Source organism: Rhipicephalus sanguineus, chromosome 10 (genome assembly GCF_013339695.2).
Source record: "Rhipicephalus sanguineus isolate Rsan-2018 chromosome 10, BIME_Rsan_1.4, whole genome shotgun sequence".
NCBI classification, from domain to species: domain Eukaryota; kingdom Metazoa; phylum Arthropoda; class Arachnida; order Ixodida; family Ixodidae; genus Rhipicephalus; species Rhipicephalus sanguineus.
This window is the reverse complement of record NC_051185.1, coordinates 104,962,469-105,034,557: the sequence shown is the minus strand read 5'-3', so window position 1 is coordinate 105,034,557 and position 72,089 is coordinate 104,962,469.

The window sequence follows — 72,089 nt, the reverse complement described above, 5'->3', positions numbered from 1 at the left end:
GACCCACTAAACATGAACAAAATCAATAGCGTAACGTTTTCGTATTATTTCCAGAGAAAGCCACATCCTCTGAGGCACGCAGGTGCTACAGGCGATACAAAAACGAGAGGAAGTGATTTATAAAATACGCTGAATGCATGTTATGAGCACAAAGCACAAGAAAAGGTATGTAAAGTTACTTTGGTTTTAAATTCGATAGGCACGGCTGAGACCAGCAGCGTTTCCGCTATCTTGGCCGCCATCGTGGTCCAAACAACACACCTCAGCTTTTGCGACATGGCAAATTTTGCCCATCATAGTTTAGCCGGCGGCACGCAATGGCCTCGAAACATCCCTGAGATAGCTCAAACACTCCTTCCAGCTGAAGGAAAAGACAGCAGTGCCTACAAGATATGGAGGTGCGTAACCTTGATTGCCCTCAAAAAGAAGGTCCGTAATTCGGAAGCAGACCGATGGGTACTTAGAGCCGAATGTAAGGACAAGGTCCGGCCCTGTGGCCTCGTAAGGCACTGAAAGCAAGGAAAACAGTCGCTGGCAAACAGGCATTCCAGTTTGTTAGGCTGACAACACATAAACTTTCTGAAGGAGGCAACACGAGGCTGGGCTCCCGTTTTCGCTTTGGCCTCGCTAGGGAGTTTCCTAGTGACTTGAAAAGTTCGTCGCCAGCGCATTAGTCGCGGCTGTCGACTTGTGGGTCAGCCGCGTTTAACCCTTCCCAAATCGCGCAGCGCTTCATATCAGGCGAGGAATCTCAAGCCATTGGACGCGTCAAAGCTGCAACCATATGCTCAACAAAACAAAAGCCCTTCCTTCTCAAAAGCATATCCGAGTGGTTATAAGAGGATTATGCTTGGGCAGGTTTTGTGACACGGTAACCTCCGTTGCGAACGGTCCGAACGGTCCCTCAATCTCCACTAGGCTATCAACCTGTAGATCATCTCGTTGAACAATACCAACGTACCATGCGCGCTTCCTTGCTCTCGGCTTCGGCCTGGCGCTGTAGGCGTGGGCCGTGTCTGCACCCTGAGCCGCTCAGGTATGCACTCCGAGCTCTACTACGTCCGCCGGGCTCGCCTGTCCAATCACCAAACCTTACCGCGCCACCTGCTGCTGGTTTACGCGACTTTCAGGCGTTCACTCAATACTTTCAGTCAATTGCTAAATCTTTTGCTAGTTTCAGTTATCCGCGACCTGCTTATGCGCATTCCCCTGTTCAAAGATTTACCACACGTCTCCAGCAATGCATACGACGTTCACATATCGCCGCCATTGGATGACGAAATAAAGGGCGCGTTAGACGCAATGAAAAACAGTTCGGCCCCCGGGGCTGCCGGACTTCCTGCTGAGTTTTGCGTACAGTTCTGACCTATCGCTGGCCCATTTATGTCACGCGTCATTCGTAAATATTTCCAAGATCTTACCTCCCGATTTGTTTCTATAGAGGCCGTAATACGCTAGTACCCAAGAAAGACACATTGTACACGCGACCGGAAAATTGGCGCCCTATTACCCTTCCTAATGTAGATTGCAAACTATTGGCCAACATCCTGGTGCGCCAATTCACTCCGTCCCTTCCATCGATAATCGCTCCTCAGCAGTTCTGTTCCATTCCGGGGCAAGACATTCCCACCCATACATGGTTAACGCGCAACATCGTTCAGTACACCACTGGCCGATGTGCCCAAGGGCTGCTGGTTTCCTTAGATCAGGAAAAGGCTTTTGATTTTATTGAGCATGACTACTTTCTAAACGTTTTACATGCATTCGGTTTCCCGGACAAAGTCATTCACCTCCTTCACGCCATGTATACCAATTCAGAAAGTACCCTTTACATAGATTTCAGTGACATTCACCCCTTTCAAGTCACGCGAGGGGTCCGTTGGACGTCTTCTATCCGTGCATTCTCTTTGTCCTTGCATTAGAACCCATTTTAAGGGCCTTAGAACGTGACCCACAGATTCGACGCTTACCCCTACCTGGTGATACGGAGTAAATGTCACTGCATATGCTGATGATATTACCCTATATATCCATAATGAACAGTCGCTGGAGGATGCTCTTTATACTTTTCGTGATTTCGGCATAATCTCAGCTGCAAGGTTAAACTTCTTAAAAGCCAAGATTTCTTTATTGGCAATCACAGCGGTCATGCGAGTATGACGTCGCCTTCATAATGGTCTCCTACCACTACGATCCTCGGCGTCACATTCAATGCATTCGTTGTACATGACAACACCTGTTCATTCGTTCTACAAACACTCGAAAATTATGTGACAGTTGCCAAACAATGTGATTTCTCCTTTTGGAACGCCGGTACTTATCTCAATTGGTTTATCTAGGAAAGTTTTGGTACCTTTGCCATACTCTAAAACCCCGCGTCTCGAGCATCACAAGGAAAGTCTCTCGCGTCTCAAATAAAGTGAAAAGTTGCATCAATTCGTGTTACTGGTCTGGTGGCACGTAATTATAATCTCCTCCGACGTTAGCTCGATCGCGAGACCACGGCGGCTTTGCGTTGCCCGATGTTTCTTTCACCGATTCTATCTTCTGCCTGCGCACTTTATAGAGAATACAATACGAACAGACCCTGGCGCGTTACCACCTTGCGCCATTACTACGTGTCTTGATGCCGGCTAGCCTTATAAACCACAATCCCCAGTCAACTCAACTACCGTTTTTGTATCTAGCCCTTCTGACATTTCACCGACGTCTAGAGGCTACGTGTCCAGAGATAGAGGTCACGGAAGCTAATGTGGTGGACACAATGACCGCCCTTCTGCTGCCCTTGGTTCCCTAGCACCGCCAATTTATAATGAACCGCCCATGAAACGGATAACTGCAGCTGCGTCGTCAGGCCATCTCCGTGACTTTGTTTGGCGGTTGGGCTGGGGCCTACTCCCCGCTCGACATCGGTTGCAGCGTCGACAAGTGGTGCGCGTCTCCACTTGCAGCAACTGCACTGCGGGTGAAACTAACCGTCACGCGACACTTGAATGCGCGCTGTTCATGCAGGTTTCCGTGGACAGGGTGTGCGACCATTCGTGGCGGACAGCCGATTTCGGTGCGGGTGCCGCTTTTAATCGTTGCGAGGCTGTTCAGCCTTTGGCGAAACAAATGCGAGGCCACGGCTGGAAATTGCCGCCGGCGTGCTTTCTGGCCGATATGTACGAAAGCATTCCACCCTAGAATATTCATACACTTTAAACTCCACAGCTCTTTCAGGCGTAAATTCGTACCGTTATCTAGGTGTCCTTATCACTGACAAGCTCAGTTGGTCCGAACACATCACGAAATTAGTGGCAGATACATCGAAAACACTTGGCTTCATTAAACGCTCCCTTTCTTTAGAGAGAGAGAGAGAACAACATTATTGTGGTCCGTTACAGACGTGGGGAAGAACGTCCCCCGCGCCCACCCGGCTATTCCCACGTGGGGACCGACAGGTCTAGCGTGTGGGCTCTGTCGCGGGCGTATCGGACGGCCAGGATTTGATCTTGCGGCTTCGGGCTGTGCAGCATGGCTTCCCATCTGGGCTTGCTGTAGGTTGGGCCTAGCGACCCGCACTCCAAGAGCATGTGAGAGCTAGGGTAGCGACCTCCTGACCACATGCGGTGCAGGAAGCGTCAGGGTACTTATGCGGGTAGATTTCGTTAAGGTATATCTCCGAGTAACATGCGAAAACCTGCCTATGAGGTATACGTCAGACCTAAACTCGAATATGCCTGCGCTATATGGAGTCCACATCAAAACTACTTTATTGAATTATTAGAAAGCGTCCAAAATAGGGCCGCTCACTTCATCAGTTCTGAGTGTAATAGTTGGGTCACCATTAGTGACATCAAATCATCCATCGGTCTCGACTCCTTAGCCCAACGAAGAAAGACACTGCGTCTGACACTGTTTCACAACCTGTATCATAATCGCCCTGATCTTCGAACCTCCACTTCATTAGCACCTCATCGAACATCACGTCGACTTTTCAATTCCAAGAGTGTGCAGCGTATAACTGGCTCTACAACCGCATTCAATAAGTCTTTCTTGCCTTTGCCCACAGAAGAATGGACCTCGCTTACCGAATCAATAGTACATCAACGTGACAATTCCAAATTCAGGCAGCTAGTATCAGCTCACTTAGCAAAATGAATTTGACCGACAGCATACACCTGTACTCAACCGACTCACACAAGAAAGTGGAAGCTTACTGTGAAGCTGCTGCTTTTTCCAAGTGTATATTAAATATATTGTTACGGGTACGGTTGAATTATGTTTATTTACAGGGCGAGGTTGATGGTCAGGTAATGATGGCGTCGGTAGGCTCAACCAGCTCACGTCTTCTTCCTCTTCTTCTAGCTCGGCTCATACCCGTTGCATTCCCCGGTTCCCAGACGAAGCCCGCTGGGCGAGTCTGAATCACTGAGAAGTGTGCAGGGTGAAACGACTTGAGACGGGCAACATGTACCAGCTGGGTCCGGCTTGACCGACGGCCAGCTGACGTCAAGCGTGCCACCACGTACGTCAAATCGCTCAAACGATCAACGATGACGAATGGACCCGTGTACTGGGCTAAAAACTTTTCGCATAAGCCCCGTTTACGCTGCGGGGTCCACAACCACACAAAGTCTCCCTTGCAGTACGAGACAGTCTGATCGCGGCTGTCATAGCGTTCTTTCGATCGCTGCTGCGATGCCACAGTACGAAGGCGAGCAATACGCCGGGCTTCTTCGGCAAGACACAGCGTCTGCGCGACAGAGTAGTCGCTATGAAAGTCAAACGGTAGTATCGTGTCGATGCAGCTTTGCGGTGGACGTGCATAAAGGAGGTAAAATGGACTGTAATCGGTCGTCTCATGCTTTGCAGTATTGTACGCATATGTGATGAAGGGGAGAACATCGTCCCAGTCTTTGTGGTCGGAAGATACGTACATGGCCAACATGTTAGTCAGAGTTCTGTTCGTACGCTCTACAAGCCCATTCGTCTGAGGGTGATAAGGCGATGAATGACGGAACTGCGAATTGCACAGACGAACCAGTTCTTCTACGGCGTCCGCGACGACCTGACGACTACGATCACTAATGATCACACGGGGAGGACCATGCCGAAGAATGATAAATCGAAGCAAAAACATTGCGACGCACGCAGCTGTCGAAGATGGTATGGCCGCCGTTTCTGCGTAACGAGTCAGATGGTCGACACATACTATCACCCATCGATTGTCGTTGGATGATCGTGGAAATGGGCCTAGAAGATCAATACCCACTTGTTCAAATGGTAGACGAGGCGGTGATAGTGGTTGGAGTAGACCCGGCGGAGAAGTCGGAGGGCGCTTGTAGCGTTGACACTGTTCGCAACTTGCGACATAGTGTTTGACTGTGTCTCGCATTCTGAGCCAGTAAAATCGCTCCTGTATCCGGTTCAAAGTTCTGATGAACCCCAAATGACCAGCGGTTGCTTCGTCGTGCATGACTCTCAGTATTTCCAATCGCAGACTCCGTGGCACGACCAGAAGGAAGCGTGCGCCTTTAGCGTCTTCTTCCTCTTCTTCTAGCTCGGCTCATACCCGTTGCAATATTGTACTGTACCTTTTTATTCTTTATTCTTTCGTAAATGTTGTACCTCTAAAGTTATATACTATCACTGTCCTCGACTACGTAACAATGTATAACGAAACCACTCGTTATTGTAGATCCTGCTTACAAAACCAGTCCATCTATCATTTTGTAAACACGTACTATTATGTTTGTTTCGTTTATTTGTTTGTTATTAGTTTTCTTTTTTTTCTCTGTTTTGTGCATGTCAACCACAATGCAAATACTTTGCAAACGCATGCAGAAACGCGTAGCATGTGTCATTTTTGTTTTTACTTTCGGTTTCGTAGCAGTGCCAGAGCTAACGTGCTTTTTTCCTTTGTAAATGTGACCTTGTATGCATATTTCAATACTCCCCCCCCCCTTATGTAATGCCCAACCCACGGCCCTTAAGGGATGATGATGATGATGATGATAATGGGGCGAATGAGACACGAGATCCTCGCCTTCCTCTCTGAGGAGCGCTTCTTCCTAGGGGAGTGCGGGTTTCTGCGGCATTGGTCGTGCCCCTTTGTCGACGTCGAACACGAAAGGGAACAATTTACATTTCGACCGACGTGGTGCTAGACAGCACCCATGGAGTCGTTGTTGATGCTCTTGTCTACCTACTCTCACGATCCATGTTTATCACTTTCGTCTGTAACCTACTGTGTTCCAGTGCATCTATTGTATCATCGTATCCATTGTTTCACGGTATTCCACTGAGTTGTTTTGTACTCCATATCACATCTTAGTCATGTATATTAGTGTAATGATGTGTTCGCTACAAGGTAGTGATGTTTGACGTGGCACATAGCTGTACCGATGTGTATGGACCCCTGATGAGCATAGCGTTATCAAGTTTTTGTTTTTGTACATAGTGTAAATAAACTTTTTCTAAACAGTTATACTAACTTATCGTTGTATCTGGGCTGGCAAAAAAAGAAATGTAGAGCAAATCCACACGGTTTTTTTTCTTTCATGTAGGCCTACTTAGTCAACAACGACAAGTGATCCGGGTCGAACGATGCAAGTCATGGCAAAGAACAATGAACGCTATATTATAGGCTTCATAAAAAAACATGAGTATATGAGCATGCTTTAAAAGTTTAAAATGGGCACGGAAATAAAGTGCTCAAAAGTGCTTTAGGGCAAAACTTGACCAATGATATTAAGTTGTTGCCCTTTAAATATAGGCGTGCGCGGTGTCCCCCATTAGGGGAGTGAAGGTTCATCGCAACCCCCCCACCCCTACTAAGTCAACCTACGAGGCAGATTTTGCGCCGCCCCCTCTTAGATAACTTGGGGGCTCAATATATGGGGCACATTTTACACCCCCCTCTTAGGCGACTAGGGGGGGCGGCCGCCCCCCTGCCCCACCCCGTGTGCGCACGGCTATGCCTCTCAAGACGCACTTCTAGGCAAAATGAAATAAAGAAATTTTTTAACGAAGATTGACTTAATAATGCTGTCCTGGCATTTTTGGTGATCCGACGTAAAATACTTGAGTGGAACTCGCATGGTTTGTTGTAGTGATTGCTGCGGGTGCGTTTGATGCGATGTAGGAGATGGCACGTCTTTGGCTCCAGCAGTAGAATGCCGAGTTCAGTGCTACTGCTGTTACAGCACACCGTACTTTCCATCGTCCATTATTCACAGTGTCCTATGGTAGAGTACCCATATTTCTCTGAATCGTATGTAAGTCAAGCGCCTCTTTGATAATTGTGTACAGGTACAGCTGCATTCAACTGCGACAACTTTACAGACACCCACATACAGCTCTTCCTTAGTAAGGCACAAATTAAGCTAGCTCATTTCACTTTTTCTAGCGAACCACACGTTCTAGACACTGATCTCAATCGCTCCCTTAACAAAAGCAGTTCCATACTTAAGTACATATTTTATGTACTGCAGTCCACAAATCGGGCCGCGGCGTATGAGAATAATTAAGTAAACTAAACAAACAAACGAACAATATTATTATTAGCAGCACTGTGCTCTCACCCGGTTGAAGCTCTGCCCGACAATGCACTCTCCGCGAAATCCCCTTCCTATGGCCTTCACAATGGCCCCAACACAGAGTGTCCCTCTTGTTCCTCTGCGAAGCATATCCGGTCGAGCACGTCCTTCCTGTTTTATGAATATCCCGAACATGTCTTCTAAAAAGAAATGACGGTTCTGGTTAAAGAGTTATATCACATACATTTGATATCGTGGCAAAGCTTAACTCATTCTGAGGGCGAAGTAACTCTCAGGAGAGTTAATGGGAATTAATTTATTGAGTTCATTGAAATATTCTGAGCAGCTGGGATCATTGCAGCACCGGGAGGAGGAAATCTCTACGAGCCGCTTCTTTGTACCTTGCCTCTGAGATCCGTTTCGGCAGCGCACGAAACACAATGTTAACCGAAGGAATACAGCAGGGTTCAGAGAAATAGCCGTGCAAAAAACACACGGACGCAACGAAAACGACAAGGACGTGGGCTCAACTTGCAACAAATTTTATTGTAAAAAAATACACAGACATTCGTACTTGCTGTCTGAAACGGACATCATCAACTGCAGATGCGTAAGTACGCCGTGCCTTTATCTGAGAGGTGTATGGATGGCAGGCTTACACATCCCTCCCTGAGATAGGTAATACGTTCCCTTTCTACGATTTCTCGAGTAGTGCGGGTTTTTGCTCGTAAACACAGGAGTGTTTTAGGTGGGATGACCAATCCTGCCAGTTTATATACAATGGCCAGCCAGGAAACTATGAAAATTGTTTGCCTTGCGAGCATTTTTCACGTTGTTGGCATGCTCCCTGATACTATTCGTTCACGCATCTTTCAGTTTGGCTAGCATACACGTTTCCGCACTTTAAGGGAATTTCATACATCACCCCGTCTGCGCATCCAACAAATGGCTGCCAGTGCTTTATGGCGCCGACCTGCTATATCCTTGCGTCCGGTCAGCCATACTGCAGAGATTAGACAGCCTGTGCAGTGCCCTGGGTATGACTCGCGTTATACCGGCGGACCATCATTTCCAGGTTCCGTGAAAGATTGTGCACACACATAGAAAGAGAGAGAGTGAAAGAGGTAATAAAATGAGAAAAAAAAGGCAATTAAGGAGGTCAACCAGAATGATTTACCACAGCTACCTTCTGCCTGAACGGTGCGCTGGGTTCACACGTTTAAGGTTGCTGCGCATTTTCTCGAGAAGGCTCTCTGCGATCGAAATGAGGAGGGGCTGGGTATACCCAGCGTTGCGCAGTCTTTCAGTGTGAAGCTATGACTTCTGAAATGTCTTCGTGTGGGTGCCTGTGCGTCTCTGCGTCTGCGTCTCTATCTGTCTCTGTGTGTGCATGTGTGCGTGTATTGCGCTGTATTATTTTTCAACGTTATGTACCAAGAAAACCCAACTCGCCACTTTAATGCACCAAGGCACACGAATTCCGACGTGCGAGTGCCACTACCAGACACCTTAGACAAGGATTAGGGTCGCTTCCACAATCTTTTTTCTTTTCGCGGGGAGATTTCGTTTATAAGACATTCACTTCAGGCAGAAAGCTGAGGATGTGTGCGGTCTCCGTTGGGGTCGCCGTTGCTCGTCAATTGGTGTCGCGAACCTGGTAGTGTTGACTCAATCGAAATTCGCGAGAATGTGTCGTGTAAGCAGTATCGTTAAGAAATGTCCTGCATATTGACCAAAGAATAAACATATTTCGATTTTTTTTTAATATTCGCCTACGGTGAGTCCTTGAGCATGCTTAAGAAAGGCGGAAGTCTGCACTGGAATTACATCTTCAAAGGGCCCTTAACGCAAAATATAACCCATAATATTACGTTGTTGCCCTCTCAAGACGCATTTCAAACAAACATTAGATTAAAGAGATCTTTTTCACGGATAATGACTTAACAATGTGGCCTCAGCATTTTTGTAGATCAGAAGTTAGCGATATACTTGTGTAAAACTGGCAAGGTTTGCTAGAGCGATTACTGCGGCTGTGTTTTTTCAGACGGTAGGAGATGCCAAGTATTGCTTGGCTCCAGCAGCATTCCCAGGATCTATGTTCTGGTGGTTAGTCAGCAGTCAATCGCCATAACCAGTTCGACCATTGTGGCTGGTTATTAATAAGCAGTTCGTCATCTCTACTTGAAGTATTACGTTTCCTCGAGCAGCTATGTCGGGATCTCTGTCTGCGAACACGCGCCCATGTATGGTACTAGCAACTTAATGCTGGAATCGCGTGCTGCGTTTCAATAATGTTAAAATATACAAATACTTGGAAAAGACTTCTAGAACATATAAATGCTTTTAAAGAACTTGCAGAATAAAGAAATGCTTAGAAAAAGCTTTAAAAACATAGAAAGTCAATAGCCTCACGAAGAGGGGCATCAGCTTCGCTATTTCGACGGCTTTCAGGAGATGGGCCTCAGCTCCTGCCACGGTGGCATGTCATTACTTTATTTGTAGGTTTTGATGTGGCTTGTTGATGTATGTGTCATTCTCGTTGTATTGTTGCCATGTATTTCTACAGCTAAACTGTCTAATTCTACCATGTACCGTCGTCGTCGTCAGCGTAGTAGTAGCAGTAATAGGCGTCCCGCAGGTAGCGTGACCAGAGTGGGGAGGAATAGATCAGTAAATAAAACACAATGACAATGCTCGAAATAATGATGACGATGCTAAATGGTGATGAATATTATCGGAATGATGTTGAAGCTAACTGGTGATAATGATAGGAAAAATGATGATGATATTCTTGCTCGCTCAATCGCATACACTCGCGCGCTTACGGCTTCGCTCTAAGGTGGAACCGCATGGCGCGATTTCAGGCGCCGTTGACACGTGGTCGGAGGGACGCGCGCGTTTATTTCACGAACGCCATCGCAAAATCGCGCCTCTGCGTCTTCCTACTCGGAGTAGAAAAAAAAGTCCAGCCAACTCCACTTCGCCAACGCTGTCGAAACAGCAAGGCTTGTGCCCGTCCTTCATGCGGCTGTATCGTACTTATCTGTTTTTTAAGTCTTCCCTCCGCTGTCGTTTAGCTTCGGCCTCCCTTGCACGAACATCGCGGTTGGCTCGGCGACGACATGCCCTTTCTCGCGTAAGCTGTCGGTGACGCTCAAGTCGGGCGGCTTCTTCATCGGGAGAAAGGCGCACGGTGGCTTCCTAGCACGGTGTAAGAATATACTCAGGTGATGACACTCTTCCCCCAACGCATGGGAAACCGCAATCCACGCGCGTCCAGATAATGTTCGGTTTCTTATGAGATGACTTGCAGTTTCATCGGCGCCGTCTTGCAGGGCGCTACGAAAAGCGGGGCAGTCGTCTCCATAGCAACGCGCATGCTGCTGATAACGTGCATTTTGCTGTGCCATTTTGCTGGATAATGTGCATCCGCCAAGCGGCGTCGAGGGGCGAAATCGAGAGAGCAACAGGAGAGGGCATGGCGAGCGCTGCGGCGATGACGCAGCTAACGCAGCACCAGCGTGATTCGGCTACTCGCGGGCGCATCTCAGCCTCAAGCCATTAGATGGCGCACCGCTCAACGGACCGACGACGGAACATTTTCTGGCCGCCTAGGCGCGCGCAGTGTCAACACCTGAATATTCTTACACCGTGCTTCCTAGACATGTGGTCGTGTAGGTTCGAAACAAACTAACGCCAACGCTCTTTAAGCGAAGCGTGTATGAGTTAGATTTCGGTAGCTGCGCCGGCGACATATTTCGCGAAAAACCCGGTGCCAGGGATTTTAGAGAAATGCACGTTTACACAAATGAGACCCTCGAATGCCCGTTGGTCGCATGATTATTCGTATGCGCCGCTTCCCAATAACTGATGCGCTGTTGATCGTGGGCTCGTCGGCGCTCAGCGGTTTCCGATGTGCAGATGTGATCGTTTATCGAGGCCACTTGTAATTTTACGTCGCCACAGATTCTTGTTACTTTCATCGTTGCATTTCATTGGTTCACGCATGACCGTAGTTGTTTCCTGCAGTAACTGAAGTGTCGCGCTTTTACGCACGTGGGTGAAAGTCCAATTCCCGGTATGGAAGAAGGAAATAAATAGGAAAGAGCATTGCACAATGCTGAACAAAGAAAGAAAGAAAGAAGGATAGAAAGCAAGAAGAAAGAAGAAAGAAAGAAAGAAAGAAAGAAAGAAAGAAAGAAAGAAAGTAAGAAAGAAAGATAAATAAAATGTGAGGCACGCGCATGCCAAGCTTTATCTCAAGAATTTACTTCGCTTTATATATGCATTAGGCTTTTCAGCAGTGCTAGTGTAACGTATGGTGAGTGCGGACAACGGTACTGTTGTGGTCTGCTTCTGGGTGTTTAATCTTGCAAAGCCTGTAAGGGCGAGTTTTAGAACTGCTGCAAAAGTATTGAAAGGACCTGGTACTGCGTACATTGCGTCCGTTACGGCGTTGAGCACGTAATAACGCCATATTTCAGATAGAGTTGCCTCAGAAAATTCTGCGCATGCGCTTCATGCGGAACGTGCTGTTCTTACGTGTGACACGTAGTACCGGACGCAGTATACGCAGTACAAAAACTTGCTACTCACCGCTTTCATCATCTAATCAGGTTAACGTACGCATCGAGGAACTCACGCAGCTAGAATATATTTCTATCTGATTTGGCTACATCGTAAACAGTGCGGTATAACGGGCCCTGCCAAAGAACTTTATAATTCTTTATAAACGTTCATGTGACGCCTGGACTAGTAGTCAGAAATACCTGTACTTAAGGCATGAAGCCAAGTGGAAAAAGCAATTTTTTTTTTCAAAATGTGATTTTTTTTGGTTGTGGTGATGTTAAATGCACAATTTTTCGCCCATTTTTTTGCTGCATAAGGTTTCTGTTACGCAGTATCTTTCCAAAGATACAAGCAAAAATGTTAGACCACCCGTCATATACGAAACCGAAAACTGAAAGTGCGAGTTGTGTGTGCATCATAACATTAGCTTGATATGTAGTACTTTGCTGGTTATTTGAAACCATGTCAAGTGCGAACATGTAATAATGCTCTAATGGCATTGCAAACTCATCATTTTCAATATTAAAAGTGATAACCTTCTCTCCAGGTGGACGCGCAACGTCGTGCACTTGAATGACGCGTACGTGAGCCTGTAAACCATTAAGTTTGCTTTGTATGATGCTGTGTGTCATTTTAATAATGGCAACAGAAAGACATTTGATATTTTGAAGCAAGTTGGCTTCGAGCCTGTCCTCTATGCAGCAAAAACCTGCCTCGAAACCATTGGCACCGCATCGCGAAAGCGTCCTATCACGGCACTGGTGCTGCAAAGCAAGCTAGAAATAAAGAGAATTTGCCGCTCGAGCAATGACACACAAGAGTAATTTCCAGGATGGAAATAGCCACAAATATTGAGAATATTAGGACTCTTGGTCACCTTGTGTAAGCGCTGCACATGTTTCAGATACTTTTCGCAGATTTTTTCAGACCAGACTTTTGTGGTATTTTTTCGTCGCGAACATTCATAACGTTTTTGCTAATGAAGATTTTTCATTAAAACTTGCCACACTTCTTTATCGCATTAGTGGGTGTGCAATGAACCTCAATAACCAAAGCCGTGCCACAAGATTTAATATTGCTGCCTGTTATACAAAGGTGCACCTAGTGTTAGTGCATAATGTTTTGGTTATTTAATTATTATAACTTTAGTACTCATTTGATCTCACTTGTTTTGCTTAATTGCACTGGGCAATCATTCTGTTATGTCTCCGCGAAAAATGAGGTATTTTTGTTTAGTGGAATTTGAGTTAGGACTGTTCGCGTGAGGCGCCTTCTTAACGAAATTTTTAATTATGAAAAATGAACAAAAAATAGGACTTTCTTTATATTGTCACGGAGTCGTGACGTCGACAAAGGCAGCAGTCGGCATGTCTGGGATGAAACTCTTTATTTGTTCGAACTTGTGGCCGGGAAACGGAAGGTCAAACAACAGCAAAAATTGGGGGACGCCTAAGCTTCGCCTTTAAGAGTTGAACGCGATAGCGCTATTCTGTTCCTAGTGCGCAGTTCGAACACTACGAGTGTTTAACAGAACGCGCACACTAAGGTGTGTGCCTTATGTAATGGGGAGCATGCTTTAAACCAGGAGCAATTATGCGCGAGAAACTTTTTCGAAGTTGCGATGCACCCACTCCGTGGTCCTAAGGGAATACGCGCAGTAATGTGTGTGCCTTTTGTAATGGGTGGCTCTCTTTAAACCACGAAGTCGTTATGATATTGACATGGTGTGACGCCCGATGGCAATGTACGCTTGTACCACGCAATATTACTGCGATATAACATCTAGTATTGTGACACCTGTATACAGGACGCGTATTTTTGGGAAGCATGAAAGTTACTTTCAGTGCAGCTCCAAGCAGAGGCGTGGCTGTGTGGTAGAACACCTGCTTTCCACGCAGACGGCCTGGGTTCGATTCTCACTCCGACCCAACATTTTTATTATTTATTTTATCTGCAGCTTTTTCCGTTTTTCGCTCACGGACAAGATGATGATTTTTCGCTCACAACCAACGGCCCCGACGCCGACGGCGGAATTCCTGCGATACGAGCTCTTTAACGCTATCGCGTTAATACACACCGTACACTGACAGCGGCGATCAGAGCATCGGCCGCCGAAAAAACCGAGCATGGCTGGGACGCACCGTCTTTTATACATCAAGCATCGGACTTTCTAGCCTTATCAATGGTGGTTGCAGAAGCTCTGGGATAATCTTGACTATTTTGGTCATGTGCGCAGTCTTGACAAAATGATCTACAGCAATCTGGAATGTTCCCAGTTATTCTGGTGCGGCCCGCGCAAGACAGCACTCACTTGCAACGAACCAGTTACACAAACATAGCAAAAGACCTGCGCGTGGCAATATTGCTCACATCTTCATAAAAAGGTGTGCTTGACAACGTAGAATGATAATATCTAGTGATTATTGCTTTTTAAAAAAAATTTCCGGCACTTGGCTTCATACCTTAAAAAGCGGGCGCATGGGATGTAGGAAAAGATAGATAACTTATCACCCAAGTAGATGGTAATTGATGAGAGGGCTGCATGCTTATGCCGCCTGAAAGCGTGCTTCTGTCTCTTGAAAATTATATGGAGCTTGATAGTAGCCTCGTCACCTTCGTCACAGCTCGGCATGCTCACTCACATTCACTCACACTCATTTGAAGGGCGTGGGTTTGAGCATGAATGACTACGGTTGAGTGTGAGTAGGCGTGAGTATGAACGTAAGTGAGTACTCCTGAGTGTCAGTGACCGTGAGTATGATCCTGAGTGAGTACAAAAGAGAGTGAATAGGCGTTAGTATGAACGTGAGTGAGCACCGATTAGTTTAGGTAGATTTGAGCACGAACGTGAATGAGTACCGATGACTGTAAGCGTCAGTAGGAACGTGTGTCAGTACTCATGAATGTGAGCGGACCCGTGTATGAGTGCGAGTGTGTAGCCATTAGTGTGGGTGGTAGACTGAACATGAGTGCCGATCAGTGTGAGAAACGATTATGAACGCGAGTGAGTACCTGCGAGTGTGAGCGGACGTGTGTATGAACGTGGAAGAGGTGAGTATACATGAGTGTGTCCGTGATTGCCTATGAGTGCAAACTGAGTGTGAATGGGAATGCCCTTGTGTGTGAGTACACGCGAGTATCACCATGCATGGGTTCCTGAGTGTGAGTAGACGTGAGTATGAGCCTTAAAGGCCGGACCACATGGACGGTTTTTGCCGGTGCTCGTCTGGTGTTTTGTCCCCGGCGTCACTCGGCACCGACGCTACCGGGGATGCTGGCAAAGACGTGACGTCCCAGATATCAGAAGCGTCGGCGTCGACGCCGGAAGCACTTCGATCAATGGGGAACTAATTAGCGCGCGGCTGGAAGCGACTTCTGCCTACGCAATGGCGCCGTCGCTGCCACCCGCCCGGGATCTATTAAGTCGTCGCCGTGCCCTGGGTGGCCCACAAGTTCTCAGCTGATGCTGCGTTACAAGTAGCATAAAAAATGTACCTTTGGCTTTAATGTCTATTTTTTTTTCGTACGGCAAAGCTGGAAAGGAAAGATCAAAGCTATATTCAGGAATATCTCTTGGAAGTACATTGACGAAAGCTGCACACTGCTTTGTGAGGCATCAGGTTTATTCACTCATGATACATTGCGCGACGCTGCGCTGGCGCTGGCCCCAGCGCTTCTCATGTGGTTGGCCACCCTGTCTGGTGGCGGTCAATAGATGACGCTGGATGATCCCCTATACCTTCTGTGACATTATTGTCTGCTAGTTCTCATTAATATTGTGTCTAACAAATAAAAACGAGCCCTTAAAGGTCATCTTCTTTCCTTCATTCATAGCAATGGTCTCGTTCTGGCCGACTTGATGCCTTTAGTAGTATGCGAGGGATTATTGTTCAGCTACCAGCTCGTAAAAAGGTCACGTGCTACGTGACGCCAGCAGGCAGAAAAGGAGTGTTCCACACTCGCCGCCATGGCTGCGATCAACGCTGACTAACACTCTAGGTTTAAACATTCACATATATACCACATAAAGTGGGCGGGAAGATGACCGCCGCCGTAGCTCAGTGGTAGAGCATCGGACGCGTTATTCGAAGGTCGCAGGTTTGGCCCCTTCTGGCTGCAAATTATCTTTTCGTCCAGTTTATTTTCTTCGCATTTGTACCCAAAATACTACAAATAGCATCCCCTATACCTTCCGTGGCATTACTGTCTGTTTGTTCTCATTAATATTGCGTCTAACAAATGAAAACGACCTCTTAATGGTAATCTCCTATACTTGATTCATAGCAAGTGTCTCGTTCTGGCAGACTTGATGCCTGTAGGCAGTATGCGAGGGGTTATTGGTCAGCTGCCAGCTCATAAAAGGATCACGTGCTACATGACGCCAACTGGCAGAAAAAGAGTGTTCCGCACTTGATGTCATCGCTGCGATCAGCGCTGACTAACACTCCTAGGTTTAAAAATTCACATATATACCACATAAAGGTGACCGGAAGATGACCGCCGCCGTAGCTCAGTGGTAGAGCATCGGACGCGTTATTCGAAGGTCGCTGGTTCGGTCCCTGCCGGCGGCAAGTTATCTTTTCGTCCACTTTACTTTCTTCACATTTATACCCTAAATACTACAATTAGCATCCCCTATACCTTCTGTGTGTGGCGAAGCAATTGGTACTGCTTAACGGTTGCGCTCTTCAGCGGCTCCTAGTGGGTCGTCCTCTTCTAAATGCCGCTCGCGCTCGGAGCCCGTGCTTTTGCCTTGACTGTCGCCATAGTGCATTGTCGCCGAGTGCCGTCCACCTCCACCAATTTGTTAAGCTGTTTATTGGACGGCACTCGGTAGCGATGCAGTTGCAGCGATGGCGTAGTGGTAGAGCATCAGCTTCGCATGCAAGGGGTCCGTGGTTCGAATCCCGGTGCCGGACAATTCCCAACCGGATTAAAAAAAAATCCGCGTGATGATGGAATTGTGTAAAAGGCCTGGGGTGCAGCCTCACTGGCGACCACAGCCAGCAATGCACTCCCTCACCAGAGCAGGATTGGCCACCCTGGTGTAGTACTTGGCCACTACCTCCCACATGAATACACCAATTAACCCTCGGCCCTCAGTCCCCAGCGGCTGCGAAGCAACTGACCAAGGCGGTGGTCAGACCTGCGACGCAGCAGAGGGTGCTAAGAATCTCTGGGTACGGACAGGCCGCCATTGGAATCTGAATTGGCTACGTATAACGCTAGAACTTTATCTAGTGAGGCGAGTCTAGCTGTACTATTCGAGGAATTAGAGGGTGTTAAATGGGATGTAATAGGGCTCAGTGAGGTTAGGAGGCCACAGGAGGCTTATACAGTGCTGAAGAACGGACACGTCCTATGCTATCGTGGCTTAGCTGACAGAAGAGAACTAGGAGTGGGGTTCCTTATTCATAAAGATATAGCTGGCAATATAGAGGAATACTATAGCATTAATGAGAGGGTGATATGTATCGTAATTAAGTTTAATAAGAGGTACAAGATAAAGGTGGTACAGGCCTACGCGCCTACATCCAGCCATGATGATCAAATGGTTGAACGCTTCTACGAAGACGTAGAATCAGCAATGAGGAAGGTAAGGACACAGTATACTGTACTGATGGGCGACTTTAATGCAAAGGTAGGCAAGAAGCAGGCTGGAGATCATGCAGTTGGGGAATATGGCATCGGCTCTAGATACGCCAGAGGGGAGTTACTAGTAGAGTTTGCAGAACGCAATAATTTACGCATCTTGAATACCTTCTACAGAAAACGGGCTACTCGTAAGTGGACGTGGAGGAGTCCTAATGGCGAAACTAAAAATGAAATAGACTTCATAATGTGCGGCCACCCGGGCATTGTACAGGATGTGGAAGTAGTTAAGAAGATCCGATGCAGTGACCATAGAATGGTAAGATCTAGAATTCAACTTGACGTGAGGAAGGAACGGCAGAAAACTGATACGCAAGAAGCCGATTAATGAACTAGCTCTGAGAGGGAAAGTTCAGGAATTCAGAGTTTCACTTTAGAATAGGTACGCGGCTTTAACCGAGGAAACCGACCTTAGCGTTGACGCAATAAATGATAATCTGACTAGTAACATCAAGGAGTGTGCAGTGGAAGTCGGGGGTACAGTCGTTAGACAGGATACTGGTAAGCTATCCCAAGAGACGAAAAACCTCATTAAGAAACGTCAAGCTATGAAAGCCTCAAATGCAACAGACAAAATAGAGCTGGCGAAGCTTTCGAAGTTAATCAATAGGCGTAAAGTAGCCGACATAAGAAAGTATAATATGGAGAGAATTGAGCATGCTCTAAAGAACGGAAGAAGCCTCAAAGCTATGAAGACAAAACTGTGCATAGGCAAAAATCAGATGTATGCATTAAGGGACAAGAAAGGCAAGGTCACAAACAATATGGATAGAATAGTTGAGGTAGCGGAAGAGTTCTACAGAGATCTGTACAGCAGCCGAGGCATTCAGGATGATAACGTAAGAAGGAGTAATAGAGCAGAGGAATCTGACATCCCACCAGTATTGACAGGAGAAGTAAAGAAAGCCCTAAAGGGAATGCAAAGAGGCAAAGCAGCTCGTGAGGATCAGGTAAGATCAGACCTGTTGAAAGACGGTGGAGAGATTATGTTACAGAAACTGGCCACCCTGTATACGAAGTGCCTCTCGACGGGGAGAATACCAGAATCTTGGAAGAATGCCAACATCATCTTGATCCATAAGAAAGGGGACGTCAAGGACCTGAAAAATTACAGGCCCATAAGCTTACTGTCCGTTGTCTACAAGCTAGTTACAAAATTAATTGCTAACAGAATTAATACGACATTTGAGTTCAATCAACCAAGGGACCAGGCAGGATTTCGTACAGGATTCTCAACAATAGACCATATTCATACTATCAATCAGGTGATAGAGAAATGCGCGGAATACAACCAACCCCTATACGTAGCCTTCATAGATTACGAGAAGGCATTTGATTCGGTGGAGACATCAGCAGCCATGCAGGCACTGCGGAGTCAAGGCATCGACGAAGCCTATATAAACATAATGGAAGACATCTACAGCGGATCCACAGCCACTATAGTCCTCCATAAAGAAAGCGACAGAATCCCAATAAAGAAGGGCGTACGGCAGGGAGACACGATCTCTCCAATGTTATTCACCGCGTGTTTACAGGAGGTTTTCAGGGCCCTAGATTGGGAAGAGTTAGGGATAAGAGTTAATGGAGAGTATCTCAGTAACCTACGATTCGCTGATGGCATTGCATTGATGAGTAACGCGGGAGACGAATTACAGCTCATGATTACTGAACTGGATACGAAAAGTAGAAGAGTAGGTCTGAAAATTAATATATAAAACTAAAGTAATGTGGAACAATCTTGGCAGAGAACAGCGCTTTGCGATAGGTGGCGAGACACTGGAAGTTGTAAAGGAGTACGTCTACTTAGGACAGGTAGTAACCGCGGAGCCGAACCATGAGAGTGAAATAACTAGAAGAATAAGGATGGGTTGGGGCTCATTCGGCAAGCATTATCAAATCATGAATGGTAATCTACCACTATCCCTCAAGAGGAAGGTATATAACAGCTGCATCTTACCGGTACTTACCTACGGAGCAGAAACCTGGAGACTTACAAAGAGGGTTCAACTTCAATTGAGGACGACGCAGCGAGCGATGGAAAGGAAAATGATAGGTGTAACCTTAAGAGACAGGAAGAGAGCAGAGTGGGTCAGGGAACAAACGGGGGTTAAGGACATCATAGTTGAAATCAAGACGAAGAAATGGATATGGGCCGGGCACGTAGCACGTCGGCAGGATAACCGGTGGTCATTAAGGGTAACTGACTGGATTCCAAGAGATGGCAAACGCGTGAGGGGGAGACAGAAAATTAGGTGGGTAGATGAGATTAAGAAGTTTGCAGGTATAACGTGGCAGCAAAAAGCACAGGACCGGGTTGATTGGCGGAACATGGGAGAGGCCTTTGCCCTGCAGTGGGCGTAGACAGGCTGATGATGTTGATTATTATTATTCACTTGCATTGTAACCATGTTTCATGCAAGTTTACATTTGGTTGCATTGTAAACAACCTCACTCAATGGGCTTGTAAGGTATGTTGCAATAAATAAATAAGTTTAAAACTAAATAAAAGCTCACACGGTCCATTATGCATTCACTTAAGACGACTCGAAGGAGAAAGCCACCTTTTTCTTCACTGTCGATGCATTCATCCTGCCCCGCCACCCTTCGACATCTTTCTGCACCTAACGTGGTTTTCCACTGCCTCCAATATTGGAGGAACCTCACCTGCTTTAGGATCGCATCCGTGATGGGACCACCTTTGACCAAGCGACGATGTCAAGTCATGACGTCATCATGGGACGTTACGTCACGTGGCGTAACAGTGACACCATGATGACATCACAAATTTTAACAATCAGTGACGTCATCATTACGCCATTTTGTGACGTCAGCTCGTGATGATGATCTTTCCACCACTCGTCTCCGACGCCCCGGGACGCCAACGCCGATGGCGGGAACATGCAATCGGCGCTATGTTGTCGTCGCCGTGTTTGCTAAAATTGCGAAAATGTACATAAGAGGGATGGAATAGGCTAAGCTAAGGGTTGTATATGACAGAGTGGGCATTAGATTGGGTCTTAATTGAAAATACGCTAAAGGACGGCGATCATCTATCGCGTCGACGTCAGGACCTCCTTGCCGCACGCTCTCTCGCGGTACTCCCTCACGGCGTGCTGGCTGAGAGGAGGGTTACACAGCGTTCGCGCAACGTACAAAACAGGACTGTGCTCGCTTTGGGTGCACTTTCTCCGTTGCTTTGCCAGCTGTCGTGAGCCTCGCCCTTTTTCCTCCCCTGGCTCATTTAAGAAGGCACGCCTGCTTACGTCACTAAATGCTCTTCTGACTATGCCGTGACATAGTAGCCTCAGCAAGCACGTCCCTACACGTGCTGCTTATACTGCTCCGACAGCGTCAGTTCACATGCTCACGTCATCAGTTGCTTTACTGAGTGCGTCGCAGTACAGTGAACTTGAAGAGGAGCAGAGGGCTCACTGACATCAAACGCCTTACGCCGCCGATGTCTCCATGGGTACTAAGGTGTATACCAGGGCACACGAAAACCGATGGGCGAGTGCCACTACCAGGCATCTAAGTGAATTATGGGGATCACCTAAAGATTTTGTTCACAATTTTTTAGGGGCGAAGCTCCTTAAAGCGGCACCCGTTCGTCCCTCGTAGTGCGTAACCAGTCGTACCGCTAGGACCAGATCTTGACGTCCAAGGTGGTGCCGGTGGGAGATTTCTCCTGTGCGTTGTTGAACAATAAAAAATTGGCAGCGTGCGCGTTAAATAAAAGCCGAATTCTGTCTCTCATTCCCCATTAGCAGCCATTGGCATGTTCCAGTAGGAAACGTTAGTAGAAGTAGAAGTGTAAGTGTTAGCTAAAAGCCGACTTCTTCTGTCTCTCATTCCCATTAGCAGCCATTGATTACCTCCAAAGTAGTGCCTGGTGAGATTTCTCCTGTGCGTGAATAAACAATAAAAATTTTGTTCAAAACGCCGTTGATTGATGAAATAAACCAACGAAAGACGCCAGATATTTTGTAAAAGCAAAACGAAAGAACGCCACATGTATCTAAAGCAAAACGAAAAGACGCCAGCTGCTTAACGAAAGACGCCAGATGTTTTCTAAAGCAATGGTTTTCTAAACAATGGAAATTCACAGCGTACATGTAAAATTAAAGTGAGCTGCAAGTCGTCATAACTCTTATCGAACCTTTAGTATAAACGCGCCCGATCTCACGTCGGTGATGATGTACTGGGCAGAATTCACGGAAGATTCACGGTTTACCGATGAACCTCCGCAGCTTCGCCCACTCATCATCATTCACTCCGTGGATATGCTGTGATTTTTTAAAGACGATAGCCTTTCTTGGGATACTTAAATGAAGAAATTTTGGTCTGTCTGTCCTTCTGTTTGTCGGCACGTCACTCGATTCAGCCTCCCGCCCAAAGTTGAACCACTTGCTTACCACCCACCCAGCTTGAACTGGTACGGCTGTTCATACTTGTGAACGTTGTCGATCAAAAAGTAAATATTACGCATATCTGATGCGCAACATCACTAGGTAAGTATTAGATGGTGTGTTCCTTTAATAGAAAATACATGAATACGTAATTCTAGAGACCCTAGTTTCTTAAGCTGCGCTGAAAATACGGATGTGCTGAACACGCGACGCGCCGACGAAAGCCCTCTGCCACGGAGGAAGCAAAGAACTTTCCTCTCCGTGCCCTCTGCACAAGCTCGTTTCCCGAAGTATAGCGCAGAGTTACTGCATACGCTACCTTTAGGTAGCAGAGTTGCGCATCTGTCTTCCAAACACCGCTAGCAGCCATGCGTTGCGGAGAAGGTGACGCTGGGGCCAAGGTTTGTATTCCTCGATGGCACCGCTGCAGCGAACTGGATTGACAGTAGTCATTCACATTAAAGTAAATCACCGGTCTTGGATACGCCAAACATGTCGACCGGTGTGCTAAAACGGAGTGAGTCTTCGCGACATAGCCATGGTTGCTAGCCAGACCTATGCGCAACTCTGCTACCCAAAGGTAGCATATACAGTAACTCTAACGCAGCGCTCCTCTATCGTCTTTCGACGACATTTGCAGCGAAGCACACAGATACGTGGCCAATTTTTTTCGTGGAATATATGCAGTGGGAACTTTTTTTTTTCCAGTTATGGTTTACGGCACGGTAAGTACGGCAGTACCTAACGTCGTCGTCAGCGGGTAAATATCTTATTCTACAAGACCTATCGAATCTCGCCATCTCATCAGGTTACCGTACTCATCGAACAGCTCGCTTAATAAAATGTATTCTGATCGTAGCTCGCAGAGACGGAATTGTAATACGGTAGTGGAAACGCTACTGTAGTCGCTGTAATAGTAAGAACCCTTTATTTATTAAGGGCAATTCATCTTACGCTAATGAAGGAGAGGTATTCTTGCTGAGTAGGCTATGGTCAGACTAGAGGGGAGACAGAACACACGGATGAAGTCTACCCTCCAGTTGGCCCAGGCTATAAACGTAGAAATTTCTACGCATTTAAAGTTGGTAAAGTACAAATTATCGACGCCTTTCACAAGCGAAGTCTGAGCCAATGCCAGAACGCTAGGTGTTATTACTTTTTAAATAAATTCAGCATAGTAAACCTGTTGAGAAAGCATGCTTTATTCGTCTGATGCAAATTATTAAATTAGTGGGACCTATAAGTTGGTCCCTTCCTCTTAAAACTTCGATTTATTTCTACATCTTTTACTATAATATTTTGATAAGACAGGTCGCGGTGGTTTCTCAACTGCGCCAGCAAAGAATACCCGCAGAAGACAGCTGTTCTAGGTAAGGTAAGACACGAACTTTAGATCACGGAGGCCCTTCTACGCCTTTCTCGTTTATAACAGCCGCGAATGCGCAGTCTTTGTTGCAGCGATAAATCCACGTTTTATCTCGGAAACAGTATACAGACAGCGAGACGCCGCGGCGCCGCAAAAACAAGCCGCGCTGCATCGACTGCGGTCTTCCAACTAAAATGCTCTCACTTCTGAGAACTCTCACATTGGTTTTCGAATTCAGGAGGGCTCAAATTACGATTACCCACACCAAATACATTTTTGTAAAGTGGTTCACCTTCCCTTTTTAAAGTACGCGATTCGGTATCATACGTCATTGCTTTATTATCACCTAACTCTTGACGTACCACGGGATCAAGCGATGCGCTTAGAACTTTTCCTTTCGAAGCGATCTCATCACTGGCTGGTCTGATTCTTGCGATAAGGACCTCTGCTTTGCCGACACAGCAGATTTGAAGTCACTCAGCAAGGGCGCCGCAACTGCTCGAAGCTTTTACGCGGTTTACCTTTAGTCTTCGTGGTTGCTTGCTCTATCGCATGCGAAAATTGGCTGAGGTTTTACTTTTCCAAGCCTAGTTACCACGAGGGAAATGCATGTATCGCTTGGCTTGGCAAAGACTACGAGCACAGACGGCGGGTCAAGTTGGCACATTTACGCGCTTGGTCAACATTTTTATTACGAGTGAATCTTGGCTACCATAGGTCTCGTATTTCACGAGGCAACTTTGCCTTCGCATGAGATTTGGCATCCTGCCGTCTTGCTAATCTACTGGGTGACTGGATTCAGCCTGTCGCATGCGTGAAACCGCAAGCTTAGACGGCGCTTCCGACGCGCTATCCATGGCGAGATTGGGTGACCAAGCGCCCGCGAAGCAGCCGTTAAACCTTGGCCTAGTCGCGTGGCACCGCAGCGGTGAGGACCCGAGCGAGCGCAGATGCCACGCCTCTCCGGAGCGGATCATGTGCCGTGACGTCACATCCTCTCGGGTGGTTTAAGGGCACTTTTAAGGATTTTTGGAAAAAATAACTAGCTATAGTTGGTTAGAACCTAAGAATACATAAGAACAACGGCCATAGCGATCAGCCTCCCACGCAGAAACAATTTCCATAGATACTATATCCAATAATGTTTGCTCGTATTCCTGATGTAAAACAATGCCCTTCAGTTTGAGATTGTGGAATTTTGCTATAGAGATACATGTTTGTGGCGCCGGTCATCGAAAACTTGAACGCCAGGACGATATTCTTCCGATATACTGGTATCACTACTAAACGTTAATTATTCAGAGCGGACGAAAACTATTTGCTCTTTCATAAAGACTAATAAACTAAGAGGTGTGCTTATGCAATCGCGTAAGACGTCCAGGAGGCAAAAACCATCATTTTTGTTGTTCTGAGTCGATGCATTTATCCTACCACGCACCGCTCACAAAGCATTCTGCACCTAACGTGGTCTTGGACTGCCTTCAGGAGCGGAGGCATTAGAAGCTTTCTACACCTCACCAGACTACACCTCACCAGACACCTCACCCCTCTTTGAACAAACGACATTGTTCTGTGATGACGTCACCACGCGACGTCACGAATAGTTAGCTGTGACGTCATACGGTAATGTTATTACGTGAGGACGATTTTTTACATCACTCGTGTTGCCGCCGACGCCGCAGGACACGCTCAATTTTCGCGTTTGCTAAGGCTTCTGAGGCTTTTGCCTGAAAACTTGTTGATTGATTGACCACCCAGTGGATGTTCTCGCGCCTCGAACAGAACCAAACAAGTACTGCACTCCTGGAGAGGCGAACGCCAAACGACGCGCATTTTCGGGCAGATACTCCATTAACGCGATGGCGTGAAAGAGCTCGTTTCGCAGAAAAGCCGGTCTCTGCGCCGGTGCAAACATCATTCTATGTGAGCGAAACGTCGACTTTCTCCGTGAGTGAAAAATCGGAATAAATGCGCATAGATAAATAAATAAAAACTTGATGAGCTTTCTCTTCAAGAGTAGAACGCGATAGCGTAATCGGGCCCCGTGCGCATCGCCTTCTCAACTGCTAGAAAGTTAAATGTCCCGACGATGTTTAGACATCCTGAAATCAGTACTGCGCCAGAACTAATATTTTATTCAGAAACGACCAAAAATATTTAATTTATTGAACTGAAAGCACTTGGCTGCCCTTCGAACGAAAAGCAGCTGGTACTACTCTCTTCAATATGTGTGAGCCGGGTGAACCGCAGTTTTGCGGTCGGAGCTCATTCTTAGGCTGCAGCCACCCTTAATACAAGTTCCTGTCATTGTGTTTCTAGTTAGACAAAGAGGGTCACGATTTAGAATAATGTGAACTCGACTGTGGGAGAGATATTAACTGAGCCGTTGCGTGGAAAACGCTTATAAAATTGATTGACGATGTAGAGTATGATCAGAGGGCGTTAAGCATTCCCGAATATGAAGGAGCGGACCGTGTGTGTTTAAAAAAATGGTCGACAATTTTACTGTACTATTTGGAGCAGCTCACGCTTCTAGCGAAAGAACATTGGACAAACGAACCAGACGTCAACCGAACAGCGCAGCAAATGGAGCCAACAGTGCGAGAATTCTCACAGAAACCTCTTTCTTTTCACCAACATTAGTGACGCCGCTTTATCTACTACTTTTTTTTTAAACTAGAGACCTCAGCTTTATATATGCATCATTTTAGGAAAGGCTGTGAAATCATAGGCAATAATACCACTAAACAGTATACAGTGAAACCTCGGCGATGCGATCACAGCTCATACGAATTTCGGGGTGATACGAATTTTTCGTTGGTCCCGATCAAGAACCATTGGCCTGCAATGTAATGGAGTACGGTTGTTGCGAACTGATTTTCAGCCAGAGACGTTTGATACGAACGTACACTACCGCCCATGTATGAAGAGATGCTGTCCGCGCTGTCGCGGAAGATGCGCAAGCATGTGCGAGCGCGGGAATGAAAGCGTGGGCATGCGCGCCGCATCGCCAAATCGTCAGAGTCACAGCCTAAGGAAAACACTTTTCTTACGGTCAGAATAAGCCTTCAGAGACGCGTCACGGCCTCCGAGATTGTGTGCAGGAATCTTTGAGGCTCTCATGTGCCTCCGTGTGCCTTCGCGTTTAGATTACAGAGAAAATTATCGCCATGCTTTTTTAAATGCGAAGCATTTCTTAGCGAACCTCAGGCACTTTGGCCGTTTCTATGTACGTATCTATCTATCTATCTATCTATCTATCTATCTATCTATCTATCTAGCCGCTTACGTCGGGGCGCTCTCCTGGTCGTCTCAATAGGTTGTAATATACCAAAGTTCGCGCAGCAGAGGAGCAATGTATGAAGAACACGATTCGCTGGTCATGACATGAATAACGCAAAATACATGTCGCGTACGTCATGAAACCCTTTCTCTCAGTCACGTGTGGCACATACCCGCATACCAGAGTTCATGTTATATGGGTATGTGCCACAGGTGATAGAGTTTCAATCAACACAGTAACCGCGAACATACACATTGACACAAGAGGAAAGCGATGATAATATTATTTGGGGTTTTATGTCCCAAAACCAAGATATGATCGTGAGAGACGCCGTAGTGGAGACCTCCGGAAATTATGACCATGTGGTGTTCTTTAACGTGCACTGATGTCGCACAGTACACGGGCCTCTATCATTTCGCCTCTCTACCATTTCGAAATGCAACAGCCGCGGCCGGGATCGAACCCGCGACCTTGAGCTCAGCAGCCGAGCACCGTAACCGCTACACCACCGCTGCGGACGCTAACAAATTGAGGAAGCTGAAGACAGAAACCCCTGGAAGACGCTCGACTACCATCCACTCGTCCACGTGGTCCGCAACATGGACCACGTGCATTACGCAAAAACCGGGTTCAGTGCTTCATACAATAACTTTGCCGAGAGGACCATGTCCCTCATGATTACCGGTGACTACAACATTGGTTTATCAAAACCCAACAACGCCTGCTCCTTACAATGCGTGAAAGACGGCTTCAATATGAACAGGGCATCGCAAGACCTCGTTGACACGTCCAGGACACTAGGCATCACAGATCATTTCTTCCGAAGAGGTATCCACGATTTCCACCTGCTGTACTATACCTAGCGCATCACTGCACTTAAATCCCTCTAGTCGCGATCACGAACGGATCCGATAACAAGTCCTGTCCAGCTGCTCGTGTTCTCTGATCGCGGTGATGATTACCTTGGTCAAGGACTGTCAAGAACCCTTTCCACACATGCACACGAGTTCGTGAAACGTGCGTGCGTTGGCCGTCATAACGGACAGCTTTAAGCATAGCAAATCTAGCACAACTGTAACAGCTACAACTGTGATGGTAACATGTACGTGCAGTACGCCTGCGCGTGCCGCTCGGCTGTGTATATATATCTGGAGAAATTTTTCTGAATACGAGTAGCGCATGTCCTGTTCATCTGTGTTCCTTCTTTGTCTTGTTATAATTTGTGCTATCCATTACGGAAGAATATAAACACTACATATCAGCTTGCTGCGTCTAGTGTTGGTAAGACCCATGTTGTTGTTGGCATCGTTGCGCAACTGTAAACAACTGGTTATATAATACAAGTGCGATTCTTCAGCATATGTGTGTGCGTATACCATTTGCACATTTCTCTAGCGTCATTCCGTCAGGTTTCACTCAATGTGAAAAAATACGCCACGGTCACTTTCCCGCGCATACTTCGCATAACATCGATTGCCACGGTACGTGGGATCTGTCGAATTTTTTTTTTAATGCGTCGACGCGGGCTGCTGTCGTTGCATTGTGTTTACACGTGCCTGCCTCGTACATCAGACATCGTATGAAAGGTGGGCGAGGACCGAAAGAAGGCGAGGACGGTCTTGGCGAAGGAGTCGGGCCTCACAGCGTGAACTTCCGCGACCGTTGAGGTCGCACTTGTGCGGGCACGGCCGTAAATCTCCCCAAAAACATCCCCAGCACCTCCGCGATAACAAAATAGTAACATAGGACCATGGTTCTGTAATTTTGTGGCCTTGATCCATCGCGTCAAAGCGCTTCTTTTGTTACTTTCGCTGCAGTAATCTGGTGTCATGCAAAAAGCATATTAAAATTTGGAAGGGGCTACTCATGTAATGGGTCACAACGCACCTGGTCCATTAATAAAATACGCGCGTACGGGCCGTATATTTACGAGTGCTGGTATGATTGCCGACATTTAAAAACTTAACTGACAAGCATTCAGGGTTCTTCCAGACGTTGCCATGGCCCTGAAAAACAATAAATGAAGATGTACGCCAGCATTCTTTGTCGTATGCTAATTTTCCACGCTTTCTGGTGATACGAATTTCGGATGATACGAATATTTCTGGTGGCCCCGTGAGATTCGTATCACCGAGGTTTCGCTGTAAAAGGTACTTCAATAGAAAGCATTAAATGTGTTTTAGCCTAATGATGACGCTTATAGGCTTGACACATATCTTTTTTTGTCGTAAACAATTCGGGCACTGCCGCGTAAATAAGACGGAATGTGCAGCATTCGAAATTACCGCCGGCAGCGCTCCGGCATGCTGCTGGAGCCGGTCGCGGAGGCCATGCCGTATGCTTGCTAACGAACATTGTGTAGGACAGGTTGCGTCGGAGAGCGGACGCCTATAAGCGCATCAGCAGATACTGTGAGAATTAATTCACAATGAACCTTGCAGTAATCAAACGCAAAGAATATGAAGAAGCAATAACTGTGACGTGATGGTCCCGAATTGTAAATTCATAATGGTACCAGCGCGAACGCTCGCGACTTCAGTTCTATGCAGGAAATCGGAGGTGTCGCTGGATTCAAAAGTTAGAAGGGGCGTGTAAGGTAATTCCACGCAGAACCTCCTCTGGAACCCTTCAAAATACTTCGAAAGCGTTTGCACTAATCACCTGATGTTTCTTCGGCGTTTGGCATGTTTCTGAGGAACACTGGCAAACCAACCGTGAAATACAGCAGCGCTGTCGCGATAGCAGTATGTTAGGTGAGCATGAAACGACAGATAGCCGGCGCGCTCTTTGCTCTCGACGACGTTCTGTATCACGCTCTTGTGGTTCCCGCGCATCTTCTGCGTTGCGACTTTCCCTGGAACGTCGTTGTCGGGTTGTATTGCGAGGGCACCTCTTCTGTCTTAATAAGAAGCTTTTTGTGCCTCACTGATTCCCCGTGAGCGTCGGAAACTCACTCGAGGAAAGCCAACTTAAACATTCGAACAATCAGCGCATCTGCGCGTGGAATGGAAAAAATTCGCACTAGATATGCCTCGTAGAACATTACAGCTTACATTCGCAGTTGTATCGTTAACATCAATGGGAGCTTCAACCACGAACTTTATGCGAATGCGTGCAGCACATTGAGAGCGAGGTTTGCAATTGACTCTGGGTCGACAATCAGGTGTCATCGCTGTCGTGCAGGCGCTCGGACGATCAGCGCAGCAAGGCTTTCAGCGTGATTCACGAGTACCATCCGGGTCTCGGCAATCCTGCTGGGATACCAGTTTGCGGCACGTGCAAGCACACTTTGGTCTGTGGCAAGCTACGTAGCTTCAGCACTGAACGGTTACGTGTACCTCGGATGCCCTAAGGTCTACTGAAGCTGAACGCCATGGAGGAGCGACTGTTTACGCCGCGACTTCTGTTCATGTGTGTTCATGTGTGTTTGAATGATGGACGACCTGTCCCTTCATGCCGTACTGACCGCTCCAGTGAGTCACCCCCGTATTTTTAAACGGGGCCTGTGCAGTTGTTACTTACCTCATTTTCTGGGAGCTTTAGCGTGACACTGTAGTAGTGAGTGTGAGAGAGTGAGAACTTTGCGCTCCAAAAGTGGCAGAAGCTGAACGCGACTGGAGGTCCCGCTAGCTCAGCCTGATGGCTCCACCCAGGAAGGTGCCGGAAGGTGGAGCCTCTCGGCGATGTCCCGGGCCCTCTGGACTGCCAGGAGTTGGTTGTTGAGATCGATGCTGCGCATGACAGCCTCCCAGGAAGTTTTGTCTGATAATCCTGAACCCGAATTAAAGGGCACAGCCAGAGCATATGTTCGAAATTGCAGTGCACGTGATTACATTGCTGACAGTGAGGTGAAATGTCTGGATCGATTCTGTTTAGCATGGCTGAAGTAATGTACGTTTCAAAGACGATAGTCTTTCTTGGGATACTTAAACGGAGAAATTTTGGTCTGTCTTTCTGTTTGTCGGCACGTCACTCGATTCAGCCACTCGGCCAAAGTTGAACCACTTGCCCAAGGGCCAGCCATCTTGAACCGGTACGGCTGTTCATACTTGTGAAGGTTGTCGATCAAAAAGTAAATATCACGCATATCTGAGGCGCAACATCACTACGTAACTATTAGGGGGTGTGTTCCTTTAATAGAAAATGCATACATACGTAATTCCAAAGACCCTACTTTCTTAAGCTGCGCTGAAAAATGCGACTGCGCTGAAACTTGCCTGCCTCCTTGTCTCTGCACGAGCTCACTGTTGTGTTTCGCTTTCGGTTCTGTATTGCACTGTACGAATGCGATGGGGCGCCGCTCTGGCATTCCTGTTTTACGCAGGCGACGTGTAAATAAAAGAGTGTGTGGGGAGTATTCGTTGAGTGCGGACGTTTCTTCTGCTTCAGCGCATCGCGCAAAACCGCGTGTTCGGGCTGGTTGGCGTCCCCACCGGTCGCGTTGGTCACCGCCGGTCTTCGCCTGCTGCTGCGCCGGGACTACCAGCCCACAACACAGCACTCATGTTTCCCGACGTATTGCCAGATGGCGTCCATATCTCACGCAGCGCCTCTTCTATCGTCTTTAGACGACATTTGCAGCGAAGCACGCAGATACGCGGCCAATTTTTTCTCTGTAGTTGTCGTAGTGTGACCGCTTGCGCTTTATTCAATTTAGGGTGTGGAGGGGGAAAGAGCTTGCGTCCTAGTTTGATGCTGAGTTGATCTCGTGGAATGATATTATTGGATATTTGAAGTCCATGCTTCCCCGTTCCCGTCCCGTCTGAGATGGCGGTTCACCGCCGCGGGCAGCTACTTCACGCGCTAGCTGGTGAGCACTCTCGTTAGGGTTGCCGGTTGGGGAGGATGAGATGTTACCCATGCGGGCCGAGAACCATATGATATGCGTTAGTGGATCTTCCCCTTCGTTAGCCTCAGTAGTCGTCTTATTAACAAGGCTTGCGGCTTCGGCGGAGAAGAAGCCGGATGAAAATGACCTGACGGCAGTTCGTGAGTCTGAAAAGATGGTGACGTCCCTTCTTCGTTCTTGCAGAGCTACCGCGATAGCCAGTTCCTCGGCTTCGTGATTGAAGCCGGTGACCACCGTGGCTGCGTTAACTAGCGATTGCTTGGCATTGACGACTGTGACGACATACGTGTCCTTCTTCCAGTATTTGGCTGAATCAACAAAGAGAGCTGTTGAGCTGGAATCGATCTTCCCCAGGATGGCCTCGGCTCTTTCTATTATTCGCCCTTCATTGTGTACGGGATGGATGTTCCTGGGGACCGGGTCGACGCATATGGCCCCTCTTGTCGCCGAGGAGATCTTGTCTTTCTCGGGGGGCATGAACAGGGGTTGCAGCCCTGCGTCGAGGGGGATCCTGGTGTCTGCTTTTGTGAAGGGCAATCGGCAAATTTGAGCTGTTCGTTGAGCTTCAAAGAGCTCCGTTGCTGTGTTGTGCAGTCCGAGCTGCAATAGCCACTCCGTGTTGGTGCTTTTTGGAAGATTAAGAACCCGTTTAACCCCTGTCCTGATGAGGACATCAATTTTATTGAGCTTCATCTTCAATTTCAAGTAAGGGGCAGCGTAGATAAAGTGGCTGATGAGCTTATAAGTGTAGAGGCCTGGGCTAGTTGGTTAGTGTTCATAATTGCAGGGTTTTGCAGCGCGCGAACATAGGAAAAAGGACAGAGTAGACAGAAAGAGCGCTGGCTCTTTCAGCGCTCTTTCTGTCTACTCTGTCCTTTTTCCTATGTTCGCGCGCTGCAAAACCCTGCAATTATGGCTGATGAGGAACGCATGGAAGGCTTTCATGAGATTGTCCTCTTTCAGCCCTTTCATCTTGTTGGCAACTCTGGAGATGACCACGGTGAAGCTGTGAGTACTCTTCTCGATACGTCTGAGTGCCTAAGTGTTGTTATTGCTGTACTTTCCAATTGTCATGCCAGGAACCTTGATTGAGTCACAGATGGGGATTATTTTTCCGCTTTTGGACCGCAGGCAAATAGACGCCCCGTCGACCTCCGGCCCCCGTCTCGGGAAACGCTTTTGGAGGAGGAGTTCGGACTTGTTAGGTGACAGCTGTAGCCCCGTGCTAGCCAGAAAGTCTTCCCTGACGTCGATTGCCCGTTGTAGGTTTCCCTCCAGCTTGCTAAGACGGCTCTCCGCCGATCATATGGTGATGTCGTCCGCGTATATTACGTGGCCGATTTCCGGAACGTCGGCGAGCCGCTTGGATAGGCTGTGCATCGCAATGTTAAATAAAAGCAGGGACAACACCGACCCTTGCGGTGCGTCAATGTTACCCAGTGTGTATTCTTTGCTCTTGATTTGTCCAATATGAACTGTAGCCTTTCTATCTGCCAGAAAAGACTAAACAAAGGAGTGAAACATTTCGCCAAGGCTCAACATGGAAATTTCATTCAGTATATGCTCATGCCTGACCGTGTCAAAGGCCTTTGTCAGGTCGAGCGCCAGTATCCCTTTGATGTCCAGATATGTGCTGTCATTTATGGCAATCTTAATGAGGAGCATAGCGTCTTGTGTGGACAAAGATTTCCGGAAGCTCATCATGTTGTGGCGAAAGAGGCCTTCGTCCTCCATGTGCTCGCTAATTCGGTTATGAATGGCATGTTCAGCTACTTTCCCGAGGCATGACGTGAGCAATATCGATCGCAAATTCTCTGCTTGAAGGGGCTTTCCCGGTTTATGCATGAATACGACTTTGGCTGTCCTCCACTCCTCGGGGACTTTGCCATCGGACCACACTTGGTTGATTTTTTTCTGTAATGACTTCTATCACTGCGTTGTCCAGGTTTCTAAGGAGCTTGTTGGTAATTCTGTCTGGGCGGGCGCCGACCGTAGTAGTAGTGGTTCCGCTTCGTTCAACAGACAAAGCGGAATATACTGCTCGCCGCTGCTATTCGAGGTTGTCTCGGAGTCGCGTTAAGAAATAGATATGTTATACGTGTGGTTGAGCGTTCAAATTAGACTGCTTTGCAAGTTGAGGAAAGCAAGCGTTGGTCTTTTCTCTACTACCTATGGAAGCCGCGTATTACTCTCGTTTTTTTTTAGTAGCAGCATATGTTGTCGGTTAATAGGGACTGATGTGTATGTTTCTTTTTCTTAAAAGGGTTTCTTGATATACGGTATCGTTTATGCAAAATGTTAATCTTCGGAGGATGCTGGAGTTAGCAGTTACTAATTTCCACCAATGTTTTTATTCGCCCTGCACTTGTTCATGTGCCTAACGTGCCATTATGTATGGACGTTTTCAATTTTCTTAATTATGTCTCCAAGTCCAGGCAGGTGCCACATTTAAAAATTTTAACACGAAAGTGTTTTATGCCGGGGTCCACCAAGACTTCAGCGACGTATTTCTGTCACGGAAATGGCGTCGAAAAATTTTACACCATCAGATAGCAAAGAAAAAAGTTCACACGCATCGAACCCACGACCGCTCGGTCCACAACAGATGCCGGTCACGCTACCCACTGCGCCACGGTCACAAAATCCAGAGACTTTACAAAGGCACCTTTTATATCTACCACTCTCCCGGTCGGCAGGGTGGCGTTGCCCTCTGAGAGCGGTAAAGTGAAGTAATTCGTCATTACTCTGGCGCCCGCGATTAACACCTGGAACGCGTTACACGTCCGTCCCATTCGGCGCGTCTTCAATAGAAGTTCAATTTTGTCAATGCCTTAACACACCGCGATGTGGCGATCTGAGCCCAAGCGTCGTAATAGCGTCGGTTTCGCTCATAGCATCACGTTAATCCAAACCAAAAATAGCTTTGCGACGCGCGCCTTCCTCTCCTAGCTGTTACACCGCGTTCTCCGCTCACGCGCTCGCCCCGAGAAAAATCATGGCCGGGGGGCGGCACGACACGCTTTGCGTTTCCCTCTAGTCCGGCCGTGGCGTTCAATCACATTCTAACATGCCGCGGGATGGCGACGAAGTTCTGCGTCCAATATGCGACGCTCTTCTTGCTATCAGACCTCGTCCCTGAATACGCTTTCACCTTTAACTACTACAGCTACCACAAGGTATTGTGTAATCATTTAACATGGACGTTAGCCGTACGGTTAGAGATGTACCACCAATAATCAAAGTGGATGCATCCACATTAAACGGTGCTATAGCTGCCAGACATCAATATACATTGTGCAAACTTTCTTATATCAATGTACAGCAAATATTCAGTTACTTCTGTAAGGGCACGCTTTACTTTCGTGTTATTCCGATTCCTATGACGGAGGGATCTACCATCTTTTTTGTGCTGTCTTGTCACTCTGGAAGCGCAGATGGCCTGTACTTAGTGCACACATGTCCTATGTACTAAAGTTTTGGCTTTGATTTGCAGTTGATGACTCCTGGGAATACCTGCGGAGGAGGACATCGGTGTCTGTGCTGTATTGCGATGCTTTGGCAGTCATAATCCATGGAACATAATTGGTGATTGTGCACATAGTGAGACTGAAGCCGCTTGTGACTTTTGGAGCTGTTCGGTTTTAACAACGACCGTGTGGGTGCTCGCAACCTGGAAGGAAGTGCCGCTAAGGAGAACAGCAACGAAATGGTGTGAAAAATGCTCAAGGACGTTGCAGTCATCGTGGGCACTTCTGGTCACAAGAACCTTCCCAATGGGCATTGAAACTCCCTCGGACATCCGAATAAAATCCGAACGTCCACGTCCTAAGCGGATGTCCAGGGGACATCCGATGGATATCAATCTCGGATTAAATGTTCAAGTCCGTTTGCTTTTCTCCATCGGACGTCGTCGGGACATAACGTGCAGGACATATCGCCAGTCGCGTACGATTTTAAATTGTTTCGGGCTTTATTTTCGAACTTGTGGTTTTCGGTACTTATGAATCAAGGATATGTCTTTGAGGGCCATCATGCGCGCGAGAGGTTGAATTTTGAACAGAAAATGTGATGTACATAATTCACTACGCCTTTCAAGTACTTAATTACAGCAGCCAAGCTTATATATCGCTTTCAAAAACCCCTCGGTCATTTCTTACAGCGCAGAAAGCGTGCCACGCCCGAGAAAACCCGCACTCCCGCACGCTGCCAGTATGGCCACCACGGGTGTTTATTGAATCGCCGCATCTGGCTGAGCGTCGAATTTTCAGCACAGCACAAAAGACACTAGCATTTTTAGCGCAGCCTCAGAAACACTACGGTCTTTAGAATTATGTATCGATATATTTTCTACTAAAGGAACGCACCATCTAATACCTACGTATTGATGTTACGCCTCAGATATGCGTAATATTTGCTTTTTAATCGAGAATGTTCACAATTATGAACCCCGCTACCAGTTCAAGATGGCTGGGCATGTAGAAAATAGTTAAACTTTAGCCGGGTGGCTGAATAACGGGTGACAGACGGAGGAAAAAAGTATCTGCGTTTGTTCCCTAAGAAAGACTATCGTCTTTAATATTTGACGATATGGCGTGCAAATTAAGTCACGCCGATCGAGGTGGCGACGCCCTTCAAAACAAATTACACATATTTTGAAGCCGCAAACCTTACTCGATTGTTGCAAGCGACGAAGCGCGGTTGATCTGCGGTTGCCACGCGCATTTTCCCCCCTCCATGGCAATGAAAACATAAATACAATAAAAAAGAGCTCCTGCGTCCGTTGAACATCCGCATATCCGCCGTGGACATCCGCAGGACACTGGCTGGATGGCCAATTAGTATGCGCCTTACAGTCCTGCGGATGTCCGCTGTACGTCTATCGGCCATTTGCGGATGACCACTGGACGACCAAGACATCCCGAGGCGGATATCCAGTGGACGCCCATCGGAGTTTAAATGCCCAATGGGTTGTATATATATGTAAACAAATTGTCTTGAAATGCGAAGCGTAACGCTACGCGCGTCGTGTCTTCCCTCTAGCGTGGCCGTTACTTCTCACAGGGCGAGCAGGGAACGCGGTGCGATAGCCAGGCGAGCGTCGGAGAGGTAGTTGTCGATATGGATGGATGCTATGAGCGAGGCTTGCTAAAACTTGAACTTGTATTGGAAACGCGCCGAGTTGGACGCTCGTTGCAACGGCGCGTTTTCTTTGTTTTTTTCGTGCCTGGTTGCCCAGATGTCACCGCCCCGTAATAAAGGGGACGCTCATAGCATCCATCTATTCGAGAGCACTGCGAGAGGCAAGTGTGAAAGATAAAAGGCGTGTTCATGTCGCCTCCGTAATGTGTTGGGCGGCAGCTCAGTGGGCTAAAAGCCCGCCAGGCATCGTCAAAGACAGGGAGGTCAGGAGTTCGGTTTCCGCCGCGGAACGTTTTCTAAAAGCTTTTTTTTTCTTTGCCATCTGATGGCGTTCATTTTGCTGACGTAGTTCCGTGACGGAAATACTTCATGAAAGTCTTGCTGGACCACGGCATAAAACAATTTCGTGTTAATATGGGCTATTGCTGTAACATTAGCATGCCTGCCTGTTGGAACCGTGCCACCTCAATTTAATGTGAGACGAATGGTGATGCATTATATAGAACATGTTTGATTTTTGTAGAACTGCTTTAGAGACAGTAGTGCGGCGGTTTGGGCACGTTGGTATTCCATCTTGAAAAAAACTACGAGTGCACGGAAAACACGGACGACAAAAAGACACACATATGCACACACGTAGGCGCTTACGTGTGTGCATACGTGTGTCTTTTTGTCGTCTGTGTTTTAAGTGCGCTCATAGTTTTTTCTAGAGACAGTAGGATTGGGCGTGTTGGTACAACATGATAAAGAGCGCAAGCGACAGGAGGGGATAGAAGAGAGGATACAGAGCGCTGAGCTTTCCTGCTTTCCTCTAGAATCGGAACAGATGCTGTTTTTTGCGATCCTGTACGAACACGAAAGGACATGGATAACGCTAATTCAGGTATTGACACTTCGACTGAGCAGAGATGAATTGGAAAGGTTAAATGAAAATTTATTGTATGTGCTTGATGAAGAACAACGTAGGTGACAAATACGGGTGTGTAAGCTGCAAGGTGTTTGTCAATCAAGCATATGCAGCCTACATACTGTCAAGGTGATATCTGAGCACGTAGGACGTCATAAAGAAGAAACAGGCGGTAGCCACACTAGCGTGTCTAATGCAGTGCAGCTAGACAGATTAACTGCAGCTTCGCTCCATTTGTATATTGCGATGCAAACGCTGCAATGCCATGCAAATGCTGCGTGTTTGGAAAGAGTGTTGATCTGTGACTAATGCACACTAATGCACACTCGACCAACTGCACACTCGTCGTTACCAGTCACATTGCCTTTTGTTTTAACTCAACAGTCCAGAATTACGATCTTATCAAGAAGAAGGAAAATGTGAAGAAAAAATAGGGGAACGTACCTTCTCATTGATACAGAAGATCGACTTGCGAAGGTATGCTTCTTCGTATTTCGGTTAGGGTTGCGAAGGTTTGCCTGAGTGAAAGCCCCTCAGGAGTACGGTGAATGCCGGCGCATGAATAGTCAGATACTCATGCATGAAGCTAGCTCCAATAATTTACCCATGGTTTGGAGGAAAGCCTGATATTACGTTTCTCTACCGCTTGTTCGTAAAGTTTTTCGCACCAGGCTTGAACGGCGTACGATCTTCAAAGGAATACACGTGAAAGCACTGGCGTCCGTAGGAAGACTTGTAGCACTCGCACGGCGACTATCCGAAAGCATGTAATCCACTGGCTCATCAACAGAATAACGCGCATCACGGCACAAGTGAGTGGTCATCTTGACATCATGGCCGTCTATCTCAACGCCACACTATAACTGAGCCGTTGCCGAACCGCTCGAAGACAGCTCCGTAGTAAATGGGCACCTTCACTGTCGAAAAAAATGCTGTGGCGATATGGCGGTGGCAGCTTGATTCTTCGGAAAATGCCGACGAAGCGAGACACGCTCCCCATTGACGCCACGCTGACGCAAAAATTTCACTCAAGGAGCAATTCAACGTAGCTCCCGCGCTACCTTGACTACCTCAACCAAAACGCTCGAGCTTTTCTCCAGTCGAGGAGCGTTTCGAGTTAAGGGTCGGGTCAAGGAGCGTTTGTGAATACGGGGGTCGATCAGGCGCCTCATGCAGATGAAGGTGAAAGCCATCTTCTAAGCATTCATTTCTTCTCAGTAGATTGTGCTAACCACCCCCTCCCCTACTCCGAATGATTTCTGCAGGTGACGTAGTTTACTCCATGTTTCCGGGATCGGTCGACTTTGGACGAAGCAACGTTGACGTGCGATCATCTCAAGTCACGTCATTTCACATCATAACGACGTCCTGATGATGTCATAACGAGCTCACAAATTTCAGCGATCGCTGACGTCACGATAAGCCGCATGCTTATTTTTTGTATCACTTCGTAATGACGCCGATGGTCCCTTTTCCCCTTTTATGACGAATCTAAGCCTTTCGCCATAAAAAGGCGCAATTATCACGTCATCAAGCAAGCTTCACGTTCACTCCGCCTTTTCGGCGTTCCTGCCACTAAAATATCAAAGCCGCACTCCTCAGAAGCGTGGGTGCAGCCGTTCGTTCACGTAGTCTTTGTGGCGTTCGCGTGATCTGCTAAAGAGTACCGTAATATAGCCTCGCCGGATGGCTTACACTTTGGACAGTAGTACTGAGAGTTGGGCGAGTTGCTAAGATTTCATGGTTATGAAACAGCGCAACGAAAAAAAAGGCAACATTCACAGCCAGGAAGACACGAAGACAAGCGAGGAAGACAAGAGTCTTCTTCGTTTGCCTTCATGTCTTCCTCTTCAGCGCTTGTCTTCGTCGCTTCCTCGTCGTCAGTGTTGCGTGGTTTTTCGTTGCGCCGTTTCATAATCATTACACCTTGTAGTTGTCATACGCGAATGCATTAGGAACGCTGCAAGTTTTTCGCAACATTTGGTGCGCAAGAGCGAAGGCCAAAAGCAAATATATGCCACCATATTGTGCGAATAAAAGTACACTGAGCTTTGAGGCAATAGACAGAAAGAACTACGATGTCCCAATAAATATAAGGGGTCAATTCGCATTTGGAAAATATTATTGATACGAGCGCAACCGCTTCCGAATACACAGTGGTGCGCAGGAAATCGGAGGTTTTGTGGAGGTCGGTAGTTAGCAAGGTGGTTGAGAAAAACGCCACGCAGAATCTCCAACGCAACTCGTCTAAATTATTCGCAAGCGTTCGCAGTGTCATATGCAATTATTCGCAAGCGTCATATGCTGCTGTTTTCCAAGAACTGCGAGAGTGTCTTTTGGGATAATTGCAAGAGACACATTAAAAATATCTTGAAACGCATAAGTTCCGTCGCGAGAGCAGCACGCTAATTAATATGTAAAAAACCAAGATCAGTCCAATAGCGTGCTCTTTGTTTTCGCAGGGATGCGCTTCCCACACTTGGACTGTTGGCGGCCTTATCTCGAAAGTTCTTGTTCTTTCTCTTATTTATTTAGTATATTTATATGCTCAAAACAAACTGCCAGTGCGTCACTACAGATCATATATGATATTTGTTGAAGTTGTATGGAGCGTAAGTCATGCGATCAAATCATTAGGCGCAAATATACGGTCATACGCAGCAACATACACAAGAAATATACTGATAGTTAAGAAATGTGCCAATATTAAGTGTGGGTAACACTCACATACATTATGCGATTGCCACATTTATTCAGTATACACAATAATTTATAAGTACACACGACAAATACGCCAGATTTAACTGCATGGTAGGCATGCTGGCATAAAGCAGTTAGAAATTTATTCAACTCGTTAATACATGATATGCATTCGGGTGATCTACTTCGTTCCGCAATCCCTGGCTGGAAGAAAAGATATTAACAATGTGGACGAATATAAATAGGCGGCTACGAATATATATAATAAAAAGCATAGATGCTGAATGGAGAAAATGATGAGGGAAATTCACGATCAAGTACTGCGTCATTAAAGGTTTGTTGGAGTTTTCATAAAATATATAGAAAAGCACAAAGGGTTAATCGCGTATGAAAAGTGAAAACACAGATGGCCGTGAATATTCACTAAGGAGAAGAAAAAAGAAATCACAAGGAATATTGGCTGCGACAACAGAAAGGGAACCGCTTTACAATTGGGAGCCAGAGCTGAATGAACACAGACAAAAACACACTGCAGAAAACATTCACAAAAGAGTGGAGGCATGCGTCTATCTTAAGAAAAACCCGAATATGAGATGTACTGCACAGCCTTGCGGTCCTGATAGGGGAAAGAGTCGACCTCAAACGCATTTACCGCGCTTTCGTTTTCAGGTTGGCATTGCTGCACGATTCGCTGACTTTGCTAGAAAAAAAATGTTTACCTGAATTACAGAAGGAAAGCACTTCATAACGCCGTGCCATTAGCGTTTCCTTGAATAAAGTGAATGTTCGCGAAAAGCGTCAAGACTGAATGAAGCGTTGATGCGAGCTGGCACAAAACGTGTCGTTGACAATACTCGAGAAGTTCGTCGAACGCTTTTTTTCTGAGACGAAGTTTACGAGATTACAGAAAAGTGTGGCTTTCGTATTGTTTACGCTAAAACTTTCAACACCTGGAGCAGTGTGTCGGAACGGAACAAATACCAAAAAGGAAAAAAAACGACATTTTTCACCGGAAGAAAAACGTAACCAGTACTTTATCTATTATTTCGTTCCGGAGTGAAACCGAAATTCTTTTCATTGTTTTTCGTTTCACGAGAAAACTTGGCAATCCGGAGCACTTATGCATATCTCAGGGTACAGTATTAATAGTGCGTACCTCAGGCTAAAGTGGGTTGGCGGGCTAGTTGGTTGTTCATGCTTAGTTTCTACAGCGCGACTGGACGCGGACGGAGAATTTCCGAAAGTTATTTCCGGACACCTTGCCATTCACTGCCAAAGATGTGGCTGTTTTCCAATTTTGATGAAACTAGTATTCTCAACAGGGCAAGAGATCGATTGACAAGAGAAATTATTGAAGCGTATGAAATAGATAAAATGAATGATACATGTGTCAGCATGCCATCCTTGTCACTAACAGATAAGGAAAAGAGATCTCTGGATCCGTCACTCTAGGTTGGTGGCAACTGGTTGTGATTGCGGCAGAACATGCGCGTTTGGGTCCTGCTTTTGTTTCTTGTTTTGTGTGCACCTGCTCGCGTGTGTCTATATAAGCGTCACGTGCATATGAATATAAACATTCCAGTTGAAAGTCAGCGCTGTGTGTGTGTTTGCGTGTTCCTTCTCCGTCCGCGTCCAGTCGCGCTGTAGAAACTAAGCAAGTACCTCAGGCAGGTATTCCAAAGCAAAGAAATGTTGAAATTATGCGAAAATCGAAAACAGTGGGCACAAGAGATTTTTATATTAACGCAAGTGGACTTTTGCGCGCTTTTCACGCAGGCCAGCGTGGAGAGGACATTGTGGGCGCTGAAGTTTGTTACAGCGAAAGCTGTTTGAGATCACAACAGCCGAGTTTGGGGCCACAGTTTCCGCCGCCGCCGGTGTCCGGAAACGCTATCGCGTGAGATAAGAAAAAACATGACTGATCCCCCTTTCATAGGAATCAGTATAACACGAAAGTGAAACATGTCTTCACAGGGGTAGTTGAGCGTTTATTGTGCATTGTTTCGCCACAAGGGCGAATGAATGAATGCTATACCAACAAATTGTAATGTCACGCGAATAACGGCATGCAGCTGGAAACTTGCAGCGCGCTCTGAAGCAGAAAGGACGCACGAAAGCAACATATACAGGACGAGCCCGAACTAACAACTGTCAGAATTGTTACTTCATTGCGTGTTAGCAGCGCGCTCTTTTCGGAAATGCGGCCGCTGCAGCGAGCGAAGTGATCTTCGTTCTCTCTGAATCGTGAACGGAAACTTGCGGCGAAAGGACAAGACGTTACGAGCCGCCCCCATCATGATGTAATCGCGTGCACACGAGACAAACCCCCTGTAGAAGCGCGCTCGCATCGCGACGCATGGGACGTCGACCTTTAAAGCGCGCCTTGCACGCTCTTCGCGCCATCTCGGTAGTGATAACAAAAACACTCTGACACCACCGAGGTCTGAATACCGCGAACGGTAAATGGTGTATATCAATAGGTTGCGGTTAGTAAGCTTAAGAACGTGCGCTCTGTGCCCGTGTGGTTTAACGCCGCGCGATGCGGAGCGAAGGGTCGTAGGTTCGACTCCCGGCAACGGAACTTTCTCTTCTAGTTTTTTTTTTCTTTGCCATCTCTTAGTATATATTTTACAACGTCATATCCGTGACGGAAATACGTCAGTGAAGCCGTGGTGGACCCCGGCATAAAACACTTTCGTGTTAAAAATGAAATGAAAAACTAATTTCTAGGATCGGATGGGAGTTTAACACGCGCCCTCTGCGCGGCAGTCGAGTATTTCACCACAATACCACACTGGTGCTTGGAACACCCTCGCAAAAATACTCTGTATAGGTGTCACCTCGGGGAAGGAATCGTGTTAACATATGTAATATAGCATGGCAGAAGCGTAAAATAACAACCTGGCGTCACACAGTGCGAATAGCGAAAACAGTCGGTCGTCGAATTCTTCCAACCCGTTACAAAGGGCTCAGCTATAATTCTTCATCGTCATCAGCCACAGCACAAAGTACACATAATACCTTACACATGTGCAGCGGGTGCCACGATTCTCTGAAGAATGACGAGAAATGGCATAGTGGGTGCTTCGCTACATCAAAAAAATTACGATAATTTCTAGCGCGGTGGGTACTTTGCATGGGTACTTGTTTTAGTTGTCCCAAGAGAGTCTACAACGGTATCTAGATAGCCCGCTCTCCGAGCTTTCGCTGTGACTGTGCTGCGTGTTCCGCCCAGGCCTCGCGATTTTTTTGTATCATAACAGCAGTCTCGCACATCGGAGAGTACACTCAATGACGTGCTGCGTCTAAGATCGTGCTCACTCCCTTGACAAAAAGCATTGAGCCCACTAAAATAAATCACAGCATATCCACGTGGTGAATGATGATGAGTGGGGCGAAGCGAACTCGCGCTGCAGCACGGCGATGGCATCGGCGCGAGCGTGGTCATTCTTGATGGAAGATAGTGTGACTAGATTGTTTGAGAACCACAATCTGCTGCACACACCGCAACTATGGCCGAAACTGTTATCAAGGAAGTCCCGCTGGAAGCGCGCGTCGGCGCCTTCGGGCAGAGCCCGCCTGATGCGTTTTGCAGCCACTTCACGTGCTCGCACAGCCTTGGGCTCTGCCTGCCGGTACGCGCGCTTTCTCCTCGCTTCACGGTCCTTCACGTTTTGAAGATCCGATTCGCGCCGCAGCCGTGCAGCTTCGGCAACGGGGGCTCGAACGGCGGGGTCTTCTCACCGCAGCCCTGCTGCTTGTCGAGCAGCTTCAGCCTCGCGGGCTCGAACGGCGGGGTCTTCTCGCCGCAGCCGTGCAGCTTGTCGAGCAGCTTCGGCTTCGCGGGCTCGAACGGCGGAATCTGCTTCGCGGCGTCGACGTGCAGCTTCGGCCTCGCGGGCTCTCACCTCAGGATTCTGTCTGCGAGCGCGCGCTGCCGCCGCCTTCCGTGCCCTCCGTTCCGCAGCCTTGTTTTCCATCTGGCGTCTCCGAGCTAAAGAGAAAGCGTGCCAAGAGGGAGCCTCATGGCGCGTTACTTCTGAAACTTCGTCTTCTTCTTCTACTGCATACCAGAACGCGCGCAGTAAAGAAGAAAGAATGCCACCCAGGCGAACACGCACGAGAGTCTCACTCGTCAACGTCGTCTTCTTCTACTGCATACTAGAACGCGCGCTTCTCACGAGCTAGAGGGGGCTACTACAACGCTACAAACAAACGGAGGATGGACAGACCCACGGCATAAGGAGCTTCGCCCCTAAAAACGTAATTGACTTTTGAGAAAATAAATAGGTACTATGACATTGAAGGTTGTACTGGTTTGTGCTAGTTGGTAGGGATTCGTGATACAGGTACTTCCGCTCCTGTGAAGAACGAGGCGAGAACGTCTTTTAACCCTGTCCCACTTTTTTAAGAGGATGGCAATTAACTAATGACAAATCTAATGCTTTTTATGATTACCTTACCTTCAAATGTTTGTATATAAAAAGAACTGTTACGGAACATTCTTTTTTTTGTTCCGGAACAGAAACGGAACGGTACTTTTCGCGGTGCAACGAAACTAATACCCGCGCCACACGGGCACAGAAAATGACATTCGGTAGTAAAGGCATTCAGTTCCTGAATGGCATTTTTTTCGGCGGAGCTGCTACACGTGTAAACCGAATGGCATTTGACTTGATGATGTCGATCGCACCATCTTCTGTAGTGAGCAATTGTTGAGTAATAATAAAAAAATAAACATGCGTTTAAAAGCTTCATATACCTCCGAGGATAATTAAATGTAGAAATAAGTATATTACGCTGGTCTAAGCTTTAATTCGTTGCTTTGTTTCACGACGTTGCAGCCGACCGCGCAACTTAAGCCAGCGCTAGTCAGATCCACAGCGTAAAAAGAAAATGGCGCCTGTCGCATCCAAAATACAGCGTTTGAAGCGCTTGTTTAAGTGATTAGACGCGAGAACTTTATTTTGAGCTGAATAGGATTTCCTTTCATATAATTTAGGTGTATCGCACTTGGTCAGCTGTGCTGTCGAGAGTATGCATTTCTCAGTCGAATAAGTTCTGGCGATGGCATTAGGTGACGAATGGCATTTCGGCGAATGCCATTTCGTTTGTGCGTGTGGCATCACGCGAATGGCATTAAATCTGAAGGCATTAGGAGGTAAATGCCATTTTCTGTGCCCGTGTGGCACGGGTATAAAACCGAAACGAAAAACATTTCGTTCCGACACCCTGACCTGGAGACACCTAATGCCATGAATTATGTTGTAGCACACGATGCGTAATGTACTGAGGAGCGCGTGGCATCGACACTGCGTCTACATAAACATCGCCGAATTTAGAATGAGCGAAGAGAATGTTGCAGTTTCACAACGACGCTTTACATGAGAGATATCCACAGATTTCTTCGACTCAACGCCATTACAGTGGACAGAACACCACCAACGAATTAAAGGAAAATTGGCATTGAAGGCATGGGAAGCACAGGCAATTGCAATTCTATATATGGACGGAAACACTTCAAACGGTCGCTCCAAGAATGGAAACGCCGATACAAGCAAGAAAACGAAATGATAAGTACGGTTATTAAATTAAGCATAGGTTAGTTCTTGAATACGCCGGTAAGAGTTTCGAAAAACTTTTCAAGCGATGAAGCTTGGCATATGTTTCAGCTCCGCTTACGTGAGACCTGGGGACGGGCGAAGCATGCAGTGTGCGCCGGTGTTTCAGCTTCATCGGCCCTGCGTCGGCGCAGTCTTTCTCGGGCGAGCGTCCGTTCTCGCTCCTTCCGAGCTTACAGTTCAGCGTCCATCGTAGAGAGGGCGTTTCCGGAGCGAACGGCCGCCGTTTGCTATCTCGCGCCACCTGGCGCGCGCTGATTTGGTGCCGGTTAAGTGCCGGTGGGAGAAGCAATCGCGCCTTTACTGAAATGGTGGCGCCCTCTCTTGCGTTGAAATGCCAAGCAGAACACTTGGCATTTGAAACCAGTTTTGAGACGGAATTTTAAAGAAATCCTGTTAATTAGTGCGATTAAAACCTGACTTTTACAGTATTTATTCCACTAAATCCAGTATTTTAAATTCGTTTAAATCGTTTTAGTTTATTCTGAACCGGTCCTGACTAATTATACACTTGTTTTTGACCATAGTTTGACAACTTGATTTACCGTGTCAACGAGATGAGGCGTCGACAAGCCGAGACCCTAAGGCGCTTCGCCCCTGAAATGGTTGATAATTGAGCGTACAATGCGCTATACTAGGAGAGAGCGCAAACCATCCAAACGCTAGAGTCTTTTATTCGAATCGTTACGGGTTGTGCTTCGCAGGAAACTGTACGCATTGACCAGAAAAGTCGTCAGGGAAGACATTTCACGCGTAAGTACCTCAAAATTGTATTACTTTTTACGCATTTTTTACGTTGCAGCACTCCGCCGTATTTGGACGGAGTCGGCACGGCATCTGTCATCTTTCGTGTAGCGTTCGTCGGCGTCTGAAGTGATGCGTTGGAAAAAAAAGAAAAGCGATCATCAGAGTTGGAAAAAAAAGAAAAGCGATCATAACAACAGCTGCCACCCGAGAATATTTGAATTGCGCGACTAAGACGGACAAAAGACGCCAGCTTCGGGGGCAAACAGGGGACCTTCCGGCGGCTTCACAACCGTCCACCTCGCAGAGCGGGCATGCGCCGTCCAGCCTTTTTATTTTGGTCAGTGGTTCAAGATGAATCGAAACCACGGCATGATTATGAGGCTTGTCATCGTAGTAGACTCCGGATTAGATTTGACTAAGTAGGCGTCTATAACGTGCATGCAATATCTAAGCACACATGTGTTCATTGGACTTCGCCGCATTAGAAGTGCGGCCGCCGTGACCGCAAATAAGTAAAATTATTCCAAGTATTACGAGCTGCACTAGGTTAGTTTGCTAAGCTGAACTGAACTGCGAAGCGGCCTTCCTGCTTGTGGCCGCTCAAGGAAAGCGCCTTGCCGGCGGGTGTTTGACAAATTGCCCTTGCACACTGCATACGGAGCCAACTCTACAAGGTTCTCAAGTAAGGTCACTCGCTTTACTGACAAGAGTGGCACAAGTTTTTGTATCTTTTGTTTGTAAATTAGGAGGCTAAGGTTCACACCAACACCATTTTCGAAAGTCAAGAGAAGACATCATTGAATGAAGCACTGAACTATAAAATAGGAATTAGAATATTAAATCCTGAAGTATCTAATTAGCCCAATGACGACGCCTAAAAGGTTAACAACTGCCTTACAAATAAGACAGAAGACTTGCTAATGGTGGACGTATTTCGTGACGGACAGTGTGGAAGATCAGACGCAAGCTCGAACAGAGACCCTATGAGAGCGAGAAAAAGAGCGAGTGGAACTTTATTCAAAGCAAAGGGGGATCTTAGGTCCTCTATGCCTGGGGCCCTACGTCCAGGGTTCCACTGGCCTTGGCCGCCCGCAGGACTTGATCCAAGAGCGCGAGCTGCACTCCCGGGTCGCGTATTATGAAGTAGTAGTAGTGGTTCGTGAGGAAAGGAAAAAGGCACCTAATTTCTGTCTGCCTATAGGCGACACGGCGCAGTGCCTTATAGGGGTGGGGGTAAGGGGGGAATAAAAGAAAAGTAGAAAGAAATAGAAAAGGAAGGGATAGAAGGTCGACAGGCGCGACGAAGAGAGGAGAGGACAGGAAAGCTGGGGGAGCCGGTCACAAGAGTTCAGGGACGGGACCACGATCAGCTAGAGGCACGATGCACGTCGGTGACGAGGCGGCGAGGGCCCCTGCGATGAGATGCGCACGGCATGGCTGACGAGGCAACCGTCACGGGGCGTCGGCGGCGAGAAGCACGAGTACGTCCTGAGCGGGTGAACGGGGCATCGCGACCGATGCGACCGTCTTGCATGAAATCCTCCGAGCGACTCCCTTATGAAGTGTTGCTGGTGGTAGTGGTTTGAAGAGGAAAAGGCGCCTAATTTCTGCAGGCCGGTCGGGAGCACGGCGCAGCGCCTATGCTGGCGCCGCAGCGAAGGCGAGTGCAAAAAAAGAGAGAGCGAGGAGAGAGCCAACGTTGGGCGCCGGGAACTCTTGCTCGCTAGTCGTTCTTCTTTTTAGGTCACGTGACTGAGCCGACGCGCGTTTTCGAACGTACGCTCGCCTCCTCCACGCCACAGATCCGCGCACCGAAGACGCGTGTGAGGGGTTTTCAATAGGGTGATAGTTTCAATGAGCAAAGTGGTGCCGACTGTCAACGTGAAGTGCCTCCGCGTCCACCTGTGCACGGACGGCGACGCGCACGAGTAACACGTGTGACAAATATTACGGAATGGATCGGCGACTGGGAAACCGGAAACCCGAAAGCGCGTGCAAAACCTTTGCCATATTGGCGTGATGATTAGTGGAATCACGTAGGTTTGGGCATGTTGCTGTTCCATTGCTGTTTCGAGCACATACACGGGACAAAAACAAGTAACACCGACGAATACAGGCGCTAACTTCCAACAGATTTATTTTCAAAGCGTCACACTCAGCGTCACACGAAGATTTGTTTCCTCCTGCCATACTGTTTTCCGCAGGGATCGCGTAACCAGGGGTGGCGGTGTTGTTGTACCTATTATAAGTCAAATAGATGCCGTCTTATTCGATGACATTGCCGAACTCGAATGCTTGTGCGTCAAGCTCTCTTTTTGTCGCCAGACGTATATTCTTTATTCCTTATATAGGCCAGCTGATGCGGCTTCGGAATTTCTACCCAAAATACAGGTGCACAAGCACCAACATGAAATCCAAGAAAATAATCTTGGCTGGCGATTTCAATCTCCCTAGCATTAAGTGGGATCGGCTTGACACCGGAGATGACACGAATGTTATCTTCGACATAATGTTAGAGCATGATATCACCCAGGTCGATAACCAGCCGACTCGAGTACATGGCTCTTGCAGTTTTGTTTCAGACTTAGGGCCAAACAACGAAACGTTCCTTTCCTCAGTAAGGAAGCCTTCATTTTCGTGAGGCCGCCTTATGTCACTCTGAAAGCTTCCTCACTGACGAGCCCGCGCTGAAGGCTTCCTTGGCGCTTCCTCAGCTTAAGGTTGCTTTGGGGCTAGCTTCGTGCGCCCTTAGGTCCGCTCCTGGCTCTGAACGAGCGCTTAACCTCACAGCTAGCCCACGTGATGAGCTAGCCCACGTGATGCTTGTTTCCGAGGCAACCCTCCCACCCCCCCTCTGCGGGGAGACGCGAGCATGCGTGCCCGGTGAAGCGCGTTTAGACTGACAGCGTTTAAAGAGGCGGGCGTTTCAGTGTTGCTAGAACGCACCACGCTTTGCGCTCGACTACGGTGGCTTTTCACGTTTAGTAATCGCAGTTGGAAGAAAGCGTACACGCGTCTCTATATTAACACTTCAATTTAGAAGTGATGTGGTGACCAACTTTTTTTTACAGAATAAACGCTAGTGAGCAAAGCTTATATTCGATAATCTCGAACGCAGGAGCGCGGCAACCATTCCTCCCGCGAGGACGGGTGAAGGGAACTTTCAGGGTAGGCTTTCAAGGGAGCTTTCAGGGTAGTGGGTCGTCCCCTTCAAGAGCCGAAGGGGACGACCCACTAGAAAGCGCTCGAGAGGGCGACCCGTTACAGACTTCCAACGCTTCGCTACAACTACCCCGGGTACGAAAAGGGAGCCGCCTGGCGACCTAACTGCTTCTCACTATGAGCGGGTCATGGTAGAGCTTCAGGCGCTCCACGTTGACAATGTCGCGCCCTCGACGGCGCATGTCCGAAGATGGTTCAATGGGTTCGATCAGGTAGTTGACCGGGGATGTGCGTTCGACGACACGATAGGGGCCGTCGTACTTGGGCAGCAGTTTGGAAGAGAGGCCAGATGCAGTGGTAGGGACCGAGAGCCATACGATCGCTCCAGGGAGGAACGTGGGCGCAGAAGTGGTGGTGTCACCGCGAATGCTCTTCTGTCGCTCTTGGTCATGCGTAGTAAATGTCTTGGCAATCTCCCGGCACTCCTCAGCAAGTCTGGCTGTGGCAGAAATAGGCGCACACTCGGACGGATCCGGCTTGTATGGCAGGATTGTGTCGATTGTGTGCGACGGGTGCCTGCCGTGCAATAAGAAAAATGGTGAGAAACCAGTAGTGCTCTGAGGGGCGGTATTATAGGCGTAGGTGACGAAAGGCAGAATGTCATCCCAATTGGTGTGATCGGCGGCGACGTACATCGAGAGCATGTCGCCGAGCGTGCGGTTAAAGCTTCGGTGAGGCCATTCGTCTGCGGGTGGTAAGCAGTAGTTTTCTGGTGAACAACGTTGCACTCTTTGAGAATGGCTTCGACGACTTCCGACAAGAAGACACGACCTCGATCACTGAGCAGTTCCCGGGGTGGACCGTGGCGCAGCATGAATCGGTGCAGCAGGAAGGATGCAACATCGCGCGCTGTAGCCGCTGGGAGGGCGGCAGTTTCGGCGTACCGCGTAAGCTGGTCAATAGCGACGATGGCCCAGCGGTTACCAGCCAACGTTAGAGGAAGTGCGCCATACAAGTCTATGCCAACGCGCCCAAACGGCCGGTCAGGGCAAGGTAGAGGTTGCAGACGTGCCGGCGACAGGTGCGTTGAAGTTTTGCGGCGCTGACAATTGATGCAGGAGCGAACAAACTTCAGCAGGTGGCGGTACATCCCTCGCCAAAAGTACTGTTGGCGAATGCGGTGGTAGGTTTTCGATACCCCAGAGTGCGCACACTGCGGATCAGAGTGGAACGACTCGCATATGTCAGAACGCAGACTGCGGGGTATTACGAGTAGCCACTGGCGGCCGTCGCCGTAATTGCGTCGGTGGAGGAGGTCGTCGCGAAAGGCAAAATGGTGGGCTTGACGACGCAACGCGCGAGTGGATGGTGTTGCCGATGGATCAGTCAGCAAGTCTATCAATGAGGCAATCCAGTGATCCTTGCGCTGTTCAGTAGCGATGGTGTGAATGTCGACAGAAAAAACGGCATTGTGAGACACTGAGCTATGGGTATTGTCTTCAGGCAAGGGGGAGCGCGAGAGTGCGTCGGCGTCAGCATGCTTGCGTCCGTTGTGGTACAGCACGCGGATATCGTAGTCCTGTAGGCGAAGTGCCCAGCGGGCGAGGCGGCCTGAGGGATCCTTCAATGACGACAACCAGCATAGTGCACGATGGTTGGTGATGACATCAAATGGGCGACCATGCAAATAAGGTCGGAATTTCGTAAGGGCCCATATGATCGCCAGGCATTCCTTTTCGGTGACGGTGTAATTGGTCTCGGCTTTAGTATGCGTACGACTTGCATATGCCAGAACATATTCAGGGAACCCTGGTTTGCGCTGCGCAAGGACAGCGCCAAGGCCAACACCGCTTGCGTCTGTGTGTACCTCTGTAGGAGCCGTAGGGTCGTAGTGGCGTAGTATGGGAGGCGACGTCAACAAACGACGGAGCTTTTCGAAAGCGACGTCGCACTCTGACGACCATGAATGGAGGGGCCCGTTACTTCTGAGGAGCTTCGTCAGTGGCGATATGATAGTCGCGAAATTTCGAATGAAGCGCCGAAAGTAGGATCACGGTCCTACGAAACTGCGCAGTTCTTTGACGGACGTACGTTTGGAAAACTCGGTCACGGCTCGAAGTTTGGCTGGATCGGGGAGAATGCCGTCCTTGGACACGACCTAGCCGAGGATTGTCAGCTGCCGTGCTGCAAATCGGCCCTACTTTAGATTCAGTTGCAGACCGGCGTCGCTCAAACGCGTCAAAACATGCCGCAGGCGTTGAAGATGGGTGGAGAAGTCTGGAGCAAAAACAACGACGTCGTCGAGGTAGCACAATCACGTGTGCCATTTCAGGTTGCGCAGAACGGTATCCATCATGCGCTGAAAGGTGGCGGGCGCATTACGCAGCCCAAACGGCATGACGTTGAATTCGTACAGGCCATCGGGTGTGACAAAGGCGGTCTTCGGTCGAGCGTCATCAGCCATAGGTACTTGCCAGTACCCTGAGCAGTAAATCGAGAGATGAAAAAAATTCGGCACCTTGCAGGCTGCCAATCGCGTCGTCTATTCGCGACAGTGGATACACGTCCTTACGAGTGATCTTGTTGAGTCGTCTGTAGTCCACACAGAACCGCACAGAACCGTCCTTCTTCGCAACAAGAACGACAGAAGACGCCCAGGGGCTGTTAGAGGGTCGAATAACATCGCGTCGAAGCATGTCGTCGACTTGCTCGGTGATTACACGGCGTTCTGTGGGAGATACGCGATATTGACGTTGCCGCAGTGGCAGGTGGGCGCCAGTGTAGATGCCGTGCGTAACGGCCGACGTGCGGCCGAGAGAAGTTTGAGCGACTCGAAAGAAGAGCGAAATTCTTCCAACAGGTCCAGAAGCTTGGAACGCTGGACCTGCGTAAGGTTGTCAGCCATGGAGGAACCAAACACGTCAGCGGGTGATGAACCAGACGTCGAAACAGCACTGAGCGTACTAGAACTGCGGCCGTGCGTGTCATCGGGTTCGTCCATAACTTTATTTATTTATTTATTTATTTATTTATTTATTTATTTTTTTACCCTCAATCGCCGAAGCTTTACAGAGGGGAGTGGGTTACAACATGAAAAATACAAAACAACGAGAAAAAAAACGTGCTATTTTATACATGAACAAGACTAAAGCAAAAAACATCTCTACTCAATGAAACGCAACAAAAGTGAAACGTAAAAATAAGCAAATCACAAGAAGCAAATAACTAGTGAATGTGGTAAAATTATACAGTACTAGCAAGAAAGTGTAAAAGTAAGAGAAATAACACACACACAGAAAAAATCAAGAATCCACTGGAAAACACGTGGAGACAAATTCGTAGGGAGGGGGAATAGATCGGATGACTAGGGAGAGCTATCACGAAATAGGTGAACTGATAAAGAATGACGAAAGAGGGAGTGATCAGAGATGGAAACGATGTCACCTGGTAGCTGATTCCAATCGTTTGATGTGGCCGGTATGAAGGAGCAAGAAAATGTGTTTGTGTAGCAGAAAGTACCTTTAACCTTGTGTTCGTGGTCGATCCGAGAGGAGCGATATGTGGGAGGCGTAATGAGCTCGTTACGCAGTGATGGATGATGGTAGGTCTTATGGAAAAGGCAAAGGCGGAAGTACTTGCGACGCAGTGATAGAGGTGGCAGTGACAAATGGTGCTTAATTGCTGTTACGCTTGATGTACGGTGATAATCCGATAGAATAAAACGTGCAGCGTTATTTTGAATTAGCTCAAGGTGCCTAACCAAGTTTTCGTGGTGAGGGTTCCAGATTGCGGCAGCGTACTCCAATTTCGAGCGCACGAGGGTTTTATAAAGAAGCATCTTCAAGGAAAGTGGGGCGTTGCTAAAATTTCGACGTATGTATCCCAATGTACGGTTAGCACTGTGCGTCTTCGAGGGGTTCCACGCTGCCGAGACGTTCCCCTCGCACCAACGTAACACTGTACGGGGAGGGGTTGATTAAGAAAATAGAGGTGCTGCCCTGAGTGACTTGAACGGTCGCGAAAGGCACCAGCAAGCCTTTCCTCCTGCAAACACGGTCATATGGCGAGAGGAGTGCAACTGTGTCGGATAGACTGGCGCAGTAGACTGACACCACCGTTTACGAGTTTGCGGGCACTTAGATGTCGCCTTCGACGAGTACCTTGCTCGCAGCCGATGGACTGTCTTCCGGCGTCAAATTAGAGAATGGTGACAGATCTATTTCGGCTGGTGCGCAATGAATGACGGCGTCGTGGCGGGAGAGAAAATCCCATCCGAGGATGACGTCGTGAAAGCATGCAGGAATTCTGATCAATTCGACGGCGTACATAGCATCCTTAATCATGACGCGGGCTGTGCACACCGCTGTAGGGTGAATACGTAGGGCGCTGGCTGTACGGAGGGAGAGCCGGGAAAGTGGCGTCGTCACTTTTCGCAGTATTTGGGTAAGCTTTGCGTCCGTAACGGATACGGCGGCTCCATTGTCGATAAGGACAGATGCACGAACACCATGTCGGTACAGGGGGAAGCGTTTGCTGGGCGGCGTCTTGAGGCATGGTAGAGGGCACGGTACGGGATCGAAGCACCAGGGCCATCGAATGGGGGCCGAAGCTGCTTGGACGGCGCAGCACTCTCCACCAAATTATAAAAGCGTTTATTGACGTCACTAGTGGACGAAGCACAACGGCGACAGTGCGGCGAAGACAGAGTGCGGACTCTGAGCGCGAGGAGCGTGCTGTCAGAGAAGAGCCGAAGGGGACGACCCACTAGAAAGCGCTCGAGAGGGCGACCCGTTACAGACTTCCAACGCTTCGCTACAAGACGAATAAAATTTGAAAAAGCGGGCATGAGTAAATTAGAAGTTGCTGACACTTTCAATAAACACTTTTTAACAGTTGGTGAGTTTACAACAGACCGCACGGAAATGTATTGCGAGAAGTACATAGCGTCAAATCACCCGTCTAGTGTATTCCTGTTTCCTACTGATCAACACGAAGTGGTAAAGCTAATCTCGTCATTGAAGGATAACTGTGCTTGCGGCCCAGATGACATTAAGCCAAAGCCTTTAAAAGCTATAAGTCACGCTATTGCTACACCACTAACGCATATTTATAATTTGATGCTATCTTCAGGTGTTTTTCCGTTCAAGTGAAACTTGCTAAAGTAACTGCCATCCATAAAGGCGGGTCATTTGATGAGCGCAACAATTACAGACCTATATATGTACTCTCTGTGTTCGCGAAAATGGCTGAACGACTAATATATAAGTGGATTACGGGCTTTCTAAACGCAAACAATATCATAGCAAAAGACCAGTATGGATTTTGCAAAAACAAATCTACTGAGTCTGCTCTACTCAGCATCAAAGAATACATTCTAGACAACATTGAAAACAAAATCTATATACTAGGAATATTTCTGGATTTTAGAAAGGCATTCGACAGCATACAACACGATCTTCTTTTACGAAAAGTTCCGTATTACGGCATTTGGGGTATCACAGCTCAACTAATACAAAGTTATCTTTCGTCTAGAAAACAATATACCATTGTAAATAATACACACTCTCAAGTTGAACACATTAAGTATGGTGTCCCCCAGGGATCGATTCTTGGACCTGTCCTATTCCTGCTGTTCATTGTTGATATCGTAAATATCGAGGGACACAAGAAAATAATATTGTACGCTGATGACACAAATGTATTTTTCGCAGGTTCAAACGTATGTGAGCTATATAAAGAAGCTAACGTTTGGATGGAAAAGCTAAATTTATGGTTGAATGCTAATAAACTTCAACTGAATATCGCTAAAACAAAGTACACGTTTTTCAAGCCTAAAGGAGTAACTCATATACCATGCACTCCAATTTACTTCCAGAGCACCGAGATTCAGCGCACAAAAACAATAAAATTTCTAGAAGTTCTATTCCAAGAACAACTTTCTTGGTCTCCACACATTGACGCGATAAAAAGAATCTTTCCAGGAGAATCGGCATTTCAAATAGACTGAGATACTACGTCCTAACAAATGTCAAGCTACAAATTTACTATGCTCTAGTACATTCACGACTAACATACTTCTTCTTGGTGTGGCTAACAGCGACTGCCACAAACCTTAATTCTCTGTTGATATTAGAAAAGCGTGCTATACGTGCAATATCTGACACTTCCCTTTACGAAAGCGCTCGACGATGTTTTAAAATGTACAAAGTATTGCTTATAAAACTGTTATACAGACATAAGCTGTGTCTAGAGATATTACACCAGTATAGACTAAATACATCACTATTCTTGGACACATATTATGTGAAAAAAACACCATACGAGCTGAGAAAGAGCTTAATATACAAATATAGATCACGAACGGACTACAATGACAAACGATTAGCTTCACAAATTCCAGACATATTAAACCAACACCCAACTATACTACATTTACTGGAAGATGGAACTTCAGCTAGAGCATTTAAAAAAATAACAAAAGTGTTTCTAGTTGAACAAAGCGATGCTTTTCTTTTATTTTTAAAATTTGTATTCATTGAGGTTTTGTATTCGTTACACCTTGTTCATTATTGTCCCTTTGCCTGTTTGTTATACTCTAATTTGTCTTGTAGAGCAACTGGAAGCCCTAGTCAAAAAGTCTCTTGTTAATTTATTTGATAGAAAACATGCATTTGTTTGTATTTGCCACCACTCGAATAAGGACTCTGTTTATATTTCTATGCTTTTAGTCATACTTCTGGTAGTTCTGTTCCACTATGGTACCCGTGTAAGATAACACGTGATGTTGTAATTTTCTGCGTACTGTACTTACGGTATGTTTCTGCTTTGCTGCCAGTGTGGCATGACCAAGTCAGGCATTTACTTAGCCTTCAGTCGTGTCCCCCAAGGCAATCTTGTTCAATTTGGCTCGAATAAAGCAAAAAAAACCAAAAAATATATCTCTGAAAAGGGCCTTTAAGGGTCAATGAATGATGATCATGATATGATTATGATAGACGCCGCAGTGGAGCATTCCGGAAATTTTGGCCACCTGCGGTTGCCAGTGCAGCAATTGGATGTGCATTCTTAAGTAAAAATGACGTTTCACTGAAGAAAGTTAAGAGCTAAGCTAAAGATTATGTCAAAAGCTAAACTACAGCAAGCTCGGTCGTGATATCCGCAGTAAAAGAGCATTGTTTTTTAACTGTTCTTTTAAGTGAAGACCCATAAGTCAGAATGGCCGTTGCGTGTCATCGTGTCAGAATCAGGTACATGGTAAAAGTCTGTTGGCCTTTACATTCAAGACAAGTTGAAGTTACTGAGCATGGATTATCTGTTTTTGACGAAGAATTCTTAGCACCTCATCAGTTATCGTCACACTGAGTCTTTCAATAACTTGCGTGCTTTCTCTATCGACGTGAAATATCTGTATTATCCCTTAACCCATCGTGCGTTCATAATGCATGGGCGTTCACGATGAATTGAAATTGTCAAAATGCCCTCTGCATATCGTTGCAAGGGTTTCGTGAGCTTCTTTCTTTCAATTTCCGCGCCATATTTTCTCAATGTGACGGAAATATTTTTCTTCAAAAATAAGGAATTTGCATTGGTTCATGCATTGCGGCCATTTTTAGCGGTATGTATCTTGCCCGCATAAACAGAAAGTTGGGAAGCCAACTTATCAGTTCAAATGCCTAGGATGTGTACTGGTACGTTGACGTTTGCCTTGTTTTACTGGATACAAACAGATTTTATAATGATGTGTCTCATCTACCAGATGCTTTTACAAAGTGCCTTCGTACGCTCTTTATCACCCATAAAACACCGAGAGTCAACAGCCTCAGATATCTGGGCATACGGATGGGTTTAGCAGTTAACGAAGTGTGTTGGTCTGTGAGTGTAGAGACAATAAGCCATTTCTTCCATTTTCGTCGCATCATTCCAGGGTGTGGGAACGAAATGTTTTTCGCTTCGGCTTTAGTTTCGTTCCTAAAAAAAACGTTCCGTAACGGTTCGTGACGGTTTTTTTTTGTGTGCGAAAATTCGAAGTAAATGTAATCATAAAAAGCAATGGATTTGTGATGTAGTTACTTGCCCTCCTCTTAAGAAAGTGGGACAAGGGTAAAACACGCTCTTCAGAGGAGTGGAAATAATGTACAACGAATTCCTACCAACTAGCACAAACCAGTATTAATTTCAAAGTCATAGTATTTATTTTCTCAAAAGACAAACGCGATTTTTTAGTGGGCTCAATGCTTTGTTTCAAGGGAGTGAGCACGATCTCAGAAGCAGCACGTCATTGAGTGTACTCTCTGATGTGCGAGACCGCTGTTTTGATAGAACGATAGCTAGGCCGGCGCGGAATACGCAGCACAGTCAGATGGAAGAGTGGATTTTGTAGAGCCCATTGTACAGTCTCTTGGGCAACTAATACAAGTACACATGCAAGGTACCCACTACGCCATAAATGATCACAATTTTTCGTCATTCTTCGGAGAATCTTGGTACCCGCTACACATCTGTAAGGCATTATGAGCACTTTGTGTTGTGGCTGATGATGATGACGTATTGTGGTTGGGTACTTTGCAGTGGGTGGGAAGCACGGAATGGGCGCCTCCATTCCATTCCGGGAATTCGAAATTGCCGCAATTCCACTCCTTTCAATTGGTCGGAATGAAAAAATTTAGCCCATTCGGGCACTGGGAATGGCCGAGCAGCTCAATTCCATTCCTGCAATTCTTCAACGTAGGAAAGGCATCTTGATAGTTTATCGAGGTAAGAATGAACACCTCATAAAGCTTATGTCATCAGATGCATTTAGAACAGCAAAAGTACGCAAAACACGTTACCAAGGTCGAGGGATAGTTGCTTGGTGACATATCTCGTGCAGTACAACCACCCTCTAATTCCCATAGGGGCACTTCTCCCGCTACCTATAGTATTTGCATGGTTAGCGTCTTTGAACGAATGGTGGTGTTTTAATACTGCTTAAGCTTAAATGTGCTAATGCTAAAATTATGACATAGCGTATTTTTTTGCTCACAAAAGTAGTATTCAAAAAGGCTAAGCAGTTTTGTCACGCGTCTGGAGCGGTCGGGAATATGGAGAAAACTAAGATTTGGTTAATGGGGAAGAAAAGCCTCTATATCTGCCGGTATTGATTGGAACAGTGCACCGCTCGGGCACCTTGTGCCTTTTCATCGAATACGGAACGCTTGGCCGCACTGCTCGTCAGCACTCACGCTTGTCAAGCGCGTCTCGTAAGCATAGATGGGGTGAGGAGAACTTTGTGTGTTCACCTGTGCGCAGGTATGCAATGTCTTTCTTGTCGCAAAGGTTATTTACGTGCGTCAGGTACTAAACTGCTCGTGAAATAAAGATGAGGCTGTGCATAGAGTATTCGCCACTTTCGAGTGGGGGTGTCAATGGAAACCAACGCGCAGAAATAATTTGTTTCCTCCCTTCTGTATCTGCTGGGATAGTGCATTTGTTTGTACACTAACTTATGCCTCGGTTTGTAGTAGGCGTGTTGCTTAAAAATATACCGTGCTTGTAATCAGCCAAGCCATTTTAAAAACACTGCTTTATTGATAATTTCGAGGCTCTGACTTACTAATGTTTGAAGTTCGAAAAACAGGACGTGGACGAAAAAGTGCTCTATATTTGGAAAAAGACGTATTTCTATTCCCATTCCATTCCGTGCAAAAGGCGCCTAATTCCATTCTCATTCCATTCTTCCAAGCGTTGTCGCCATTCCATTCAGGGATCGGAAAAATGTGGAATGATTCCGGAGTCATTCCAATTCTGGTGGGGCAACTCCGCAAACACTGGTGGGAAGCATTAAAGGAGGGCTTCAAGTCTCCCTTCATTGTAGGGGGGGGGGAGGGTATCGGAGGGCTGCGACCTATATACGTACATACACACGTACATACAGTAGTGATGCAGAACTATCGATGGTAAACATACTATTGATAGCGCTATCGATAGTCAATTCGATGGTACTATCGATAGCATAAAATCAACAGCGCGAGCTCATTGCAGAATATACTGCAATGAGTTCGCAATAAATAAAGCGCGCGTGGTACATAGGGGAGCCGGTGGAGCTGGCTGAAAGGCAAGAAAGTTGACATGTTTGTGTTCCTTCACCAGAGTGTTTTGCTGGCACATCATAAAGTCAAACTGTTCAGCTGTAGCGGAAAGGACGCCGTTACATGTGGTGGAATTTCGCGGCTTGAAATTTATATTGCATTTATGGTTTCAACATAAAGAAAAAATGTTAAGAACTAACTTTGTTACTTGTAAGGTGTAACTGGTTGCTTTTGGGTATGAATTTATTGATGGACATATTCCGCCATTTTCACAGCGAAAACAATTTATTTCGTTCGCACGAAATTGCTCATAGATTAAGCGAAGCTGATAGTAGGCTATCGCGAATATTTTGGCAATATGGCCGACCAGCAGCAGCATCATTATTCCCACCTCTACCGGTAGTATTGCACGTAGTTATGACAGTGAAGAATGCTGCAGCAAGAATGGGAAGTACGGAGCTCTTTGGGCGAACTTGTGCCCAGAAAATCAAAACTCAAAATACAAGCGATACACGCTGCGCACTGATAGCGGCGAGAACAGTCGTCGGCTGTCGAGTAAGTCGGTGGAAGGCGTCGTCTTTTATACATCATTCATCGAACCTTCCAGTGTTATCGCTGGTGCTTGCGTAAGCTCTCGGATAAACTGGACTATTCGCGCCCGGCGCGTAATCTTAAGAGAATGATCTCAAACAATCGTGAAGCTTCTCAAACATTACGGCGTGGTCTGCGTCAAACGCTGCTAAAGCTCTTTGTGGGTGAAACATAAATACATCAAAATAAAGCAATAAACACGCGTGACAGTAATATCACTAGTAATAATAAAGATGGGTAATACCGATTGCAGAATCGATAGTTTGTCAATAGTAGTACTATCCATAGTTTGTTTGCACTATCGATAGTTTAAAAAAACTATCGATGCTATCGATAGTCAGTTTACCGATACTTCTGCATCACTAGCATACAGCCCCTCCTTAAGATATGGAAGGGGGGGCGCCCCCCCCTGACTTTAAGCCCTGCAATAAAGCACACACTCTTTGCCCCATTAGCATTGTCTGATGACGGGATGTTATTAAATGCGAAGCATTTCTTAGCGAACCTCAGGTACTTTCGCCGTTTCTATCTACGTATCTATCTATCTATCTATCTAGCCGCCTACGTCTGGGCGCTCTCCTGATCGTCTCCATAACTTGTATTATACCAAAATTGACATAGCAGAGGATCAGTGTATGATGAACAAGATTCACTGGTCATGGCACGAATAACGCAAATACCTGTCGCGTACGTCATGAAACCCTTTCTCTCAGTCACGTGTGGCATATACCCGTAAACCAGAGCTAATGTCATGCGGGTATGTGCCACAGGTGATAGAGTCCCAACCAGCACAGTAACCGCGAACACACTCATTGACACCCAAAGAATGCGATAATAATAAGAAGTGTTGGGGTTTTATGTCCGAAATCCACGACATGATATGAGGGATGCTGTAACGAAGGGATCCGGAAATTTTGACCATCGGGTATTCTTTAACGTGCACAGAGATCGCACAGAACACGGGCATCTAGCATTCTGCCTCTATCGAAATGTGATCGCCGCGGCCGGGATCGAACCTGGGACCTTTGGGTCAGCAGCCGAGCACCTTAACCGCTACGCCACCTCGGCGGCCCAGTGTCCGTGACCGCTATCGCGTGATATAAGAAAAAAAATGAGAAACACATTTCTAGGATCGGATGGGATTTTAACCCGCGCCCTCTGTGCGGCAGTCGGGTCTTCCGCCAAAGTGCCACTCTGGTGCTTGCAACTCCTTCACAAAAGCACTCTATACATGCGTCATGTCGGGCAGGGAATCGCGTTAACATATGTAATATAGCGTGGCAGAAGAGGAAAAAAATTGGCAGATCCCACGTACCGTGGGAATCGATGTTACGCGAAGCATGCGCGGTATGGCGACTGTGGCGTAATTTTTCACATTGAGCAAAACGTTACGAAATGATGCTAGAGAAATATAGAAGTGGTATACGCACACTCATATGTTGAAGAGTCGCATATCTATTAAATAACCAGTTTACAGTTGCTTAACGATAGCCACAGCAGCATGGGCGTTACCAACACCAGAAGCGGTAAGCTGATATGTAGTGCTTATATTCTTCAATAGTGTATAGCGCCAATACTGGATAGGACAAAGAAGGAACACAGATGCACAGGACAGGCGTTACTCGCAACTAAGCTTCATTCGGGAAAGTTTCCCTAGATATATACATGGCCTAGTGGCACGCGCAGGCGCACTACACGCACGTTACATTCACAGTTACAGTTCTTATGCTTAAACTTGTACTTGTCCGTTATGACGGAGAACGCACACACGTTTTACGTACCCGTGTGTATGTGTAGAAGGGGTTCTTGATAGTTCTTGAACAAGGTCATCATCACCGTCATCCGTGAGCACCAGACGCTGTTCCGGACTTGTTATTCGGACCCGTTCGTGATCGCGTGTACTGATCAAGTGTAGTGAAGTGCGAGGTATAGTGCAGCTGGTGGAAATCCTCGATGTCTCTCACGACGAATTGATCGATGATGCCTCCTGTTGTGGACGTGGCAGCGAGGTCTTGCGATGCCCTCTGCACATCCAATCCGTCTTTCACGCAGTATAATGATCAAGCGTTGTTGGGTCTTGATAAATCAATGTGGAAATCACCGATAACGATATGAGGCCTGGTTCTCTCAGCAGATTTATTGTGGAAAGCATTTACGCAGGCTTTTGCGTAATCCGCATGGCCCACGTTGCTGATCACGTGGCCGAGTTAATGTCAGTCCATCTGCGAAAGGCAGATGGACAAGTATTATCAATATGCAGATTCCAAGATAAGTTAAAAGTGTCACGCTTAGGTACTTGTAGAAGTATACTTGTTGAAGTGGTGAAGACCCCAATATATAAGTACATGATATTGGATTTTTTTACGAGTTACTGGAAGCATTACTTCTTTTCACATCTCACAGACGGCGGCACCGCCCCGCTCCGCCCACCGCGAAAAGAATGTGTGAAAGATATAAGGCGCGTTCGCGCCGTGTCTAGCATCGTCCGAGTTAGCTTGCTCGGTAGGGCGTCGGGCGCTTGCCGTCTCGGCCGCAACGTCGTGGGTTCGATTCCGAGCGGGGTGTCTTTTTATTGGTTTTTTTTCTTTCTCACCCGTTGGCGTCCATTTTATCAACGTCATATCCGTGTCGGATGTACTTGGTGGACCCCGGCATAAAACACTTTCGTGTTAAAAGGTTCTCGTATTGTGTGTTCAAGGCGGACGAGGTGGTCGGTAGTCGAACATCCTTTCTTATAACCACACTGATGGAAATTTATTAATTTATCGGTTTCGAGGACGTATGTTAGCCTAACGTTAATTATGCTCTCGTACGATTTGGCTATACAACTTGTGAGTGCTATGGTTCTGTAGCTGGATGGTAATGTAGGATCTTTTCCAGCTTTCAGAAAGGGAATGATAAAAGCTTTTTTCCAATTTGTTGGCATTCTTCCAGACTACCAGATAAGGTTAAAGAAGTGCAACAATGTCTTCACCGCTTCCTGGGACAGATGGGCAAGCATTTGGTAATGTATTCTGTCTGGACCAGGTGCTGTTTTCTTGCCTTGAGAAAGTACATTGTTCGTTTCCTGAAGGGTTAAGGGGGCGTTGTATGGTTTGTCCTTGAAACCTGTTGTCGGAAGCTTTTGTTTTTCCATAGATTGTTTATGTTTTAGGAAGGCCATCGAATAGTTGGCTGAGCTCGAAATAGTGCAAAAGTGCAATGCTAGTAGGTCTGCCTGTTCATCTAAGGTTGTCTGAATGTTAGGAGTTGAGAGAATGGGGATGGTATATGAACTATAGTTGCCGTTAAACTTGTGCACCTGATCCCACATTCTTTTAGATGTGATAGAGCTGTTAATTGATGAGACATACTTTTTCCAAGAGAGCTTTTCGGCCTGCCTGCGGATAAATCTTGCCTTTGCTCTTGCCTGTTTAAACGATAGGAGGTTGTCTTGCGTAGGGTATCTACGAAAGATTCCCCATGTCTTGTTTTGAATTTTCTTAGCCTGTGTGCACTCCCTTGTCCACCAGGGTTTAAGTCTTATTTAGAATGCCGGAGGATTGCGGGATGGATTGCTCGGCTGCCGCGAGTATGCAGGTAGTGATTGTCTCATACGTTTCATCTATGCTTAAACCGTCAAGTACCTCTTTTTCTAGGGCGGCTTTTTCAGTGAATAGCGCCCAGTCTGCCAGATGTAGTTTCCACCGAGGTGGTCTAGATGTGGTAGTAGGGAGAGTTTGCGTTAATTTTATGATAGCAGGCATGTGGTCACTGCCGTAAACGTTATCTATTACACTCCATTCGAAGTCACAAAACAGCGACGGTGAGCACAGTGCCAGATCTAAGCAACTCGTCGCTCCTGTGCTTGGGGAGCAGTAGGTGACGCTACCCGTATTTAAAAGGCATATGTCGTTACTCAGAATAAAATCTTCGAGGATTTGTCCTCTGACGTCTGTTGTACTGCTTCCCCAGAGCGTTCCATGCGCGTTAAAATCCCCTGCTATAACATAGGGTTCCGGCAGTTGGTCCAAAATTTTCTTCAAAGCCAGAACAGTAAAATGTGTATGCGGAGGAATATAAACGGAACGTATGATGACAGTTTTGTGAGCTAAAATAGTGACGGCTGCGACCTCCACGTTACTGTTGACTATTATCTCTCTTGTTGCGATGCCGCTTTTGACAACGACAGCCACACCGCCAGACAGCCGGCTAGCATGAACGCGGTCGCGCCGCACTACGGTGAAACCTTTAAGAAAATTTACATGTTTTTCTCCTAGGTTGGTTTCCTGTAAGCACATGGCCATTGGAGAGAAGGTACTTATCATGTCTCTTACGTCACCTAGGTTATGAATGAGTCCTCTACAATTCCAATGTAGAATAAAAGCCATTTTGGAAACGAAATTTTGGAAACGAGGAGAACAAAAGAGGAGTTAGGAAGTAATGAATATGGGTGAAAGATTTGAGGTGACATGTCTGTAGATACACGGTAATCAAAACAAAAGGAACCATAACCTTTGAGGTTATGGAAATGCAAGCTCGTTTATTTTACAGGGCCTTTTTGAGGCCCCGTAATTAGGGTTTTGTCTTTTCTGGAGCGGTCGAGCGAGGCTCGCCGCTCCTTAGACGCTGCCTGCAGCGACTGGCTAGCGGTAGTGTCCATAGCCTCCGGGGAAGCGTTGGACAGTCGCTCTAACGAGCGATCTGTGCGCCTTCTGGGCTTTGTCTCAGTGGACGATGCCTTCGACGCACCTGTACCCGAGGTCGACGGGGTCACCACCGTCTGCCCCCTGCCCTGGCTCGTGCCAGTGCATGTCGAGGCCTCCGGTGTGGCCGTGTTGGGTGGGGGCAGGGCAGCCTTGGCTGCCCCCGCCCTGGGGGCGAGCGACGGTCGCTCCAGCACGCTGTGCGTAGCTTGAGCGGCCGCCTGATGCCGTCGTGGTGCTGCCCCCTGTTGCACCACTTCGGCAAATGATTTTCTTGGAAAGTACGGAGAAACACGTTGTCTTGCTTCGCGGAAACTGATGTGCTTGAATTTCATGGTGATAATTTCTTTTTCTTTTTTCCACGCTGTGCAGGATCTGGAATATGCCACGTGGTCCCCGTCGCAGTTCGCGCAGTGGACTTCGGCGTTGCAGTCATCATCTGTGGAGTGTCCCGTGGTACCGCACCGTGCGCAGGTAAGCTGTCCACGGCAACTCTGCGAAGCATGGCCGAATCGTTGGCACTTGAAGCAGCGCCGCGGATTTGGAATGTAGGGTCTGACAGGAAGTTTGAGATAGCCAGTTACTATTTCTTCAGGAAGTGTGCAAGAACTGAAGGTGAGTATTATGTGCTTGGTAGGGATTTCTTTGTTGTCTCTCCGCATTTTGATACGTTGTACTTGTATGACTTTCTCGTCTTTCCAGCCCGCCAAGAGGTCGCTATCGGTTAGGTCCATTAAGTCATCATCCGAGACGACACCTTTCACAGTGTTCATGGTTCGATGGGTGGTGACGGTGATGGGTTTGTCCCCAAACGCTACAAGTTTTGTCAGTTTTTGGAATTGCGACTTGTCTTTTACCTCGACTAGAAGGTCCCCACTTGCCATCTTGGTGGCCTTGTAGCCACTTCCGATGGTGTCAGTGAGGCACTTCGAAGCAAGAAACGGTGAAATGTTTCGCGCTTTCTTCTCTGTGCTTTCATAGTGTATCACATGGTACTTTGGAAAAGAGTCTTCTTTCTTCAAAAGGAAATCAACGGTTGCATCGTTGCGTCCCCTTTTGTGGGGACGATCTGTTGAGAAAGGGTTAGGTGAGCCCATGAATAAGTTGTGTCTTCGGTAACAATGCCAGCCACCCACCATCGAGCCCAACAAGGGGACACGACAGAGGCTGTGGTGTATCACGCCCTGCCCTGCCAGCTGTACATTATCACTATAACCGAATATGGTAACCCAAGGTTGGAGCACCACACAGGATTAACCCTCGCCGCCCAGAGAATGGAAGTAAATTGAAGAGAGGAGATGACAGGAAAGATGAAACGTGAGAGGGAAAGACGAAGATGAGGGGAGAGAGAGACAGGAAAAGGCGACTGCCGATTTCCCCTGGGTGGGTCAGCCCAGGGGCGCCGTCTACGTGAAGCCGGGGCCAAAGCGGTGTGTTGCCTCTGCCGGGGGGCCTTAAAGGTCCAATCACCCGGCGTCGGCTCAACCCCCAGGATCCCCTTTTCCCCGGACATGGCAAAGCCACGCACGGCGAGGCGTGGGAGGGGTCGAAACCTCTCGTTAGCTCGGGTCCGTGGTGTCGCTACACACCAAACGCCTGCTTCCGCAGACGCCCCTGCGGGCAATTCGACTGCATAGTACACTGCATATTATTCAGAACGTTAGATTTGTGAGGTATTAGAGGACACGCTTTAGTTTTAATAAAGTTGTATTTATGCAATTGGAAAGAGTATGCTCAAGTTAGTAATTTTCAGTCAAGAACTCGTGACATCTTAGCTGGTGTACCCCAGGGCAGCATACTTGGGCCTCTTCTCTTCAACATTAACATTAATGATATCACAAACATTGATGATCAGTCCAGGTTTATTATTTATGCGGATGACGCTACAATACTTCTGTCAGCATATACACATAATGACCTATCTTTGCACGGTAATAATGTATTAGGTAAGCTTGAACTATGGACAAACCAAAATCCACTGTCAGTCAATGTAAATAAAACCAAAGATACAATTTTTAATTCGAGAAATAAGAAACCGGATACTCCAGTAAATTTGCAGTACAAATGCCAGCAAGTCGAAATTGTTTATTCAATTAAATCGCTAAGACTTTATTTGACTCAGCACGTGCAATGGAGTGACCTTAATATTAGTAATGTGTTAAAGGCATCCAGAGCTGTCGGCATAGCTTGGCGTCATGGATCTGTTGTACCTTTAAAAGCAAAACATGCTATATACAATGCTTTATTAGATGCGAAGCAGCTCTTTGACTCACGTGTGTAACGCCGTACGTTACGTGCGTCCGTACGAATGCGCCGCAACGCGTTCCCCTCGCAGTAGGTGTTGGAGCGTTGCCAAGTAGGTCACGCCACAGCTTTGCGTTGACGTCACGCTCCCCTCGCACGCTTCCCTCGCAGGTGCGCGCTGACGTCACTCTCTCCCTCACCCACAGCATGCTCGCCGTAGCGCCGTAGGGCTGCTCCGCCCGCTCGCAACACCTCTGAACGTGTCACTTCTCTCTCGCTTCACCCGTGGTAGTCAAGGCGAAGCGCGCCTGCTAATATTATTATTATTATTATATAGATTTATTTGATCGCACGAGTCCATGCCGACGCCGCCGACAAGTTGTCGCGATGCATCTTCACGTCTCGCAAAATCTCGAAGCATTCTTTACTCATGAACGATATAAGGTATTCGACTTAATAATTTGGAGATGTATGGTGAAATAAACGAAATGATCGATGAGGCATGCTTTGAACATGGTGTTAAGTTTAAGTATAGCTATAAGTGCGAGTGAGAATCGAAAGGCGGGCATGATGCGCAAGCATACACACTTGCAATTTCTTCAACAATATCGCGCGGGTGTTCCGTCCGAGTGGTGGTAGTGACTACCATCGGGGACGAGTAACTAATACAAGTTTGGATGGAGATGGCCGGAAATCATTGTCAAAACTACCACGCCGACGACCGACATTCAAAATCCGCATTCAGTAACCACTCGCTCAGACTATGTAACCGAGAAAACAAGGACCGATTAGTAGTGGCCGCATTTTGTGTAGAAAGGCACGGCATATATGTTACTTGTGTTAATGCCTTCCATCCAAATGGGAGCCGTGGGGCGACTTACCTCGCAGAGACATACACACATGACCAGGAAATGCTGAGAGAATGTAGGACCACCGTTAGAGCATTCCGTGCATCGATTAGGAAAGCGTGCTGCAATGAACGAAGGAAAAAAAAACGTATCGCATTTCTTTTTCTTCATTACAACGCACATCATATATATAGTCGAAGTTTGGCAATGCAAATTCAGACAAGGCGTGCGCTATCGAAAAACGGCACAGTACAGAGCTGCGTACGGTTAGGAGGACCGTTCGTGCGTGAACGTTTTCAGTATAAGTAGCTGTTGATTCAGTTTACGAGCCCGCTCTGCGCGAACGCAGTGCGGGGAAGCGGTTATCCGCAGCAACAGTCTCGCGCCGCCCAAAGAAAGGCGTGCGCTCTCAGCGAAATAATTACCAGGATTGTTGCTGCTAGATTCAGCAGCATCGGTAGACATTCCTTGGCGGATAGAACATGGTTTACACCGTAGCCCACGACGACGAGCCCGATGTACCTATCAGTGAACATTGCATGATGGTGTCCGGAAATGGCGTATGAGGCGACGAACCACATGCGAAGCCTGAACGCGTTGCTGATGTAGAGGACTGAGTTCGGAGCTCTTTTTTCTTCGTGCTGCCCTGCGGCGGCGCATGATGGCGCGTGCGACTCTATGGACATAATAAGGACAAGCGTATCAGCCACATGGAGAAGGAAAGAAATGAGGAGAGGGCGAGCCCAGTCGGCACGCTGGGAGAGAAGTGTGGAGGAAATGACGTTTTATCGGCCATATGCATTAGCAACAATGGCGGCACTGCTATGGTTACTTGGCGCCCCGTGTTTTGTAGCGGGGACGGCATGTGCGCTTCTGTAGGTCTCGTACCGAACCGTGCCGGACAGTACGCATTCTTTGTGCCGCTTTGTTACCTCAGCAGTGTTCTCCCGGTGGTTGTTATATCCACAACGTTTATAGAACATGTACGTAGCCACGGGGTCTGCACAGTGCGTGGAACTAGCGCTTATCCATGTACCGTACAGCGGACAAAGCACCTGAAAGATTTGAACGGTTTAGGTGGAAACAAAGCAGCAGCATAAAACTAATGCGTTAAAAAAAAGCTATGCAAACTGGAGGCGGTTGTTCATCGCAACAATACCTTGACTGGTCCGATATCATATAGCATCTTTATTTTCACGTAAGCTAATAAAAGACTAAAATGATTATATTAACTTCTTTCAGCTCAAGAGCAGATTACTCGGACGAAATGATTTTGCCAACGGTATCGCGGTGACCCGGCGTGTTGATTTCCGTTCCGTTGTTTTCGGATCGTCACGGCACACGGGTCGGGCAGCCACGTGGTTTTCGAGCCGGAACGAGAGACGTGTATTCTACTGCGCTGTTCGCATGTAAAGACGAGTGGAGAATCTGCCCAGTCAGTATCGCCGACTTCGGGCTTCCCCGAGGCTTCACAGAGAATGACGTCAGGGCCCCTCCTCAGTTTTAGATGCGAAGTATCTTATGGCGGAGTTCAATCCGGTGGTGGTGGTGGTGGTGGTGTGCGGCGTGACCACCCTTACTGCGCATGCGCCTACCCTCTCCACTCCCCCTCTCCCCTCCCTATCTCCACTCCCCCTCTCCTTTCCCCCTCTCCACTTTCCCTCTTCAGTCCCCGTCTCCACTTCCCCTCTCCCGTCCCCCTTTCCACTCTTTCTCTGAAACGCGGGCTATACATGCCGAAATTCTCTCCTGCGCAAAGCCGCGATGAGCACCAGCGCATGCGCGTTCCCTCCCCCTCTCTCTCCTCTCCTACGCTGCCCCCCTCTCGCACGCGTGCCGACCGCTTTCCCCTATCGCCCTGTGAGAATTAACGGCCAGGCTCAAGGGAAGACAAGACGCGCGTAGCGCTCCTCTTCGCGTTCCACGACGCGAGGTCGGTAGCATGCCCAAAGAACGCCAACGGAACGCGATCGTGCAAGTGCTCCGACTTCGCATCGCCTCATGGTCCCCTTTAGCGGGAAATGGTGTAATTGTTTTCTTTCCTCGATGATTAGCCACCAGTAACGGACATTGCGACTCTCAATCCGAGAGAGGTCCGCCTCTAGCTGTAATGCGTAGCTCTGAGCAAGAAGAAAGGAAGAAAAATTTACTTTCAGGGGATCTAGTAAGGCACGTTGCTAAAAGAGGCAATGCTTTACTGGAAAGCTCGTTCATCCTTCAATGGTATCGCGTTTTAGAGAAATAACGGCGGTATAGTTAGCGGAAAAGCGCATGATTTAGTTGAGAAACTATGGCGGTAGAAGGGGGTAAGCACTAAGGTTACGTTTTCTTGTAAAGTGGCTCCAATGGTAATGGGCACGCGTGTTGCACCCAGAACAAATTCTAAGGACAGCTGCAGCCAGCTCTCCCGTAATTGGCCGCGAGATCGAGCAGAGTCGCCGCCTGGCGGCTACTGGCTCAAGCGCGCCTAGCGTGGATTGCTCCCTGCGTCGTGTGCTAGCCACGTAGTGTTTACGTGATGCACGTTCTCAAAGGGCGGTTTGGTATGTTGTGTAAGCGCGAGTTTAACTGCTCGTACGTATGCCTAACATGGTGTACAGAAGCAAATGGAATGCTCGGCTGCATGCGCATTGTAATAAATCAGTGAGTGCGACTTTCGAGAGGGCTGTGTATCGGTGACGTACGTACCCTTCGTTCGCCAGAATCATTTCAGTGTCGGTGCCGCTTTCGGGTTCAAGCGCATCTTAAAGTGCGTTTGACATAGTCCCAAACATGAGGAGCATTAAACAGTGTGTGAAGGCAGCGTTTTAGCGACTCGTTGGTAAACAAACACGAGGCTCGAGGCCATACACTTTCGCGCTGTTGTTAGGTGTATAACTGCGGCACTGTAGTTCATCGGTTATGCGATGAGCTTTAGTTGTGCTTAAGATGTCCTTTTACTGTACGGTCGTGGTCCCGCTACAGCGAAATATTTCTATCAAGTGAAGTCTGACACTTCGGTACTCAAACTGTCCCCTAAAAAAACAGACAATAGAATGACACGGCAGTGATAAAACGGAGTTGCCGCTCGCAATTTTAACCTGGGGCGAAATTGACGCAGAAGCACCCGTGTGCTTAGATTTAGGTACGCTCCGAAGAACCCAGATGTTCAAAATAATTCCGATGGCGTGCCTTACATTTCAGTCGTATAATTTCACGCAATACATCATCCCTTTTTTTGCATTATCTTGAGCTTTTGTGTGGAGTTGTTCTAAATTGATGGAAGGCAGCGGACATTATTTGTTTGAAAAAAAAAACACTTATTCCATAAAATAAAGGAACTTTGTTGCATCACTGTCTTGCATGTAATCAATCGATGAATGCTCTGTGCTAAACTCTTACCTTTTTATTAGTTACTGGAGCAAGAACAAGTGCGTACGCGTTGAACGTATCCGTAGCGCTAAAGTGCTGTCGATCACGTAGCTTTCCTGACTAAACTTATCAACTGTCCTACATTTCATGGAGAATTGAACAATAATATTAACAAATGCGTATTCGCGCGAGCAGTGCTCATTGCACAGGAATATGGGCTGATATACAAATGAACAAGAAGTAAACACTTAAGTAGTTCAGTCAAAACACAAGCCCAACACGTACAGGGAAAACAACGAAAAACGTCATGTAGTGCGTAAGCGTAAACTGGCATCCAGGGTGAGCATCCCTTTCATCGGCAGATTGCGCTTATCTCACT